The sequence below is a fragment of the Pinus tabuliformis genome, chromosome 1_2 (assembly GCF_031772625.1).
Source record: "Pinus tabuliformis cultivar Carrire ecotype Pingquan chromosome 1_2, CPIR1, whole genome shotgun sequence".
NCBI classification, from domain to species: Eukaryota; Viridiplantae; Streptophyta; class Pinopsida; order Pinales; family Pinaceae; genus Pinus; species Pinus tabuliformis.
The window spans coordinates 473,196,838-473,268,926 of NC_142298.1; the positions used below are offsets into that span (position 1 = coordinate 473,196,838).

Consider the following 72,089-nt stretch of genomic DNA (forward strand, 5'->3'; position numbering starts at 1 on the left):
ACCCATATGGAAGGTGAGATTGCTTCACTCTCTTTCTCTGTTTGGAAATATGGCTACAGGTACAAAGAAGTAATGGTTGTGGCCCATGGGCTACTATAGTGCACAAACCCTTTTTGTGTGCTCTACCTCCTACCTCTCCTGGATATCTTTGCACAACTACGAAACAAAATCCTCTCGAAATAATGGAATCCCTCTTCTTCCTAGTGGCCTGGTTATGGCTCGGCTATAACCCAACCCAATAGCCTACTAGTGGTTAAGTTTGACTACATCAACTTTTAACTAGAGTTACAATATATACTCTTCTAGAGTCTTTTACATAAAAAACATTTGGATAGCCCATTTTTCCATGAATAATGGGGTTGACGCGGCATCCTCCTGAACTATAGGTGTGAAAACAAGAAGGTCAACTTATGCATGAAATAACTTTTTCATACAGACTTCGATTAACGTGCTTCTTGCACTGTTGGAAGTATCTATGTGTGTACAATAGCATGAAAAGGTGTAGTGAGAGAGTGGATTTTTTTTACCCCCAAAAAATGTCATTTGACGCCTTAAAACGCTCCCGGAAGGTTTCAGATCCTATCTTGCCAAACTGGGTCCCGCTAGTAAAAAGGGTCCCATGAGCTGATTCCTCCACTTTTTCCACTTTGAATGCATTGAGATGGGTGAAAAACAATATAATGATCCAATATAGATCACACCTCTCCATTTTTGGAGGATTTTGGTCCCCAAAATCTTTTACTAAATGAGGTGAGGAAATTATTCCTCCACCTTCTTTTTGGTGTACCATTTAGCTTTGCTTGGAAGTTGTCCCTTCAACAGAATCTGCCAGAGGTCATGCTGCCTCTATTTTGTAGCTCTAGACCTCTTCTGCAAAACTACATCTTCTCTCAACTCTTCCTGAGTGTCTGGTGCCAAATCCTCCACAAAAGGTAGGACCTTTTCCTCTTCCTGATCTAGCATGGAAGGCTCATAGAGTTTCAAATTATCTACATTCATAATTGAGTAAGTGCCTATATATGGTGGTAAACTGAGTTGATAGGAATTATCACCTACCTTTTCTAGTATCTCAAAGGGACCATACATCAGAGCCTTGATTTTCTTACCAATCCCCTACAACCTCTCCTTTTTAAACTGTAGCCATAATCTATCTCCCACCTTGAATGATTTCTCTATTCTGTGCTGATCACACCTGGGCTTATACTTATCCTGTTATTTTCCCATTGTTTCTTGTACCTATAGATGGATTTTCCTAATCTTCTATATAATTTTTTCAGCCCTCAAAGAATACACTATAATATATTCCCTGACTCCTCCTTGTTGCCCATATGTAATATCCAAAGGTGAAGGTGGAAAATATCCAAAACAAGTTTCAAATGGAGACTTTCCTATAGAAGTGTAGACTACTATGTTTTAAGAATGTTGTATATACACCATATTTTCGTCCCAGGTCTTCGGATGCTTCTAGTTGTATCCCCTCAAAAGATGCACCAAAGTCCTGTTGACTACTTATATCTACCCATCTATTTCTGGATGGAATGTTGTAGATATCTTCAACTTTGTGTTCATATTCTCCCACAATGTAGTCCAGATTGCACTTAGAAATATTGTATCCCTTTCTAAAATGATGCTCCTTGGTATCCCAAAGTGCACCCAGACCTCTCGAAAGAACAAGTTTGATGCTTCTTGTCTATTGATGGTCCTTTTGCAGGGCATCAGAACACACATCTTGTTGAACTTGTCAACTACCACGAACATGTAGTCATGTACCTTCCTAGTTGTCGGTAAACCTCCCACAAGTCCATGGAAATTCTTTCCTAAGGAAAAGTAGTAGGTAAGGGATGATATAGACCCTGTTTCTTGTTGCTAGGCTTGTTTATACAACAAAGTATGCATCCCTTTATGAACCTAGCTACCTGCACTTGCATCTTGGGCCAATACACATACTTCTATAAGTTATCCATGATCTTCCTTAGACCAAAGTTCCTTGCAACCTTGGAGGTGTGAGCCTCCCTAATTAGTTGCAGTCACTCACCTTTAGGAACACATAGCATATACAACCTATAGAGTAACCCATCCTGGAGATGGTAGTCAATGGTTCTATTGCCATTATGCACATGACTTTGACTCTACAACTACTGATAAACCTCCTTAAATTCCTCATTCTCTGAATATGTCTCTCTATATGCATAATGGGTGAATGGATCCATGTGCATAAGAGTCCCCAAAGTTGTGATCTGTTATGAAACCAGCTCACAAAAAGATAGAAAATATAGATGAATGCCTTATAAATAAGCCTCTTCGAGGGGGCAACCTCCTTTACATTACACAAATGAATAATTCTTAGATGATACAAATGACAAGACCTCCTTTCTATATATAGGAGTCTAAGGGGTCATAATATAATCAGAGCTGACATAACAATAATAATGTAAGGGCATAATAATAATAATAGTGGGCTTATATGGGGCACAATAATAACAATATGGGGACTACATGGGAACAACAATATAATAAGGGGGTTGTACTAATAACAATAATGGGTTACACTAGTAGTATAGGGACCTAACATGCCCCTCTCCTTCAAAAAGTGTTGTCCTCAACACTTGAGTATTTCTTGATGGTTCTGTATAAATTCTTGTCCTCCCATGTGGAATCTTTAGCAAGTAAGTTCTTCCACTTGATGAGATACTCTGAAATTGATCTATTTCGTAGTTGTCGATTTCTCGGTTCTGTGACTGCTTTAGGTTCTAATATGATTTTTCCTTCCTTGTCAAGTTCTCGCAATACTGTTTGAACTCGGATCTTCTGCAGCTTTTGAATGAGTTCCCACTCCTTTGGGGATATGGATATCTATAAGGCCTAATGTTTGTAGGAACACTTCCTGGAATCAAATGATTAGCATGATCATGATCATGAATAGGTGGGAGGCCTTTGGGAGTCTCAAATACCTTGCAATGATTGTCAAAAACGTTTTGGAGATATGGAGAAATACATGATTTCGATGTGTGATCCTCTAGTGAACATAATTGTGCAATTACACCCCGTTGTTCTTTATTTAGAAGCTTTTTCATGCTGTGTTGATTATCTTTCATGGTTTCCCTTCAATACCCCTCAATTCAACTTCCTTTCCTTCCCAAAAAAATTTCAAGAAAAGTTCTTGAAAATTAAAGGTTATCGTACCCAAAGATTGTAGCATTGGACTCCTAGTAAAACATCAGTACCACACTTTGAAATGGAAATCATTGGGCTATTCAATACATATTCTCCCATGGATAGCTTGATATTATGGCACTTTCGACAGCAATTTATGGTTCCTCCACTTGCAACCATCACTTGACACTTTGGTGCTGGATATAGGAAGCAATTCAATTCCTTGGCTATCTTACAATGAATAAAATTATGGGTACTGCCTAAATCAATCAAAACTATTAGCTTTTTCTTCTTGATATGTCCTTCTATCTTGATAGTTTGAGGAGTGATAATTTCTTCCAATGCCTTACAATATATGGTCAGATTCATTTCTTGATGCTCAATGTGATCTTTTGCTTCTTGAACATTTTTCTTCTTGATATGTCGTTCTATATTGATAGTTTGAGGAGGGGTAATTCTGGCCAATGCATTACAAGATATGGTCGGATTCATTTCTTCTTTCTCGATCTGATCTTTCACTTCTTAAACCTTTTTCCTCTTGATATATCCTTCTATCTTGAGAGTTTGAGGAGTGGTAATTCTTTCCAATGCTTTACAAGATATGGTTGGATTCATTTCTTCTTTCTCCTCGGGGGGGTTCTTGGTGTATATCGTCCTCTTTTGATGTTTCTTGATCCTTTTCTTCCTCTTCTTCATAATCTATGTAAAATAATTTCTTCTCAGCACACTTATGACCTTTAGTGTATTTGCTATCACAATTGTAGCAAAGCCCTTTTTCTCTTTTTTCTTCAAATTTTTGTGGTGTAAACCTTGTAGGTTTTGGAAGGCTAAGAGAAAAAACACTTCCATAATTATAGTTGTGAGTGGTGGGATTCCTTGTTTCCATAATTTCACTTTTAATTTTTCTTGCCAACTTGAATGCTTTCTCCAATGAATCAGGTTCCCAAAGACGAACCTCGTGTTGAATGTTATCCTTTAAATTCCCTATGAAGACATCCACCATTTTCTTCTCTGGAATATAATTTACCCTTATATTCAATTTTTGGAAGTCCTCAATGTACTTTTCCATTGAACCCTTTTGTCTGATATTTATCAATTGGCTAAAGATGGTGTTTCTCTTTGTATCCTCATAATGTGCTATCATTTCCTCTGTGAAAATTGACCACGTGAAAAGTGGTTTACGAGAACAAAGCTCTTTATACCATAAAAATTGATTCGGTTCTAAATAATTAGATGCAAGATGTACCTTTTGTAACAGTCATACACCATGTAGATCAAAATATTTCTCCATCTATAGTATCCAATTTACCAGATCCTTGCCATCAAACTTCCGCATCTTGCTTTTTCTTGATTTTAGGAGCTCGATATTGAACATACTATAACTCTGTAATTTCGGATCTTCCAATTCTAAAATCATGATCTGTAGTAGCCCTCTGCATGCCCCTTCCAATGCCACTAGTCTGATCGAAATTGGATTCTCCAAGAACGAGTTATGCACAATCTTCCAAGATTACCTGATTATATACCTTTTCAAAAGAGTGAACTTGTATGAAGTGCCACGTCTCACTGTTTTGACCTTCGGATATGAAAACTATACACCACAAACTACAATCCATCCTCTTTCTGTAACTTCTTACGAAATTTCAATCTGATGCTCAGGGAGATAGTTATGATGATTTTCCCCAGGTCACCTGTTTAGGATGTAATTCGGGCATCTTCCAAAACCCTAATTTCCTCAGATCATATATCCGTAAATATAGTGAGACAATATCTGAAATTCAGACCCAAGGTTCAGATTGATTTCTTGTCAAATGGGTTTTTTTTAAGCTTTTGAAACTTTGTGTCAACAAAGTTATATCGAAAATTACATGATGACCTGTTTTAGATGAAATTCTGGAGCTTGCAAAAACCCTAACTTACTCAGATCATATATCCAAAAATATAGTGATACAAGATTTGTAATTTGGACCCAAGGTTCCATGAGATTTCACCTCAAATGGGCTTTTGTTTTAGCTTCTGGAACGTTGCATAAAAACAATGATAGCAAAATTCCACGATGACCTGTTTGGAGCAGCGAAACCCTAGAATCCAAAGCTCTGATACTGAATGTTATGAAACCAACTCACAAAAAGATAGAAAAGATATATGAACGCCTTAAAAATAAGACTCTTCAAGGGGGCAAATTCCTTTAAATTACACAAATGAACAATTCTTAGATGATACAAATGACAAGACCTCATTTCTATATATAGGAGTCTAAGGGGTCATAATATAATCAGAGCCGACATATCAATAATAATGTAAGGGCATAATAATAACAATAGTGGGCTTCTATGGGGCACAATAATAAAAATATGGGGACTACATGGGCACACCAATATAATAAGGGGGTTGTAATAATAACAATAAGGGGTTACACTAGTAGTATAGGGACCTAACATGATCTTTGATGTGGGTGGCCTTGATAGCATGTTGGCCAAATTGTTTGTGATGTCCTTCTTATACTTGATCACCAAATGAAACAATTTTAAAAACCCCATCCACTTGTAATGGTTTGTTGTAGCTTACTCTAGGCCTTCTAGTGTTGTAATGTTTGGTGATTTGTGTCGATTGTTGTTTCCTTTCCCATAAGATAGTGCTTCCACTTCTTCACAACTTGAATCATGTTATATAGCTCCTTGTCGTAGGTAGGGTAGTTAAGAACTACCCCATGAAATACTTCAAAATGGTAGCAAACATGCCTTCCTCCCTACATGAAGACAGCTCCCATAACATACCCACTTTCATCTGTCTCCACTTCAAAGGGTCACTACAAGTCTGTTAATGCCAGAACTGGTGCTTGAATGATCTTCTTATCTAGCTCCTCGAAAGCCTTTTTTTGACCTTTCCCCCACTGGAAACTCTTTCCACTTGCTGCTATGGCGTGGAGCGTGCTGCTACTGCTGGAAATGAGGCTATGAATTTTCTTAGGTATTGTGTTTCCCAATGAAACTCTTAGCCACAAAAACATTAGTAGGCATCGACCATTTCATAATGGCCTCCATATTAGGAGGATTTATCTTTAGTTCTCCTCCACGAATCACATACCCCAAATACACCAAGGTTTGTTGCACAAACTTGCACTTCTAGAGATTTTCTAGCACCTAGTGCTTCTTCAATGTTTCCAACACTTGTGTCAAATGTGAAATATGCTCTTCCCAAGTAGCACTATATATCAGTATATCATCCAATAGACAATAAGAAATGAATTTATAAAAGGGCGCATTACATCATTCATTAATCTCATAAATGTAGCCGGTGCAGTACATAGGCCAAATGGTATAACTAACCACTCATACAAAACTTGCCTAGTTTTGAAGGAAATCTTCTATGTATCTTCTTCTTCGACTCGAACCTGGTGATATCCAAACCTCAATTGCAGCATGGTGAAGTACTTTGCTTGCCGCAACTGATCTAGAAGACCGTCTATCCTAGGCAAGGGGTATCTGTTCTTGAGCGTGATTTTATTCAATGCCTTGTAATCTATACACATATGTCATCTCCCATCCTTATTTGGCTCAATGAGGATTGGTGATGCACATGTTGATGTACTCAGTCAGATAACACTCTATTCCAGCAGCTGATGCAACTTTTTCTTCACCTTACTTGCTTCTATAATAGACTACCTGTACAACCCAATATTTGGCAATGGGGAGTCTAGTAATAGTTGGATCTCATGTTCCACTTCTCTCTTAGGTGGTAACCCTTTGGGCTCTTAGAACACATCCTTGTATGCCTATAACAACTCCTCCAATTTTTGTTTCTATTTATTAGTACACCCCTCCAGGGATGCCATGCCTCTTATTAACTCCTCTTCAGACTGACTTTCTCTTAAAAACACTAAAACATACTTCTTGCTGGAATTGATTAATTTCTTGGCTTGGTTGGCACTTACCAGTCAAAATTTTGACTTGCCTTTGTGCATGTTGATGATGAACAATTTTCCATCATTAATATTGGCTCTCCTCATTAATATTTCATCTCACAGGTACATGTATGGAATCTCAAACATGACCCCACATACATCAAGGGGAACCACATCTAAATCTTCTTCATCAATAAAATCAAAACTAATAGAAAATCTAATTTGACATTGTTTTGTTACCTTCAACTCTGCATCCTTATTTACCCATCCTAGTGGAAATGGGTTTGGATGATCATGAACTTCCAACCCGAACTTATTGATCAACTCTACTGCAATAAGATTCACATGCGATCTTGAGTCAAACAGAGAATCAATTTTTGTCTTCTTGACATGTATCTTTATATGGAAGGGTTTGGTCATTTCTTTCTCTTCCTGTTGTTGAAGGCTACTTAGATTCACCTCCTTCTACACTAACATACAAACAATCTTCTCATCCACGTCTGAGCTTCTTTCAACTTGGTTGCTCGAATATGCGGCCATGAGATTCTTCTTCTTGTTATTCGTGTTTAGCTCTGGATGCAACTTCCAACACTTATCCTCTATATGGCCATCAATGTTGCAGTGGTTGTTAGGATATTTGCACTGGCATGTTGTGGTTGTCATATTTTTATATTTTCCCCAATTTTTCTTCTTCTTCCCCTCCTTAGAAGCTTCTTATTTCTCCTTCTGCTTCGATCCACTTGATTGCGCTCTTTTTAGGCCTATGTTCTCCAGGTATTATGCCTATACACAAGCCTCGTCCACCTATTTGTGCTTGAACAACATCACTTGCTCACACAGATGGTAATGCAAACCCCCCAAATACTTGAGGAGTATGTTTGGGTTCTTTCGAGAGATATCCAACATTATAGCCATCTTCCTGAGTTCTGTGGTGTACTCTTGCATGCTTTGGCCCAACTTTTATTTGAAGTAATGTCATGGATCCATTAGTCCTTCACGTACCCAATGGGATAAAACTATGACTTAATGAGGGTTTTGAAATCTTCCCACTTAGTTACTGGAGGTTCTCCTTCCAACCTTAGGGTTTCCGTGTGGCTCTCCCACCAAGTCAGTGCACGACCCTCCAATTTCAGCTGTGCAAATGAGATTTTATGTCCTTCCTCAATCTGATGGATGCTGAAATAAACTTCAAGTTGTTGCAACCAATGGTTGAGCTTCAGAGCATCGATATCACCATGGTATGGCTTGATATCAACTTTTTCTTCCATTTTAAATAAGGACTAATTCACGACACTCGAACCAATTTGATCTTTTCCTGGTTCTTTCTTCGACTAGTTCTCTGTTTCTCCATGATCTTCTAATCCTTGTTTAGATTTGTCCTCTGCATTTGAACCCCATCTTCTCCAAATATCCAAAAACAATTATTCAAGCCCACTATGAGGAGGCTTATATTGCATTTTATATCTATTTCTTGTTGTTCCAGCCTCCTAAACCTCACCTCTACAGGATCATTAGGTTCATTTACATATTCATCGACCATGATTAGGGTTTTACAATTTTTGGCCCCGCTGATCTAGATCCATGAAATCTCCATAAACTACCCAAAAAAACTTGCTCTGATACTGAATGATCCATAAAATATAATGGATATTCCACTGGACAGTTCGTCACAACAAATCTAATACTAATATATTAAAATTCTATATTTTTACACTATTACAATTTTATTAAATTATTAGATCTGTAAATTTAACTATAATTAGTGCATGCAACTGAATGAAATTATGCAGAAAAGTAGAGGGTGACAAAATAAGCTCACACACATAGACATAATACACAATATATGCTTTGGGAAACCCTTTCGATAGAAAACCCAGCTGGAAGGTGAGACCATTTTGCTCTCTTTCTCTGTCCGGAAATATGGCTGTAGGTACAAAGAAGTAATGCTTGTGGCCCTTGGGTTGCTACAATGCACAAATCGTCTCTGTGGTCTCTACCTCATATCTCTCATGGCTATCTTTGCTCAAATATGGAACAAAATGCTCTCAAAAGAATGGAATTCCTCTTCCTCCTAGTGGCCTGGTTATAGCACAACTCGATGACCTACTAGTTGTTAAGTTTGATTACATAAACTCTTAACTAGAGTTATAATATAGACTCTTCTAGAGTAGTTTAAATCAAAAACACATGGTTATCCCTTTTTTCCATGAATAATGGGGTTGACATGACATCCTCTTGAACTATAGGTGTGAAAACAAGAAGGTTAACTTATGAGTGGCATACTTTTGCATATGGACTCTGATTAACACGCTTCTTGCATCGTTGGACAGATATTTATGTGTATAATATCATGGAAAAGTTCAACACTAAAGAGACAAAGTCTTACCCCCAAAAAAATCGTTTGGTGCCTCAAAATGCTCCTAGAATATTTCAAACCCTGTTTTGCTAAAGTGGGTCCCACCTATAAAAACAGTCCCATGCACTGATTCCTCCACTTTTTCCACTCTAAGTGCACTGAGATGGATGAAAAAGAATATAATGATCTAGTCTAGATCAATTCTCAAAGATTAATTTTGGGAGGGGGAGATTTAATCTTCTTGATATTATCTTGGAAATTATTTAAAATGAGACACTACACAGAGATATTTGGAGAAAAATATGAAAGGAACCTAGATTGACCTCTTTTGGAAAGAGCGCTAAAAAGGTAGTATTTATTCCTCCTCCAATGTTTTGTGCTTAGAGGCAATAAAATATCGTATAGGCTAGGTTTAATTTTATGATAGGCCGACACAATTTGTAAAAGTGATTCGAGAAACCATCAACGCCTAGATCTCTGTTGAAGTCCATTAAAGATAATATGTCACAAATTTCTTTGTTAGTGACTTCTCATGTTAGGGCATCATTTTCCTCCTACATGACTAGGTGAAGAATGTGCTCTAATATGCTTTCTTCTACATTTTTTCATAAGCCAAGGGATTCTCTATAGAGGTCAAAATAGTGAGTAAGATTTGCTTCTTTGATTTGGTTGTAAGAATCTAGAACTTTCCCATCTGAAGTGGTAATCTTACTAACAGTGTTCCTCCAAACTCTTTATATTTTCCTTCTTGTGGAAGAATTATGTATTCCTATCTCTTACTTTCAACCATGTTCTTCTTGATTTAGGTCTCTTTGTCTCTTATACTTCCTTTTGTAGTTCCTGTTGCAACCTCTAGTAGATCCAATTTTCCTCTAAGAGGAGATTGGTTGATGTTGGGAGGTGCTCTAATTGCTCTTGTGTTTCTTGCAACTAGAGTTTGAGAAAAAAAAATTCTTTAGATTTGATTTTCTTAGCTTTTTCCCATGATTTAAGAGTTCGTTTGATCTCTTTTCTTTTTTATTCCCATTTGAAGGTTGGAGAGCCATCTAGCTATTGATTCTACACATTGAATATCATTTGTTAACAGTCAGGATCTTTGGACCATAAAAGGTTAGATTTGGAAGGAAGGGGGTCATAGTTCTTTGAGGAAGAGAAGGGGAGGGCTATATGCTAATGATCGTAGCTAGACCAAGGAAGGATTTGGGATAGGGGCATGATGTTTTCTTCGAGGACTGAGCTATGAATTAGGAATCTACCAAGCCTAGCCATTACGTGTCTAGGGCCAAGTCGTTTATTCAACCAAGTGAATTTTCCTTTGATATGTTTTAAATTTACCAAATACGTGATGGAAGATTGGTCTTCCATTTTTTATCGAGTAGGGTCTTTGACTGGTGATCCCAATTTTTTTCTAATTGTGCATGGTGGCATTGAAGTCCCCATCAGAATGTAGTTGGAGTTCCATTTGAAGTCATTTAAGTCTAATAATGAGGACACACATATAGGTTTGTTTGGGTAGGATTTAGGCATATAAACATTGATAAAATTAATTGTCTTACCTAAGGGGATATGAAGTAGACTAACTGCTAGCCAATGAGCTAAATGAAGGGCTTATATGAATTGAACATGTGATGTGGGCCACATTTTGCATAAGCCTCCATATGCTCCTCTTGAGGTAATTTCTTTTACCATGTTGTTTTTTAAATTATCTTGCTTTTGTGGAGGGAAATTGTTTCCTCTAAGTTAGTCTCTTAGAGCATGCCGATTTGGGGTGTCTCTATTTTGATTAAGTTTTTGACTTAATTCCATTTTCCTTCACTTCATAGACCCCTATAGTCACAAGAGATGACTTTCATCATTTATTATATTTGGAGCTCTTTCCAAAGGAGGGACTAAACCACTTTCTTCTTTCGAGCTTTTGGTGTTTTGGTTAAAGAAACCTTCAATGGTGTGTTGAGTTCCCAATCCTTATCCCAATCAACTTATTCCTCTCTTTTTCCTTGCTGAATTTCCTCCCATATTTCTTGTTAGTCTTGCTAACTATTGATTCTTTGGTTGTTTCATTCTTTGATTTGTTTTCTAGCAATTCTGATTCTAGGGGAAGGAGGCCTATGTCAAGTCTCGAGGTTCCTAAAATTTTAAAGATAGAGGGAATTTCCGCTTGAAAGGGAAAATAATGGTATGAACAGAGTGAAAAGGGGCATCTTCTAGGTTAAGCATATCTCCTAATTTATTTTCTAGGTTTTCTTTAGGGTCAAGTTTCATTGGGGGATCCTCATGAGAGAACACTTCATCATAGTTTGTAGAAGGGGATGGATGGGGATGGGGGCTTGGGTGGCTGTTGGATGGAGGAAGAGGGGCTAAGGATTTAAGGGTGTGATTTACTAGGGCTTTGGGAGGGGGTTCTTGTTTGGTTCTTCTTCTTCTTTTGGGTTGTTTCCACTTATCCCCTTTCTCATCTTGTTCTCTTTTGGAGGGGCCTTTTGAGAAATTTATCACAAAATGGTCATATTCATGGAATGATTTGCATTTGAAGGGGATTTGACCTATTATACTTCTTTTGGGTTGTTTCCACTTATCCCCTTGCTTAACTTGTTTCTCTCCTAGAGGGACCTTTGGATAATGTCTCACAAAATGACTATATTCATGACATGATTTTCATTTGAAGGGATTTGGTTGCTGTCCATCTCTTCTATAAATCTATGGTTGTTTAGGTTGAGTTGGATGGCTTCTAGAAGTCATTTTTCAAGGTCGAATTATACACATATTATGACATAGGAAAACGTTATTTCTTTCGGTTCTTCCTTATCAATATATCTCCCCAAGCATTGCCAATATTTCTTAAGGTTTCTTTGTTTCAGAAATGAAGGGGGGGTGTGGAAGTTCGAACCATACAGGAACGATTGAGGGGATGTCGTTTCTAGGGTTAAAGTTCAAGATCCATATGTTTAAGTATAATTCTTGGATCCCCATAAAGTATGGGCCACTCGTGAAGATTAAATCTCTGTCAGCCTTCCCTTCAAAAAGGAATTCAAAAAAACCCTTATTGTAGAATGATAATGAGAGATTATCTTTTATCATGGGTGGCTAGTTCTTGTCCACCCAATTTCCCATCAATTAGAGAGAAGGCCATATTCCAATAAACTGGCCTATGAGGGTGCACTTAGAAATATGTAGAGCCATTAATTAGGATGGGGAAACATGCACAACAACTTTAGGAATTTCCTCGAAGAATTTTACAAATCTCAATTGAATAGGCTTGTTGATTTGGTTTGGGTATCAACAAGGGTAGTGAAGGAAACCATATTAGGAGGGGGTGGGGGTGGTAGCAGGGGCAAGGGAGGAGGATGAAAGCCTCCTCCTAGAGGTTGGGCCATCAATAAGAGCTGAGAGGACACTTATGAGGTTTTAGGGGGGTATACAAAAATAATTCTATGAGATATTTTCCCTCCATCTATTATTGTTGTTATGTGTTTATTATGCATTTATTTTTATCTTTTTTTTCATAACAAATATAAATAAAAAGCAAGTTTCTATTTCGAAATGCACTAACACATTATTGATTGAGCAATTATGGAGATACAAACTATTCACTAAAGAAAGAATTAGTACCTTGTCAGTGAGCTCTAAATGACTAAACCATAACATGTTATGGGAAATAAATATTGATAAGACAATGAAAAATCTATCATGGCTTTAAATTTCTATAACTATTCTTTCCTTCTCAAATAGGTAGTAAATATTTGATTTTAATTATTTGGGGTCCATTTATGATTATCTTTCCCAAAAAATTAGAAAGAAATCTGAGATTCATTTGGAGAAGGGACTTCCTAAACCCCTACAAATCTTGATGGGTGGAGTTATCAACAAGTATTGGAATATTGTGAGTAAATCCCATTTAAATGCACGACATGTCATGCATGAGGGATTTTTTTTTTAAACTGTCTAAAATTCAATAAAAGCACCCCACGAAGCTATCTAGGAAGCATCCCAAGTTCAAGAATATTTTGAACAAGATGCTTTGGAATATAAGAAGGAACTTGCAATAAAAAAGGTCATCCAATCAACAATCATCTCAAGTAAACCCAACCCCTTCAAGCATGAATAAATATGAGATTCTTGGCAATTTAGAGAACAAGGAAAATCTAAAAATCATGGAGAAGAAAATTGAAGAGAAACCAACAACATATCTTCATTCAAAACTTGATCAACCACCCATTGGGTGTGATCCATTCTTAAGGAGCCAACAGCCAATGTAGAAGATAAACCCCTTTAAACATGAATAAATATGAGATTCTTGGCAATTTAGAGAACAAGGAAAATCTGAAAATCATGGAGAAGAAAATTGAAGAGAACCAACAACATATCTTCATTCAAAACTTGATTCTTGGCAATTTAGAAAACAAGGGAAATTTAAAAATCTTAGACTAGGAAGTTAAAGAGGAACCAACAACATATCTTCATTCAAAACTTAATCAACCACCGATTAAATCTGATCCATTCTTAAGGGGTCAACACCCAATGTGGAAGATAAAGAAGAGGTTGAAAAAGAAAAAAAGAAAAAAATGATTCAAACAAATGAAAGGAGGAAAATGAAGAAGTAGAAGAATCATATATAAAAAGTTCAAGTCAAGAAAAAGTACAACTGTAAAAACAAATTATGAAAACTTCATCCAAGTCATCAAAATCCTATGCTAAAATTATGGAAATTGCTTCAAATGCCTCAATCTGATCCATTCTCAAGGGGCCAACACCCAATGTACGAGATAAAGAAGAGGTTGAAAAAGAAAAACAAAAAAATGATTCAAACAAATGAAAGGATGTAAATGAAAATGAACAAGTAGAAAAATCAAATATAAAAAGTTCAGATCAAGAAAAAATACAACTGTTAAAACAAATTGTGAAAACTTCATCCAAGTCACCAAAATCCCTATCCTAAAATTATGGAAAAATGCTTCAAACCCTTCAACCCACATTACGAAGAGTAGAATATCCAATAGCAAATGAATTGCTTCAGGACAAGTCATCAAAATCCCGTGCTAAAATTATGGAAAATGCTTCAAACCTTTCACCCTGCATTACCACCGATAGAAAATCCAATCGAAAATGAGTTGCTCTTGGGGCAAGTTTCAAACAACAATGAGGGAGTTACATTCTTGGTTTTTTAATGTTCTATTTGTGTTATTATTTAGTGAATTTGCAGAGATTAATTAATGTATTAAAAGATGTGGTAACGTGAGTTTTAGAATTTTGGTGTTTAAGATTGATTTGCAATAATCTCATTAGTGTTCTCTATAGTTCCTTAACGGGAAGAAACCACCACTAAGAAAATTTGAATCCTGTTATAATCACAATCACAACTCCTTTTGATGTAACCCCAGTCGACACCTTTTCTACAGTTTTTTAGTGACTTTTTAGTTGGCTGGTCAATATTGATTTCGCACAGCGCGTTATGGATCAGTTACTTAGAGCTCACCGACAGGCCACTAGTTCTTTCTTTATTGAAAAGTTGAAATCTCCATAATTGCTCCATCAATAAAGTTGAAAAGTTGAAATATCCATAATTGCTCTTTCTATTTTGTACCATTGAATCAACGATCTGATTTGGTGCTGCTTTTCTGTAACGTATGGATGGTTTTGTTCACACTACAAGCTTAGGCTCAACAAAACCAATTGATTTCCAACTATTTCAAGCGTAAAAAATGGTGGCTACTTTTGGTTTAAGTGTGGAAATTAAAAGAGTCGACGAAAGACACATTTAACATACAACGATTTGTGTTGTAGCCGATCCATTACCACTGTTCTACCGATTGTACCGCATAAGGTTGTCTTATGAAGCTGTATCTAAATTTTATATTACATATTTCGTATGTTTTGGTTAAAAAATCTGATGGTATCAAGAATTTTATAGTTGTTATTTAAGTTGGAATACAATTTCATTTCGAATTTGGTTAAGAAAAGTTTAGCTCTTTCTTATTTTCCGTGTTTTATTGAAAAAAATATGTTGTTGCAATATTGTTTTAAATGTATATGGTTGAAGTTTTTTTTGAAAATTATATTTATTTATCCTTTAAAATTAAAATTATATATATATATATATATAGATAATAAAAAAATGTTATATATATGGGTAAAGTTGATTTTACATAGATATAATGAAATTTTATTAAGTTGATATATTAATAATTTCAGATGTTAAAATTAAAACCATAAAATTTAAGAGGAGCATCATGCATAACAAAGTGGCCACATAAAATAGAAAGTCATAGTGGTCTTCTTAGGGAAACTAGGTGGGATAGTTAAAAAGCCTTAAAAAAAGACATTTAGGCTAAACATAATAATAAAAGAATCTTCCATAGAGGAAACTAAGCATTTAAAATTTAAATACCAACATTCAGTGTAATAAAGACAACTATATAATTGAAATTTAATGAAAATAATGGTTAGGGAGTTAACTACTTAGGAGTGCAACAACCACATGAGAAGGAGTAGAGGACTTTCATGATGCCCTTGGAAGGCCCAAGAGCCTCAACTTGGATCACACCTCTGCTTTTATTTACCAACCATGAATAACCAGTAAAAATTATATATGTGTGTGTGTGTTAAATTAAAACTATAAGTAAAGTTTAAGAGAAGCATTCATGCATACCAAAGTGGCCACATAAAATAGAAGGTCATATAGGCCTTCCTAGGGAAACTAGGTGGGATAGTTAAAAAGCCTAAAAAAAAGGAATTTAGGCTTAACATAATAATAAAAGAATCTTCCATAGAGGAAACTAGGCATTTATTGACCAACACTCTCGGTAATAAAGACAATTATATAATTGAAACTTAATGAAAATAATGATTAGGGAGTTCAGGCTAGTTAGGAGTGCAACAACCACCATCTTCTAAGAAGGAGTAGAGGACTATCATGGTGTCCTTGGAGGGCCCAAGTGCCTTAACTTGGATCACACCTTTGTTTTTCTTTACCAACCATGAGGAAGAAGTAATTAAAAACCATTTTGCTTTCTTGGCATCTCGAGTCGACTATAGATCTCATTCCAATTATTATCATGAGATAACAAAGCATGGGTCAGAAATGTATTTCTATGCCAATAAAGTTCCAAAATGTGGTGGAATTTGGTGTTGTGGGTGCAACTCAAACCAGGGTTCATGAGAAAGTCCATAACCATTACATCCACCTATTCTTTCTCTCAATAGGCTTGCTAAACACCCACACCCACTTCATTTGCTTGCATGTGGCTATAGAGATAGAGAGGGGTGGTACTGAGGTAGGTAGAAGTGGTTGCAACAACATCAATCTCCGGATGAATGTTGTGCAAAAGGGCCTTTCTGTTCTAGAAAGCTTGAGGGGATGAATAGAACTCTATCATTAGATTAACACATCAAGTGTGGAACATTTTAACCTCCTTGAGGTGTCACAAATAAAGGATGAGATTTTACTCGTTAGGAAATAAAATTCTTGTCTGACTATAATTCCCTCCATTCTACCAAAAATTGTGTAGTTTGATGTACCTTGAATACATAGATCCTTTTGTTGTCCACTCACCTTTGCCATTTATGCATGGGAAAACTCCCCCCATTCTACCAAAAATCATGTAGTTTGGTGTACCTTGAATACGTAGACCATTTTATCATCCACTCACCTTTTTCATCAAATTCTATATGTATGGGAAGGTTATGGAAGGAGTTGTTCGTGCAACACATGGCTACAAACTGGGGAGGAAGGGATGATACTCCTAAAGCTGTCACCATATCAGCCCACTTAGGGATTTCTTTTTCTTTTTTTTTTTTGGCATCCTAGAGGAACCTAGCAATTAACTTGACATGCAGCTACTAGTAAACCTCTCGGGTCTACGACTTGTCCTCCTATCCATAAGCTGGGTCACAACCTGTGGGATTTGAACCTTGGATCTCTTAGTTTTTCAGGACTCACGTTACTTCGATCGCCAATTGGGCCGCCCACTAGAACCTCTTAGGGAAATATTTTTATTTTTATTTTAAAAATATAATTAATTTATATTTAGTATAATTATTTATACAACTAGACTCTGCCTATTGATTAAGAGTCACTTGTTGTGTCAAATAAACTTGAATTATAGTTTTTTGGGTATATAATATTAGTTAAAAATATTGTTACATTTTTTTTAAAACATATGTGTTTAACTTATATATAAATTCTTTTCATAAATAATAATAATAATAAAGTTTTAAAATTATATTTTATGTTTTTTTGAAAACGTAAGATTTATCATTAGATATTGCTTATTAACATTCCTCAATCATGTACTTTATATGCTTGTGTTAGTTTATTATCTTTTTCTTTCATCTTATGAGTTGGATACCACATTATTCCTATTCAACCCAATAAAATGATGAATCAATTATAAATCTAATACATGGTGTTTATTATTCATCATTTTTTTCTCTCACTCAGATTATCAATAAATATGGTTAATCATTAATTTATTGTTTTTTTCTTTTTTTCATCTTATAAAATTAGATACAACCTTATTTCTATTCAACACATAAAATGGAGAAGAAAGTAAATCTATTATTAATTTAATGTATGTCAAATTTTTTTGTGTACTTTAATTAATAGGTAAAATGACTATTTTCTGAATATTTTTGTTTGAAATTTTGTAGAGATTTTAGAAAAACTGAAATTTAAGTGGTAAAAAATCCAATGTATTCAGGTTTTTTTAATGATATTGAATCCATACGTATTAAATCTTATTAATTAATTGCTTTTTTTTTTCTCCTTTCTAAATTGCTTTATCCACCATTACTGTTAATTGCCTATTTTTTCGGAATTGAAAGGAAACAGAATTTTTCCCAGATACTTAGAAAAAATCATTCAACAGGAATGATGAACGATCTTTCGGAGATGCTTTGATCGCTTCTTGAATTGAGCTTGACTTGCATCGAATATAAAACGAACGAGCTTGACTTGACTTGAATAGAGATCGGACACGTATCTATCAGAACCTGTCAAGTTCCTTTCCTCTTTCCCCATTTGCCTGACTTTACACGTTATTCCTCAACCCGCTCTGCTCAGAGATCTCCAAACGGAAAGGACGAGCTCGGAAAAAATGAATCATTTCAGTTACTAATGACAGAATGGCCCCCTCCCATATCAGTAATTGCAGAAGGAATACCATTACATTCACTGCAAAATTTGATATATTTCTCTCTTTATTGCTGTTACTACTAAGATTAACATTAGCTCAGTATGATACTTATAATCGCTCGTTTAGCGAGTGCGGGCAAGACAATATTTTGCGTCGAAGTGCTTTGGAGAGGAACCTGAAAGTGGTTCTGAATTCGTTGGTTGAAAATGTTGGGGAGACAGGCTACAATATTTCAAGTTATGGAGAGAATGGAGATAAGATCTACGGTCTTGTTCAGTGCAGGGGCGACCTCAATGCCTCTGCTTGTCAGACATGTACTTCACGGGCTGGAGATAGTCTTCGTCAAATCTGTAATGGTACTTCTGGAAGCATTCACCTCGGTCTCTGCTTTCTGAAATATGCCACTCACAGCCCTGATTCAAGTTTAAGTTCATTCGGCAACTTTAGTGGGCTCTGCAATGAAAGTAAATCAGAAAATGCAGGGGGTTTTAGCTGGAGGATTGCCAATCTTTTGACGAGGCTTGTGGAAAAAACTGAGTCCAGTATGGTGGGTTACAGTACACTCAGTGATTATGGGGTTTATTCTCTGGCTGAATGCTGGCGAGACCTTACTGGGAGCCGGTGTAGTCAGTGCCTCAACACTATCTACACACATTTGAATGTATGTTCAGTAGGAACTAACAAGGGAACTGTCCTGAATGGCTACTGCATGATTCAATTTACAGAGCACAAGTTTTACAGTGATCATGTCCCTCTGATGGCCCATCCCCAGAAACAGAAGGTACTATTGTCATTATTTTGTTTGTTTTATTCATGGGGATTTGGAATTTTTTTGTTCAGTAGAAAAAAAAAACCTACTTCTTAGTATTAATATAAAAATAGCACATTATCATGTTTCTCTATCTTCTCCGGGTAGAAATTCTTAGAATATCTTAAATTTGCTATCTGTCTATTCTTTTGACACTGTTCTAATAACATATCTTTATAATCATTACTTCTCTACATTTGTCCAGGAACATAATAAAAACTATTCCATAAAGCATTCTACTTGCTTCGCCAAACATTCAGTAGCATGAAAAAAACCTAAACATAAGACTTTCCACTTGTTTCGCCTAACATCCAGAAACATAAAAAACAAAACATAAAGCAATCCACTTGCTCCGCCATAAGTCTGTCGGAGATTACACAGTTCCAAATTCCTCCCTTGTTTCTATGCGTAATTTATGCTCTCTGTGTTGATCAGATGGCCCCTGCTGGAAAACAGAAAAGAAAATTTTTCCTGTAGCTTTCATCATCCCTCTCTTTGACCGCATGTCAGCTGTCCAATTCTGTTCTCTGTAGATAGGATCGAAATGAACTACTTGGAAAGTACTCATAATGACCTACACATCCAGTTTTTGAAAATGGGAAGACTGAAATTTGTGTGCTAGTCTATGATTCCTTTTGTGTCTCCAAAGATCTGTATACTGTCAATCCTTAGCCATTTCGCGGCTATAAGAACTCCCCATAGTGCTAAAAATTCTGCCCTGCTATTAGACCCCTGGCCTCCTTCCCACCAGAAATGATAAAATTTCCTGGCGTTGATGACTATGACCGCCCCACATCCGCATCTCCTCTCTCCTCTCTTTACAGACTTCATCAAAAAAATCCCACCGGGAAGCTACCCCATATATCTTTGTCCTTTTTGTTCCTTCTACCTTTGTTTCTGATGCTCTGATGCTCGGACCCATTTCCTTATATGCTGTAATTATCTTATAGATGTCGTTCTGAGGCTTTCTCACTTTCTGTTCATAAATTGTTGCGTTCCTACTGCCCCACATGGTCCAGGGTAAAAAACCCACATGGTCCAGGGTAAAAAAAAAGAATGGAGGTTTGAAATTTGAATGAATAATACTTCAAAACAAAGTGATCGCCAAATTATTAATTTCTATTTAACCTACTGTCAAAATTTCAAAATAAATTTATAATTCAATTCAGAAATAAAGATTTTTATTTGCTGCAGGGAAAGGTGGCCCTAAATTGCTGGGATTGAGCATGGGTGGTGCGGTTCTTATAGTGGTGTTGCTCGGGGTGGTTCTAATTTGGAAAAGAGAAGCTATTAAGGCCACTTACAAGAAACAGCTACCAGGTAAGTGAAGTTTCTTTCTTACTTTCCTATAATGAGAGTGTTATTTTTTCAATAATATTTAATCTTTATTTATGTAAAGATAAGCACTTAATGAATTGCAAAGATACTCGAATATGATGTGAACCAGAATTCAACAGTCCATGAATTACAAAGTTACAGTAAAGGTTAGTCAATATTCAAACCCAACATTGAACAATACACTATTCAGTCATCTTAAGATTTTTAGTATTTTAAAACAGTGATCTTTTGAATCCATCTGAAACCTTACAAACCTAGTATTAACATGAAAAGTAACATGGTATGATCTTAAAAATGTAAAGTAACCTGGTATGACAAGTTTACAGTAAAGGTCAGTCAATGTTCAAATCCAATAAAACACTGCTCAGTCATCTTAAGATTTTTTGTTCTTAAAACAGGGATCCTTTAGATCCATCTGAAACCATACAAACCTGGTATTGACATGAAAGTAACCCGGTATTACAAATCTACGGTAAAGGAAAGGTTAGTCAATGTTCAAACCCAACAATACATTGCTCAGTCATCTAAAGATTTTTTGTTTTTAAAAACTGTGGTCCTTGGAATCCGTGTGAAACCATACAAACCTGCTATTAACAGCATCTAACATACGAGAAAACTTCGAAAAGATCCAGAAAACCAGTACATGATTCTATGGATTAATCATGACGATAGACTGAAGGATTGGTATTCAAGACTTGGTGTATATATATACACACTTTTGTTTATCTCTGTATATTGTTTATATACACTCTTTTGCATGTCTCTATATCTTGTTGTGTGGTTATTTTACCATATTTAAAATGAGATGATATTTAAAAAAAAAATATTGGTGAATGGCAGTTATAAATTTTAATGATTTTTTTTTTCACATTTTATTTCAATTTTTTTATTTTAAATAATTTTAATTATAAAGTTTAGTTTCTTAGTTTTAATTATCTAAATCATACTTTTTCTTACCTTTTCTTCCACTTACTAAAAAGAGCAATTAATTTGATGAGGAAACGACTCATTTGATGGGGAAACAACTCAGTCATTCATTTTTTATATATACAAAGACTAAGGCTTCTAGGCACTCATCATACATATTAAACGGCTAGGGCTCTTAGGGTATTGCAGAGCCATTTACAAAAGAAATAGGATAAAATTTATGAGTATACTTCTTTGGTAGCCCACTAAGGATTTGTTACTAAGCTTTTGTACCGAAGTAGGTTTGTTGTTCTTTCATCTTTTAGCATTAGAAGTTAATATAAAAATCAAATAGAAGAGAAAAAAAGGCTAAAGGCCAATGACTTGAAACTCTTTCTCTCTTTTCTCATGTTGAATTATGGTGGCAATGCCTTCAATAGCTTTGACAACTTGAAATCTAACATAGCTTGAGTGAGTCTTGAGTTCTTGAGTTTGAGAAGGAATTCTTGCCTAAGTGTCAACTACAATGGGATATCCCATGTTGAAGAGTCTAAACATCTAAGAGCTTGTTTTTGTAGTAAAAAGTTATGACAAACCAACCCTACATGCCCCCACATTTTGTGTGATGCCATCATGTGGGAGAAAGGGTGGAGAGGATGGAGGGAGGTGTATTCACCCCCTCATGCCTCTGCGTTGTGCATAATCCATATTTTGCAAGATTTGTTAGCAAATGAAAAGGGAAAGAAACGAAAATAAAGCATGTGAAGAGGGATTAATGTATAAGCCACCACGAAAGCCATAATTACTTCCCTATTTCCACATTGAATCCACATAAAAAATGATATTGATGTACATGTGTGGTTGACAACAAGAATATGCTCACCAAAATTTGGAGGGAAACCTATTTCCACATTAATTCCACATTAGGAATGACATTGACATACATGTGTGACTACCAACAAGAAAGTGTTTACAAAAATTTGAAGAGTAGTCCAAAATTGTGAAGAAAATATGATAATGAATTGGAAAGAAACCAAACCACCAATAACTAACTCTTGAAGGAAAAATACATGAATGGAAGAAATTGAATCACTAAAGGAGTTGCATCAAAGACTCATGAGTAAGAAAATTGTAGAGATGTACATACACAAAACTAGAAGGAAATTTAAAGGTTTGTAAGTGGAAAGAGTAAAGAGAGAAAACATATATGGATAACTTCAAGACACTATATGAGAATTCAAAGGATTCTTACAAAGTTATTCAGGTTAACAAATTAATTTCCTTGTGTGAAAATAAAAATGATTGTAAGCCACGTACCTATTGTAAATCAATATCATATTGGAGTGTTATTGCTCATGAGTGTTTCCATAAATTAAAAAAATAAATCGTATTGTTTAGAATTTTATTTGTGTGACTGAACTTTTGTTCTCTGTATTTGTTTTCATCAAGTATAGAGGAATGCAAATACATAGTTAAGCAAAGCGAGAATCCTTAGTGAGTCATAATGAGCAATTTTTATTTTTCCACTAGAATATAGATCAATTTGGTATAATATAAGTTTGTTTTAATTCCTAATACAAAATTAAATGGTGAAGACAAAACTTCTCTATTCGTTGGGTCGAGAGCCATTTTGTAGGACTATCATGCAATATAGCTCCAAGAATTAGACATGATAAATGAACATGAGATCAAACATTGTGAATCAATTCTTTAGAAGATGTAATCATGCATGGAAGGTGTTGTACCCTACTCTTCTTTCCTTTTATGCTTCATATAACAAAGGGGTTGAGGTGCAAAGCATAGCATAGTTTGGAGCCATTTTTAGAGTGGAAGAAGAACTCAAAGACCACATTAGACTCACTCAATCAGAAAGTGCTCTGGAAGAGCTTTCGAATGATATAAATAATTATGAAAATCGCCTCCTAGATCATAAGATAATGGCAGTCAAAGTCAGGCTCATAAAAGTCAAAATCTCAGAGACCCTGCGACCTCAAAATCTTGTAACTAATGAGAAAATCAATTTCAAAATTCTCTGGGAACTAGGGACCAGTGATTCATCAACTATTAGAGCAAGAGTCGTCTACTGACAGAAACCTATAACAGAAATTGGAGGCCCAGACCCTGCGGCCATAGAACCTCGTAACCTTTGGTTAGATGAATTTTCGAAGGCGCCAAGATTGGACCATTTACAGATAAATTTATCACACAACAAAGGATCGGGGAGCCTTCTCTCTCTCCTCTGACTGGACATGTTGCAACATGTCATTAGGTAGAGGTGACATTACCAACCACCCACTAGGAGGTGGACATGTGGCTTGTCGTTTTGAAGTTTCTAGGTACCCAAAGGGATCATATAAGGATGACACTTGGACCAATCATAGTTTGATACATGGAGTGTTTGATATCAGCATGACATCATCCCAATTGCATGTCCCCAGAGGGTTGGAAACTCGCAACAATTTCCAATTATATTTCAAAAGGAGTTGGGATTCTGAGGACCAGGGGACTAGAGCATTAGGGCATCTGAGTTCCAGCTCAAGAATGAGGATGATCAGAATTTAAACAGAAAGCAACAAATTATAGATATAACCATACGAATAGAGATGCAGTGGAAATAAAACTTCATTTCATTAATATCAAAGAACTAAAATATGCTTACATACAAAATGGAAATAAACTAGCTCGGGCGATGGTAGCTTACCTCTGAGAAGAGATGTGGCAACTACATGCCTATGGACTGTATTCCAATGAGGCTTGAAGGCCTATTTATTATTGAGAAACAATAGAAAACCCTAAACATCCAAAAACTTAACCCTAGGAGATGAAACACCAAACTATGGGCCTTGTTGGGGTAAGTTGGTACATCAACTTCCTAGGGTCGTAACTTTGTCATACGATCCCCATTTGATTCACATGATACCTTATTAGAAAGATATATCTGAGGACTACAACTGCTGACAGCGAATACTGAGTTTAAAACTTATATTCACCACTGGTGATTTTCCCAAAAACATCGTTTAGGACCTCAAAATGACTCTGGAAGTTCAGGACTCGAAAAATTGCCAAAAATAGTAAATTGTGCTACAATTAAGGAAATTGAAAAACTAAAAGAAACAATGGTGGGGTTCCAAGTGGAGTAGATGGGTGGCCACCAATATCCACCTGGATCATTCCTTCCCCCTTAGGAAGCAATGGTCCCCATTGCGTTGAGTTCCTCCATGAGATGAGGAAACTTCTGTTGAACTTGGTCCCTCGTTAGCCACTTGCCCTGGTGAAGGAGTTGGCCTCCTTTGACAACTCGTTATACATTAGGGGAATTTTGAGGTCTAAAATGGGCCTCCTAACAAAACTTTACAACCAAAATAAAATTTATAAGAACCAATAGGATTCAAGATGATGATGTCAAACATGGGGGATGATTCACCATTTTTGGAGTAAAAAAGTAAAAATATTAAAAAATAATAAAATAATAAAACTATTTTTTCTTCTCGTATTTTTGACTTATATCCCTAATGTTTAACTCAAACTTTGAGCAGGAGTACTCGTTGGATGCAAAATTTAATTCCTCATCCAAGGAGTATGATGTTGCATACTTTCAATGGACCTTGCTACAAGAGAAATGAGAAATACATGAAAAATGTGATTGCAATCACGTTTTTCATGTATTTCTCACTTTTCGTGTAGCAGGGTCCATTGAAAGTATGTAACATGGGTACTCCTTGGATGAGGAATCAAAATTTTCATCCAACGACTGTTTCCACTCAAAATTTGAGTAAACCCATAGGGAGATAAGTTGAAAATACGAGTTGAAAAAATAGTTTTTCTTTTTTTTCGCTCTAAAATTTGATGATGTAATGTAATATTATTTTATTATTTCCACTATTATTTTATAATTTCCTTAGGAGGCCCATTTTAGACCTAAAAACTCCCCTAATGGTTGGATATTTTACTGTCGGGTGTTCCTGATTTGTGTGTCCATGATCTGATCAGTTGTATCTTGTTCCACACAATCTAGGTTTAACTCTATTGGTGTGAGTTGTTCTGCAATGTCGGATGTGTCCCACAATAGTGTAAAGTAGGGTCGAAGCTAGTCCACATTGAACACTAGGTGTAGACCAAGAAATGGTGGAATACTAAGCTCGAAGGAGTTGTCCCCTACTGCCTTGGTGATGGTGTATGACCCATATCAGAGTGGGCGAAGCTTGCGATGGGGCCCAGTGAGGCCCTCCTTTTGGAAATGTAGCCAAACATTGTCGCTCACATGGAATTTGTCTGGCACCTAATGTTGATCATGCAATTGCTTGTACTTAGCATTGGTTCTATCCAATATGTCATGGACTTGTTGGTAGATGTGTTGAATGTGCCCAATGAAGTTTTTTCCTTCTCAACTTCGGACTAGACATGAGACAAATCTACCTGAATAGCTACAAATGGTATGGCCACATTAATGGGACATATTGGATGAAATCCCAAGCACACCTGAAAAGGGTGTGGTGAGTCGAGCTGTGGAGAGCCTCGTTATAGTTGTGCTAGACATAGGGGAGGCTCTCATCCCATGTGCATGGATGATTTGAGTTGTACATGCGCAAAATCTGTACAATCATCTTGTTGACGACCTCTGTCAGGCCATCAGTTCGGGGATGGAAAGTTGTGGACTTAGTGAGTTTGGTGTCCAACATCGACCAGAGACTGGATCAAAATTTATTAAGGAACCTGTTGTCCCAATCTAAGATGTTATACTATGGGATCCCAAAGTGCATCCACACTCGTTCAAAGAAGAGTTTAGCAGTGACTTCTGCTGTGATATTCTTCTTACAGGCCTCCATAATGGCCACCTTCGATAATCTGTCGACGACCACAAAAACATAGTCGTTTCCATTCTTAGTAGAAGGAAGGCTTGACATGTAATCCATGGAGATGGATTCCCAAGGTCGCCTAGGGGTAGGAAACAAAGTATAGAGGCCTTGCTTCTTGATGGTCGGTTTGGAAATGACACAGGCAGTGCAGGATCTGATGTACTTCCCAACATCCTGTCGAAGATTCGACCAATAAAAATACTTCTGTAGTACTGCCACTATTTTCTCGACCCTGAAATGCCCAATGACCCGAATGTAGTGCGCTTCCCAAATCATCTTGGAATACTCACTTGAAGGAACACAAAGGTGTCCCAGGTGACATAACAGTGCATCTTGGAGGTGAAAATCGGGAACTTGCTGACCCTCCAAGAGCGTATGGTATGTGTGGCTAAATTCTGGGTCGCTTTTGTAGAGAAGTGGCCAATCAAAAGTCTCATGCCCACAGGAGTTGAGAATGGTGATTAACACCATGATCGAGGGTTGGCTGAGGCAGTCTGCAACATTATTGGCGCTACCCTTCTTGTACTTGATATTCAAATGGAATTGTTGCAGGTATGTGGACTAATTATGACGACGATTATTCTATAGCTTCCCTTACGCTTGTATGAACTGCAGGGGTCGGTGGTCTATGTGGATGATCGTTTCCTTCCCCAAAATGTAATGCTTCCATTGTCAGCATGACTACACAATGGAATACATCTCTTTTTCATAAGTGGGATAATTTTGGACTGTGTCTGAAAGTGTCTCACTGTGATATGCCATTGGATGCGCCTGTTGAGTAAGGACTGCCCCAATAGCACAATTAGAGGCATCTGTTTCGATCTCAAACGGTTGTTGCAAGTCTGATAATGTGAGCACTAGTGCAGAGTAGAGACGATGTTCCAACTCTACGAATGCCTTTTGTTGAGATTCAAACCAAAATAATTTTTCTTTCGCTCTTCCCTTGGTGATTTGACTCAAGGGCCAGTGATATGAGAGAACCCCAAGACGAACCTGCGGTAGAAATTGGCAAGACCTAGAAAGCTGCAGAGCTTTGTCAGAGTGGTTGGGGCTGGCCAATCCCGAATGACTTGGACTTGGTTGGATCCATATGCACCCCCCGTTCATCAATAATGTGTCCCAGATACTAAACCTGGGTCACGCCAAAAGTGCATTTCTCCAAATTGGCACACAACTTGTGTTGTCGCAGTGTTTGGAGAACCTCTCGGATGTGGTGGAGGTACTCTTCCCAAATTTGGCTAAAGATCGAGATGTCATCCAAGTATACTGCTACAAATTAGTTGGTGAATGTCCACAAGATGTTATCCATCAGCCTCCTGAAGGTTGCAGGAGCATTCGTCAACCCAAAAGGCATAACCAGCAATTCGAAAATTCCCTCCTTGGCTTTGAAGGTAGTCTTCCACACATCAGAGGGTTTGATTGGTACCTGGTGATATCTGGACTTCAAGTCAATCTTACTGAAATATTTTTCCCCCTTGAGTTGGTCTAGAAGGTCATCAATTCGTGGGATCAGGTACCTATTCCAAATAGTGATCTTGTTTAGCGCCCGGTAGTCAATACAAAGTCTCCAAGTACCATCCTTCTTCTGTACCAACATGATCTAGCTCCCACAGGGTGATGAATCTTCCTCTCGATTTCATCGTTCTCTAGAACATAGTGTCGATAGATTGGTCCATTGGGAAATGACACACCTGGGGTCAGATCGATGGAATGCTTGACTTGACAGTGAAGAGGCACTGCTCTAGGGGAGGTGAATATGTCCTCGTACTCCTCCATGACCTTGTCCATTTGTCGTTGTCATGCGGAGGGGCCTTGTCTAGAGGTCGTGGCCACCGTATTCTTCTTTCCCTAAGGGCGTATCATTAGGAAAACAAATTTCCCAGTTTTGGAAATGAGCTTAGTGCATTTTTTTGCAGTAACCAAAGAGATTGTGGTAGGCGGTGCTACCTCCAGTATCCTATACAACTTATTTCCCAAGGTAATAATAACAGCGCGAGTCCTTGACTCATACATAGCATGTCGCTTCCACAAGTATGGTTGTCTTAATAATACATCACAAACATCAAGAGGAGCAACGTCACATAATACCTCATTCGTGAAGGGCTTGATGCTGTATCAAAGGTGACATTGCTGGCTAACACGGAGATCCTGTCCTTGGTAAAGCCACTTGATGGTGTACAGTTGTGGGTGTTCTGTGGTTGCTAAACCCAGCCGCTTCACAACCTCTGCTGAAATGAGGTTATTTTGGATCTCGCTGTCGACAACGTAGCGAGGAACCCTTTACCCACATCTGGGAGTGGAAGAGGCACTCTTCCTCCTATGGATCTTCAGGTTCTTCCTTCTATGATCGTTGTGGTGGAAACGGTGGCATTGGGATTCAAATCAATAATCTGCTTCCATTTGTCATTCCCCTTGTTGGGTTCTGACTTAGAGTTGGAACATGCATTTGATTCAAAAACTTTCAGCTCAACCACCAGTGACTGCTTGGCTCGACACTCACTTGTGTTGTGAGTGGAGCTATTATGGAACTCACACCACTTTCCCGTGTCCTTCTTTAGCTTCACGATGTTGTTCATTGCTTACGGCTTTGGCGGGTTGTCTGGGGATGCCCTGCCTTGGCTTTGTCCATTGTTCTGTGGGTTGGGGGGCACCTTTCCCTTGCTTCGGATTTGCAAATCCAAAGTCTTCCTTTTTCTGTTTAAGTTTTTGCTTGATCTTGATAGTGTATCGGTTCGTCGTGCCGAGTGAGGTGATGTATAGGAACTCCATCTCATCCTAGATGTACTAGTGTAGGCAGCCATGGTACTTGAGTACCAAATGTTTCTTAGAATCCTTGATACCCAACTTCGTGCGAAGGGTATGAAAAACATTGGTAAACTTCAACACGCCTTGGTCCCTTCCCTGCCACAACGTGGTCCACTTTATCTATTTATCCTCATAGCCCTTGACAGGGTAGTACTGCTCCTTGATGGTGTCCCAGAACGAATTCCAACTAGGTGTTGCTAAAAATAGTGAGGGTGTACATTCATCCTTTTGCTCATAGTAGGCTTCCCACCAATCCTTGACGTGGGGGGCATCTTTGAGAAGAGAATAAGTAATCTTTTCCCGACTGGAAAAATCATGAACAGAAAAAATGTCCTTCTAGTAGATTTAACCATTTATCTACGGTGTCTGCATCTATTTGGCCCTCAAATATGGGAATGCCAAAGTTTACTTGTACCTTAAAAGTTGTAGCACCTCTAAAGTGGCTGTTGGATGTGGATGCGCCATCGGTGGGAAACTGTTGAATGATTTGGGCAAAGTTATCCATCATTGTGTTCCTTTGTTTCTCGAGGGCCTCCTTGAGCAATATTTTGATAGGATCTCTTGCTCCCTCAGCTTTCTTTTCTTCCCCCATGGGAAGTCATCAGGTTTTGCGAGGCTAACCTTGCAAAGGTTCAACCAGATCGAGCCCTAACTCCTTATACCCCATTGGGGACATGCAAAGAAGGATCGAGAAAGAGCAGACCACTCTAATACCATTGGTCTGAATTTAAACAAGAACACAACAAATTACAAATATAACCATACACATAGAGATGCAGTGAAAATAAAACTTCATTTAAATAATATCAAAGAATTGAAATATGCTTACATACGGAATGGAAATAAACTAGCTTGCGCGATTGTAGCTTATCTCTGAGAAGAGATGTGGTAGCTACATGCCTCTGAACTATGTTCCAATGAGGTTTGAAGGCCTATTTATTATTGAGAAACATTGGAAAACCCTAAACATCCAAAAACCTAACCCTAGGAGATGAAACACCAAACTATGGGCCCTATTAGGGTAAGTTGGTATATCAACTTCTCGGGGTTGTAACTTTGGGATACGATCTTCGTTTGACGAACATGATACCTCATTAGAAATACCTATCTAATGACTAAAATTGTTGTCAACAAATATTGAGTTCAAAAATTTTAATAGCCACCAGTGGTTTTCCTAAAAAATATCATTTAGGGCCTAAAAACAGCTCTAGAAGTTCAGGATTCGAAAATATACCGAAAATAGTAAACTATGCCATAATTAAGGAAAGTGAAAAACTGGAAGAAACAATGGTGGGGGTCCAAGTGGAATAGTCAGATGGACACCAATATCCACCTGGATCAGAGGAAGTATTAGAAAACACCATTTCTGACCCACACGATCTGCGAAGTGGCAGTGGGCCCTCCCCCCACTTTCCAAATGTATATGGTTAAGTAACTACCACCAATAGAGCAGATCATCGTCCATCTTGAGGCGACCTCACCTGGGAGAAGCTCAGTAAGGTAAAAAAGTGTGAAAATTAAGTCGACGCTTTCTCTTGGAAATTCAGAGTCAATAAAGTGGATAACACAAATCAACCGTTGTGATTAATTTCGAGGGGTCGAGCCTTGACTCCAAGTTCGCTCATGCACCACGACAGAGGAGGTAAAATGGGTCCACCACCTATCGGGTTGATCCAATGACCATGTCAATAGTTGATACCACTATTAGGTGAGCATGGCAAGCGAACACGAGACTATTTGATACATAACCCTCCTCCCTTGGCCTCTACCCAATCCAATTCTGCCACATGTCTCCCCCACGCCACCTCTTCCCTTTTCTTGTGTAAAAAAATCTGTGAGCCAACCATTGCACCTCACACACTAAACATTGTAATTTAAACTTGCCTATTTTAAATTGTTCTGTCTCTAAGTCGTGCCATCTGTTTATAGCTATCTCCACTTGACTGTCTGCCAATTGGTGTAAGGACCTTCACGCACCCTCAGTGTCCATTTTACTCCACTTACTAGGTGATTCACAGTATCCTAATCCTTGCACAATTTATTATCATGATCAAATTGAAAAAGATCTCGTCAAAAACCCCAAAAAAGAAAAACCAAAACCCTCGAGCCACACCGAACCCTTTATGGAAACTGAGGGGGGAATTCACGATTTCTCCTACCCTCTAAACCTATCCGACGTTCGATTTGACTTCTATGGATGCTATTTGGAAAAGGAAGACACATTTTGAGTCATAATGATAGGATTGAGGTGTACTCTTTCCTAGAATTCACATCGTTGCTCATGGCCATGTCCGTTAAAGAGAAAAATTGTTGTATTTTCTCCATTGGGAAGAAAATTTTGGAAGTCACCCCTGAATTGATACACAATTCCTTCCTTTAACTGAAATCCCAAAATTTGGATAAGGTTATAGAGACCATGCTCTTATGTGATTACATTGGAGATTCGGCTGGAGAGAAACAAGTCTTTCACCAACTAATCCTAGCCCCAAATGCAGAATTGCCTGCCAACTCATAAAACCTTCCTATTTCTTTGTTTTAACAGTCTGTGTAACCCATCCTCTCTATTATATTATGGCTATTTTGTGAGGATGATATAACATATGTCTCGAAAGCATCCTTAGGGCTTTTACATAAGATTATGATGCTAGACATTGTCCTTGACATTCCCTCTTTTGTGGCTGAAGACATCAAGTTCGGTGCGAGCGATACTATTTGGCTTCCTCCTTAAGTCATTACTCCATATTTATTTAATTGTTCCTTTACACTCATGTGGAATAATTTGTGTACCTAGGCCTCAACATTATAGACACCCATAATAAAAGGAAATATATGGTTGTCTGGGACAGTTCTCTGAAAAAAGAACCCAACAATGAAGGGTTTTCACACTTTCTCTCTACTTTCATGGTCATTGCTTATAAAATTATCAACAAAGTCTCCCCTCCTTAAGTATTACCCCAACCTAGGAGCATTCATTAGCTCAACAAAGATGCTAGGTTGTGTGAGTGGTATTTGTTTGAAGACTACACCGAAATCAAAATATACACGTCTGAATTGCCTCCTTACCGGTTTCTTGTATTTTATGCCCATGAGAATTTTTTCCTTGGAGTTTATTAGGTAGAGCCTAAACATAGATCAAATCCATTTTTTCCCTACCAAAAAGGGATATATGTTTAAGCTTCCCATGACTGTAGGCCCCTTTGTTATGAACTCTAGACAAACTTTCTAATAGGTGGAACTTATGTTGAAGGAGTTGAACTTTGAAATTAGAGAGGTGTGGCGTTATGATCCTCATGGTATTATTTATAGTTGGAAGAAAGAGATTAATGCCTCGGCCTATGAACATGAATCTAAACCAGAGTTATAATGGAAGGCTAATCTTGATTCATGGCCCATTGATACAGAGATGGAGATCGAAACACCAAGCACAAAGGAACAACCTCAGAAAAGGAGTATTGATGAGGCAGGTGACACTGAGATGGAGGATGCATCCTTGACCAAGAAGGTGAAGCTTTAGGAGCATACAAAGGAGGAGATTGAGGTAATATTGACAAAGAAGAGCCTAAACTAACTAAGCTTCCAAGTGCAACTAGAGGATCCCCAACAAGCTATCACCTCCAGCTCAACTGAGGCATCAATTTTGGGTTCAATTGGAGGAACAACAATCGCCAGACCTAAATGGGAGGAAGGGGATCTAACAAAGGAGAGGAACAAGAAGTTATGGGAGGAAATGTCATCATAGATGGCCTCTCATTCAGTGCCATATCATACCAGGCCCTTGGCTGCCATGGACCTAGAAAGAAATCATATGAATTTTTCTCTGTATCACCCTTCAGTGCAGTCCCTCCCCTCTCGGCCACAGTTCAGAATAATGGACTTATCTCTAGACATGACTACTGTCCCCTTACAAGATAAAATCAATTTATACAGGCATGCAGGGCAGATGATATATAGTGAGTTAAGTAAGGGAGCCTTGACCATCAACAAGGCTGAGAATTTGTTGGAGAAAGTAGCTACTAAGGTAAAGTAGGAGAAGGCCAACGCAAGAGCCCTCCATATCCAAAATGAAGGTTAAAAAGAACATATTATCAAGTTGGGGGTGGATCCAAGTGATAAGAATTCCATAGATGCTATTATCAAAGGTTCACAATCAGAAATACAGTCACTAAGGCAACAACTTAAAATGTCTGTTGCAGAGCATGTACAAACCAAGGAATTGGCATAGGTTGAAAATGAGAAGGAAATCTTGGCCAAGGAGTTGATTGAGAGGAATAATGAGGTGGTAGCACTCAAGTTGAAGGTAGTTGAGTTGCAATATGATATTGATTCCCATAAATTCATTGCGTTTGTGCCGGATAACCCACAGGACCCCACTGGGTAGTTAACCAAGGCCCTTATAGAGCCACAACTATTAGCGCGAGATTAAAAAGATACAGATTGACATGGACAACACCAAGTACACACTGGAAAATAATGAGAAACAACTCAAGTCGACCTAGGCAAGTTTGGATCAAATTAATAATAAGTATCAGGTGGCACAAGACGAGATTAAAGCACTGAAGAATAATTTGAAGAGCAACATGGCCCTCGTCAAAGCTAGGTAGGTAATATGGGATGATATCATCTCTGGAATAAAGAAAATATGGGAACACCTAAAATTAGTTGCAGAACAGAAATCTACAGTGAAAACCACTAAATTCTCTATCCTGTCAGCCAAAGAGGAGAATGCAAGGAATGCCAACACTGTTGAGAATTTTATCAGGCTCCTTAATGAGAAATCACCTAATTAATTGAGGGGAATAGATATTGTTGATAGGATAGGTGTAATCATAAAAGTTGCCAAAATTATCCAGAATAATAAAGCGAGGGATAGGGCCAAAATGCATGTGAGTGAGTTGGAAAAGTTAGTTGCAACATTTAACTCTAATTTTGACCAGAGGACTAGAGAAGGTTTACCTAGTTGTTGGGATTTCCAAGGACATCTACCACCAAGGGAGAAGTATGAGCAATTGTTAGTTGAGGCTAAGAGCAAGGTGGACTCATCACATGAGAAGACTGCCACCCTCAAGGGCAACATCATAGTGAACTATTTGCAGAGAGACTTATAGTTGTTGTGGCTTATGAAGACCTTGTTCATGGCTAGACCAAATTACATTGATATCACAAATTTAAGTATGGTTTACAATACCCTTATGCACACTCCCCTACCAAATCCAGTTTCATGGAAAAGATGTGACCAACTGGTTAACCCACTGCGAGTACAAGTAGTGGAGCATGGGTCCACTTCGAAGGATCAAGTGAGCCTGTAGTGAAGATCGTTTTTGATTTGGAATCATGACATATCTTTTTCATTTTGGGAAATTTTACAAATATTTGATTTTCAAGAAAGAATCAAGTTTGTTATGTAATAATTAGGACAATTAGGCCATTGGCACACTTGGATAGCTGATTAGTTTAGATAGGTGTCACACTTCAAGGTATTTTTGTAACTATTTTTTTTAGGACTCTCCTTATAAAATGGAATAGGAACTCATTTGTAGGGGTTTAATTTTCTATTATGGAGGTTGTAATATCCTACAAGTTTTGCAAGTTCTCAGGCTTTATGATATGTATGCTATTTTGGAAGATTAATGAAGAAGATTTTGTTGATTCCAAGAACTGATATGTGGAGCATCTGTTCTTGTCTTTCTTTATCATTTTCATATGTGCTTCTTTCCTCTTAGAAATCGTGTAATTGTAGCTATTGGAACTCAATCTTGTATGTCAAATTTATTTGTGTCATGCTATGGAAAATGGTACTTGTAGATGTGAGATTGAAAGACTTAAAATGCACTCCATGGTTTTTGATTTCATTTCCTTGGTCTATACATAATTCTACTGAAGTTTAGTTCCATGATTCTATATCTAGTCCTCTACACCATATTTCTTTCTTTTATCTCTTCCCTCACCTATACTACAATACCTAAAGAGACTTCACTATCGGTGTATAGGCGACCATGGTTGAACTTTAATTCTTTGGAATGAAATATCGTCAATGTATGTAATGTGGCTGGGCTTTGAGTAGGATTATTGAACCCTATTTTAATCATTTTACATTTAAATCTTGAGCAACAATGATTCATCTTCGTGAGACTCTAAGAGGTCCTAGGCACTGACCCTTCTCTTCAACCCAGGGGTTGTCTCTAGGAGCAACAATAAAAAGTGTTGTAGAGATGTTGTGGGAAACGGTTCATGGAATAGTAGGTAAAGGTAGAGGCACAAATTCAAAATACCTAATGTAGAGTAGTAAGAATAGGCTAGGGAATCCTAAATATGGATCACATTAATATATTTTGAGGACAATATGACTACTAGACCTCCAAAAATCCATTAAGATTCTATGCTAACGCTAACACCAAAATTCGAGATGGAAAAAATGACCTTGAAAGATTAAGTAATTTCCTAAGGTGACTAGAATATTACTTCATCTATTATGGGTTGAATGCTACATGTAAAAAATGTTTCTCTCAATTAAATATGGAAGGATATGCACTTCTTACATGGTGGGAAATATCTATCAAGAAGGAATTTTAGCAAGTAGAATTAGATAGTTGATATGAAGTGTTCAATACTCTTATTAAAGGTAAACTCTATCCCCTGGGTTATGAATTAGATGATGAGTTCAAGTGGCATTACTTGAGATAGTGACAAGGACAAGAAGTTCATGATTGTACAATTGAGTTAAAAACTAAGTGTATTCAACCACAACCACAAGGAAGTTGTCATTTTCAAGGTTAAGGGTTTTGATGAGGCTTATAAGAAGGCTATGTATATATAGCCTAAGCATGGTAAGTAGCAAGTGGATGCATCCAACACATGAAAATTAGATGGCAATAAGACCTAACAATAGAAGGGGAAGAAATAACAAGTTAGGGTTAAAATTTCAATGCAACATAACTAAAGGAACTAAAATGTAAATTATTAAAATAATGGTCATGTTAAGAAGAACTACTAGGAATTGCACCAAAAATCATCTCTAAGAAAAATATTGGCATAAGGTTTCCTAGAATTTCATTCTACAAAAATGGAAGGGAAGGAGATTGCTAGGCCATTTGATGTTGATGATAGAGCATAAATGTTCATACAACCAAAATTTAGCAATAGTGTCTAAGATAAATTCATTTCCTCTACATATATTGTGAAAAGAAAAATATTACGAGGGAGAAGTAGTTCCATATGAAGATGCAAATCATGAAGAACGTTATGATAATAATTTTTATTCATGTACCTAAATGAATGTGATTTATGAATCCTTGGTTCAATAATGGAGATTCATTTCCATGATACATCTCAAACCATATCCATTGTGATGGTTATGGAAGGATATTGAGCTTTAAATCACTTGTTAGCACAAGTTCAATTTTTATATTTCAAGTCAATTCATTGATGAGTTGGACAATGACATTATTCATTTGGATGTTGTGTAGTTTTCAGTGGTACCTTATATTTATGGGATATAGACATTATTTTCATAAGAAGTGACATCACATGAATGTTACTTAAGGAACATAAAACTTACCTAACTAACATCTCCAATTGCAAGAAGAGTAACTCTTTTATTTTATTGATTAATCCAAGGGGCTAATTAATGGAAAAAATATATCTATGATGCTGATAGTAAACCCTCAAAAGGATAATTACGTAGAGAAATAACATGTCAAAGATAATAACATAACAAAAGTAGGATTTACATAAATTTTTGAGATGCTATGAATTAATTTTCACAAAATCAAAGTGATCTCCTCCAAATACACTAATTAAGCACGAGATATAATTACTGCAAGACTCCAACTTTCCCTAACCTCGGTTTATACCAAAACTCTATGGTGGAGAGTGAGGAGATATATATATATATATATATATATATATATATATATATATATATATATATATATATTTCAAACTTCAAGGGTGATGACCAACATCACACACACACACACACACACACACACACACATATATATATATTCATGAATGGTGTGGTTTCAATTTTTTTTTTTTTTTTTGGAGAAATGGAATTAAGAGACTTTGCTCTTATATTGGAGAATACACACACTTTAATTATTGACACAATTTTCCATGAGAAATGGAAAAAGTTCCATATGGTTAAGGAATGAGATAAATAAGGGGAGTTTGTGAAAAATTCAAAAAACAAAGCTTTTATATTTTTTATCTTTTATTTTTATTTTTTATAACTTCATGAATGAATGTTTTTCAAACATTTTTTACTAAGTGACCGTGCTAATTGAAGCTAGCATGTTCCATGTGGACCCTTATGGTGTTGGTGCTAAAGAAGGATTAAATATGGAATATGTGTGTTGAATTTTGTACAATGTAATGGGTATCACTAATTTTTCCCCTTTAATACTAGAAATTCTACTTGAAACTCTAATTCAACACTAATCATTCACAACTATGGGTATAAAAAGAATAGTGTATAAGAATCAAGCCATAATTCATAAAAATTAAAACACATAACTAAGTTAAATAACAATAGACCTAAAAACACATTGATTCTAAAATATACAATACATGTATCTTTTAGCTAGCTATAATCCAAATATTGAGCTACCATTGCTCGTGATCCCTTGAGCCAAACCTTCAACCAATTAGTGTTGAATTCACACCTAACGGTTGATTTTCGAACCAATTAATGCAACTAGCTTCACAAGTGTTTTCCTTGAGAAGGGTTCAAGCTCAATGGGGCATGGAAATCACAAAGTCATGGAAAATCTCATGAACCACACCCACTATACTCAAGAATAAATTGAATAATCTCACAACAATTCAACCTAGGTGTTTTGGATAATATCTTGAACATTTACTGCCTTTAAGTCTAGTGGGATTATGGAATGCAAGGATATTTGCTCCGCCTTTAGTTGGTGACCGCAACCATGATATTAGTGGAACCCCACTCAAACAAGGATCTTACTACCACCATAAACTAGTGATTGTAGCCACAGATGTAGTAGTGTCTTGCAATTTGGGCCAAAAGGAAAATATTACAAGGCACTAGGTGCATAGACATCCTAATTGTGACATGATCCCTTCCCCTAGGTGCATTTCCTCTTCATTGTTTCACTTGCATAAAATTGGTAAATACAACACATCCATGTATACACATATACAACAACGTCATCATAAACAAATCATAACATCTGGGTAATACATATCATTGATGAGTCAAAGAATAAAAAAAATATTCAAGAAACATCGTGGAATCCCAAGGGCTCCCTAAAGACACAACCGCTAAAGTTATGGGCTAATGTTTTCTAGGTAAACATATAATATTAAAACATCATATATGACATGACATAAGGACATATTTTCAAGCCACACTATCATCATCAATCAATATGACTAGGTGTTAAGAGTTAATGTCAACATCCATAAGCCACATAAATGTCTAGGTCCAAGAATTAATTATAAGAGTATATTAAATCTAAAACAACATAGAACAAAATATAGCATCACGGTTTTCACAATCCTACCCCACTAGTAAGGGCTATGATCTAGTGCCATGCCATGATCAAATATGTGAGGGTAAAGTTTCTTTATTTATGAGTCTAAATCCTATTGTCATCATATCCTAAGTAGTGTTACCAATGGATCTAAACCCAATTTATTATTTAGTTTTGCAAATGTTATTTCTCACTATCGATAATTACTAGTGGCTCAATGAGAAACTCTATGGATTCCTTCATCTTTGTAGAATCAATGTCCAACACATGACTAGGGCCATACACATCTTTCTTAAGTAAATGTACATAAAATACATTATGAAATCACACTTGTGATGTTAAAGTTAATTTCTAACCTACAACACCCTTTTGTGATATGATCTCAACAAATTTCGTAATATGTACGTGTGAATTTCCTCCATTTTCTTAAATGTAATGCAATTCTATTATGCTTAATGATAAGGAACACCTTTTCCCCCACCTTGAAAATTTTCTCTATCCTTCTCTTGCATGTATAATTATTTTGTTGACCATAGGTACTCTTTAGATTCTATTGAACTTGCTTTATTATTCTTTTCATTCCCTCTAGTTATCCTATTCAACAATAACTACACTTCCAAATTATCCTAAGTCATAGGAGAGTTGTACTTTCATACACGTAGGAATTAAAATTGACTCTTCTTGATAGAGCGTCGATACTTATTATTGTAAGAAAACTCTATCATAGGTATACAATCTTCCTAACTTCCAAGTTGATTCATTACATACATTCTAAGCATGTCTTCCAAAGTTCAATTGACTATTTTTGTATGTCCTCTTGAGTCCCATATTTGGATAGTAGGTTTTGTTGAAACTAAACTTAGTTTGGAAATCATGAAATAGGCTCTATCAAAATCCAGAGGTGAACTTTGAATCACAATCAACCACACCATGTAGCCTCACTAATTCTTTGATGAAGATGCAATCTATGTCACCTGCCCAATTGATCATCATTACTAGAATGAAATGGAATATCTTTGTTAATCAATCAACCATTAATAGTATGGAGTCATTACCATTACAGGTGTTGGGTAATCCTTTGATGAAATCCATAGATATTTCTCCTCATTTCTATGATGGCATGCCCAAGGCATTCAAATTTCTAGTGCGATGTTGATGTTCCACTTTTATCTATTGACATTCTAAGAATCAAGCTACAAATGTGGTTGTATCTGAATTTAATCCTAGTCATTACTACATCTTCTTTATACTTTGATATGTCCTTTAATACATTGTGAATTCAAAATATGACACTACCTCATGGAATGCTAACCTCCTTAGAGTCCGTTTGGTTGGGCACATAAATATTGTCTTTCCATTGCAACACATCATCTTCAACAATCTTATAATTATAATATTTCCTAACTTATATTTTCTTCCCAATCATTTCTTTGTAATAATGCTTATTTTTTTTAGTCATGCCACTTATCTCCCTTTGATCATATTATGATGATTTCTCTCAAGTATAACTAGGATTGAGATATTGCGTCTATATGCCATCTCCATCTCAAAGATGTAGGTTTTACCTTGTACAAATAATTACTACAAAAAGATTCTTAATAAAATAGAAAATATGCAATGGAAAAAACACTTATTAAGATGGATATTTTTCCTTGGGAACCCAAACTAGGAACACTAGAAATATTTTTCAATATAAATTATCTTTATAGTATTACATTACCATATATATATATATATATATATTAAATTTATTTACCTTGAATTAGAATGCAATTGTTGTTTATTAATTGAAACTACAAAACTATGGGATAAACCACCATATGCTACAAAACTGCTAAAAGTGAAAATAGTGTGCCGAAAACAAAAGAAAAATGCAAAATACCACTTTTTAATATATATTTATTTTAGCTTTACCTCCTCTACACTCCCCACAAATAGGTGGGGGGGGGGGGGGGGTTTGCCTCCTTTGTGATCCCCCCACTACACCTGCCATAATGTACAATGCCTAGGGGTAGTTGTGCAAAGAATATAACACACCTCAAAAATTATTTCAATTGTTCTTTTCTTTGCACACAAGGGGTTGTAGGAGTACAAGATCAACAATCTCATTGTTTCTCTACACCATTAAAACTTCTCAATGCTCACTGATTTTGTTAATAGATCCACAACATTGCTAGAAGTGTTTACCTTCACCAACAACACCCTGTTTTTTTCAATTATCTATCACAGAGTGATATTGAACATCAATATGTTTCTTCTGAGAATGATATGGTAGGTTCCTTACTAGGGATATTGCACTTTTACTATCACAATATATCCTTATAGATCCCTATGCTAACCCAATAAATGAACACAATCTATAAAACCATATTTCTTCATTGCTTGCATGAGTGGCTTCCATGTATTCAACCTTTGTACTTGAGAATGTTGCTACAGGTTGTCTCTTTCTCATCCAACTAATCACTCCTCTAAATATATTAAACACATACCCACTTGTATATCTTCCACAATCCAAATGTCCATCTCAATCTACATTAACAAAGGCATGTATGTCCAACACTCTGTCCAATCTTAATCTTTGTTGAAATCAGAATCTATAGCTAGTAGTTCCATGTAAATACCTGAAAACCATCTTTAGTATTGTCTAATGTTGCTTCCTTGGTTTTAACATATACCTGCTTAATACTCCCACTACATGTTCAATTTTTAGTCTAGTACAAACCATTTCATATGTCAAACTTTCAACCACATTGGCATATGTAACATGGGACATGTCCTCTTCCTCTTCTTACGTCTTGGGACATTGTTTTGCATATAACTTTACATCTATAAAATAGGGACCTTTACTAGTTTACATTCCTATATATTAAACCTTTGCAATATTGTCTCAATGTATTTCCTTTGATTTAACTAGAGTTTCATGTTTTCTTGACCTCTTTTAATTTCCACGTCCAAAATGAAATTTGTAGCACCAATATCCTTCATATCAAATTAAGAGGATGATTAAGTATTCAACTCCTTGATGATTTCTCTGTTATTTCCAATAAGCAACATATCATCCAAATATAGGACCAAATAAATATGATGATCATCAACTAATTTTAAATACACACAATGATATGTTTTGTTGGGGGGGGGGGGGGGGGGGTGTGTTTGCCTCCTTTGTAATCCTCCTACACTTGACATAATGTACAATGCCTAGGGGTAGTTGTGCAAAGAATATAACACACCTCAAAAATGATTTCACTTGTTCTTTTCTTTGCACACAAGGGGTTGCAGGAGTACAAGATCAACAATCTCATTGTTTCTCTACACGATTAAAACTTCTCAATGCTCACTGATTTTGTTAATAGATCCACAACATTATTAGAAGTGTCTACCTTCACCAACAACACCCTGTTTTTTTCAAATATCTATCACAAAGTGATATTGAACATCAATATGTTTTTTCTGAGAATGATATGGTAGGTTCCTTACTAGGGATATTGCACTTTTACTATCACAATATATCCTTATAGATCCCTATGCTAATCCAATAAATGAACACAATCTCTAAAACCATATTTCTTCATTGCTTGCATGAGTGGCTTCCATGTATTCAACCTTAGTACTTGAGAATGTTGCTACATGTTGTCTCTTTCTCATCCAACTAATCGCTCCTCTAAATATATTAAACACATGCCCACTTGTATATCTTCCACAATCCAAATGCCCATCTCAATCTACATTAACAAAGGCATGTGTGTCCAACACTCTATCCAATCTTAGTCTTCGTCAAAATCAGAATCTATAGCTAGTAGTTCCATGTAAATACCTGAAAACTATCTTTAGTATTGTCTAATGTTGCTTCGTTGGTTTTAACATATACCTGCTTAATACTCCCACTGCATGTTCAATGTTTACTCTAGTACAAACCATTTCATATGTCAAATTTTCAACCACATTGGCATATGAAACATGGGACATGTCCTCTTCCTCTTCTTGCGTCTTGGGACATTGTTTTGCATATAACTTTACATCTATAAAATAGGGACCTTTACTAGTTTATATTTCTATATATTAAACCTCTACAATATTGTCTCAATGTATTTCCTTTGATTTAACTAGAGTTTCATGTTCTTGACCTCTTTTAACTTCCACGTCCAAAATGAAATTTGTAGCACCAATATCCTTCATATCAAATTAAGAGGATGATTAAGTTTTCAACTCCTTGATGATTTCTCTGTTATTTCCAATAAGCAACATATCATCCAAATATAGGGCTAAATAAATATGATGATCATCAACTAATTTTAAATACACACAATGATATGTTTTGTGCCTTGTGAAGCTAAGTCCCAATATATAAGTAACAAATTTTGATACTATGTCCTTGGTGATTGTTTTAACCCATATAAGTACTTTTTAGCCTACATTCAATCTCTTTCTTTCCCTTCACCACATATTATTTTATATGTTTCATGCAAATTTCTTCTTCTATATCCCCATGTAGTAATTTTATCTTCACATCCAACTATTCTACCTCAATATCAAAAGTAACAGTAGCAGATAAATAAATCTAATAGAAGTTAAATTTTTAACAAGAGAAAAGATCTCACCAAAGTGAATTCCCTCTAATTTTGAGTAACCTTTTGCTACTAACCAAGCTTTGCATTTCTCCAGTCTGCTTTATGCACTCATCTTCTTCTTAAACACCCATTTGCAGCCAATGACATTTCTTCCACCCGATAATGACACCGGACCCTAAGCCTCATTATTGTCCAAGGATGTTGGAAATACTAATAGGGGTGAATCAATAAGTGTCTAAATCCATTATTCTAAATACATTCGGCATGTCCATAACATGTTGCATAGGCATCTAGCAAGGGACATCATCCCCACCTTTGCATACCTGATCAGTCCCCTCCATAATCATCCCCTGGGGGGTAGTATCTCATGCTTGGGGGCATGATGGACCCCTTGGCCACCTAGTCACTTATTTAACATCAGTCTCGGCCTATACCCCAAAGATCTAGATATGGTAAATTATCCTTTCATTCCTTGGATAACTTGTCTTATCTGTCTCTCCAGGAAGCCATATACACATCACACAGTGTACATGATTGATACCATATATTGAACCATTATACTCTATGTGATGCCACACTTACCACTCGATCCCCATGTTTGACTTGGTGGATGGGGATGGCTCTAGACACCCTCTAATAGTGCATTCCCTCAGTTGAATTTCCTTAATGCTTCACCATGAAGCATCGTTCCATGAAGTATTAAGGCCATTTTAGACAAGTTAGGCCACCCACCTAAAAGTCGCAAGATCTAAAATCCATCAATTTGTTTTTCCACTATGAGCTTGTAAAGTTTTAGGGCTCTATCCTCCTCTCCAAATTCACCACCAATGCAATGCACAAATGAATTTGAATTGGGGGCAAGAAGCCATTTTATAGGAAAACCCTAGTTTTTTCCCTTGGCCATTACAGACTCATTGTAACTGAGTTTAACGATTCATCTATATGATTGGAAAAGCTATATAATGGGTTTCTTTTCATTTTTGGCAATTTGACACTTCAATTGAAAGCCATCTTTTCCTTGAGGTCTCACTTTGCCACCTACTGAAATCAAATATATTCATATTTTTCGCTCGTACTTTGGCACCACTTTGTCTTTGCACCTGCAAAATTATGTGTGGAGTTTCATCATGAGTAAACACATTTTACACATGTTTTGATTCCCCCTTGGGGCTCATCCCTGTCACAACATCATTGAGTGACATTATTCAAATCATCAGATATGAGTCACCCTTATATCCATGGAGTTTGTTTAAAACCCCATTGAGTCCTGTTACAATATGTCATCCTCTCCGTGTGTCAAATTCATCATGTATTGCCCCAATTTGACCTCCAGCTATCCTCATCTATTTTTTAAAAGCCCCCGACTGAGTAATTGACCATTCCCTCTAGAATCATGTCAGTCGCTGCTAGGTCAGCCTTACATATAATACTCTGACAAGTGAAGTCGTAAGTCCACCAATCCCCTTATTTTCTATCATTCTCCTTGGTGTCAGTCTATATCAGGCATATTTCTATGTTCCTTGTGCCTTGGTTGAGGACTCCTCACTAACTCAACTCTGGCAGGCTCTCTTTTGTTAACTTCAACACATTATACCAAATCAAGTTCTAATCGATAGGAGTATTTTATTATATTTAAGAGACGAAAAGATTAATGAAATGGTCAATAATATTTATCTAGTGAACTAACTCAAAAATAATGATTAATTGAGTTAATTAAGATAAGTGATTAGAGTAATTAATAAATAAAAATGATTTATTAATTACTTTAAGGAGATATGGTCTAGGTGAGTTGAAAATAATTATTAAATATTGATTTAGAAATGATTCATAGCATAAATGTATAGAGATTAAGGAATAATAAACAAATAATTGTTTATTTAATTATTCCTAGTCAAAATGGGTTAGCAATAATTACTAAGTAATGATTTAATAATTATTTCAAGGGAGAGAAGTTAAATTATTAAGGAATAATAAATAAATAATAGTTTATTTAATTATTATTCCTATGGATGGGTGAAATTATTTTTTATTATATTCACAAAATGGGTAAATATGAAAATAACATTAAATTAATTAAATGAATTTATGGGTTATTTTCAAGTGGGTAAACATAAATAATGTAGGAAAAGTGGTTCTCTAAATTATTTCCTAAGGTGAAATTGGGTTTGTTTGTGTAAAACCTATACTACATGGTGTATTTCGATCATCCTAGTGGAAATGGCTAGGTGATAACAATGTGCCCAGGGCCCACATGTTTATTGTTCCAAATGAACTTGCTGTTCACTGGTATGGTGTCTATCAATTTTTGAATAGCTATGAAATATTCCATATTTTGTTGGAAAGGGTCCTTAAAAAGGGAACCCCCCAATTTTTCCCAAATATCGATAGTTTATTAAAATGTCCCCCAAAAAAACAACTATGTTTATAATTTGATTCCCAAATATTGAGCAAAGAATACCTAAAAGAAATATTTTCTTGATAAATTATTTTCATATAAATATTGGCTATATTACATACCTTTTGGCCTAGAATGTGAAATAAGAAGAAAGTTATCTAGTGAAGAGAACTAAGCTCTAGAAGAAGTTAAAAAATAGAGGTGGACCATACCATGCACAATCATCCTAAGGCCCCATGAGAGCTAATATCCTTCACCCAACAATGACACCGCCTATTGCCACATTTTTGGACAACTTCTTGTTCCCCCATTTTCATCTCCTAGAGAAGGATGATTAGTAGCTCTTTTTTTTTGAATTTTTTTTTTACTTTTGACATTTTTCTTTCTGAGCCTAATCCCATACAAATTGAAGAGATTCTTTTCACCATTAAATAGTGTTCCTTGTACCCCCTTTAGTAGGGTTTGGGTTGCTTCCTTTCCTAGTATTCCTTGGGCATTCTGTAAGTGCATCACCTGTTATTTATTGAATCCACATTTATTTATCTTTGTCTGCCTACTCATGCCTATCTTGTTTTTCCTTCCATCTCAGTCTTTTATTCATCTTTCTTGGTCTTAGGTCCTTTTATCATTCTCCACAATTTATTTTTTATAGAATGGAAGCTTTATTCTTCTTCAATCCATTCATTGGTTATCACATCTTCTAAGCTAGGGCATATCTTCATTTCCTCCTATTATGTTTTTATTAAGAGAGAAGGCCCAAAGAATCTCCTTGTTTACATTGATATGAATTTCCCATTCTTCTTTCTCCCGCTCTAGTACTTCATACATGTTTTCTTAAGGTTTTAAGTCGTTATTGTGATTAAGGAGGAAGCATGAGCCTCATCCATATATTTTTTTCTTTTTTGAGGAGGGATTTCATGTTTGCTATGTTTACATTTGGCACTTTTGCTACTATATTTTGATGATCTAGGACTCTTTTATATTTTGGTTGTTTTCATTGTTCACTATCTTCATCCTATTTCTACCGATCCTTTGATTTTGGGCAATTCTTAGTGAAATTCCCATACTCATGGCACAATTTGCATTGAAATGCAAACTGATCAAAATCAACTTCTTGAAGGACAATCTAGATGTCTAAATTGAGACAAAATACTTCCTATAAACTCTCATTTATGTCCACTTCAATACATATCCATGCAAACATCCATTCCCATGGTTTAATAGAATCAATGTATCAAACCAATTCATTCCCAATTTTCCAATATGCCTCCTTATTCTAGTGAGGGAATAGAAACTTAGGAAACTTAACCCACACAAGGGCTGCAGAATGGGCATCATTCTCAAGGTTAAATTTAGGACTCCATCTATTTGTATAGATTTTTTGCACACCCATGAAATATGGCCCACTTCAAAAAAATGAGATCTCAATCCACCTTTTCTTCAAAGAGAAAGGTAAAAGGCTCTCAGCCACAAAAATAAACTAGTAGGTGTTCCTTGATGAGAGGGCATCAATTTTTATCAATTTAGAGATTGAAAGACCTTAGGGAGGGCTAGATCCCTATAAGCGACCCTACTAAACCTTGATATGCTAGTTTTATGGTCATAACTCATGTTTGGTTTGCGTGAACTGAAATATTTGGAATGTCATCGATTTTCTTCACAAATATGGTAGATATATCTTAGTAAATGTTTGGTCCTACTGCATTTAGTGCATTGAAAGCTGCAATGTCAGGAGCTAGGGGAGGTTTTGGAGAGACGCACCCTCTAGAGCTTCAAGCCATAAAAAATTAGAGCCACAACTAATTTTTCATTATTTACACCAATCACAACTAATCAAATCAAGAAAAAAATATTACCTCCCTTATTTTTTTAATTATTTATGAATATATAATAGTTAAGATGTTTAAAATATCCCTTGTAATAAAACAACATAAAAAATCCTAATCTCACAAAAAAATATTGTTTTAATTTTCAATTTGTTGATATTCCTGTCTCTATAAAATTGAACAAATACTAAACAACTAGTTACTCTATGTTTAGTTAATGATGTCAACACTCTATTTTTATATAATTATGTCAACGATAAAAATGAGAAAGGCAAAATCCCACCAATATCACAATTATATTGGGGCTATGCCATAAAACACTGAAAGGTTCTATTAATTTTTTTACATTTGTGAGAAAATCAAACATCCAATAGTGTAATAAAATACTAAAGAATTCAAATCCTACATATATAAAATGTATAAAAGATCATATAGGCTTTGAAAATATAAAATCATGCAGCCATTGATAACATAGCTATACAATGTTTCTAAAATACCTTTTATTTTTATCTTTTTTACAGGTCATTATGAGGAATCAAGTGAACTTTCAACAGCTATATCGAAATCAAAATTAAATTACAAATTTCAAATTCTAAGAAATGCTACTCAAAATTTCAATTTGAAAAACAAAATTGGTGAAGGCGGCTTTGGTTCAGTTTATAAGGTGATGCCCACATTCATTTTTTACTATTTATTTCTTAGATACATTGATAAATTTACATCATTATTGATTAAAATAGATAGGACTTATTGACAGGGAATTTTACCAAATGGAATAGAGATTGCTGTGAAGAGAATATTTATTAATAGGGAGCAAGGCATGAGTGAGTTCTTCAATGAAGTGAATTTGATTAGTCGTGTTCAACATAAAAACCTTGTTAAACTACTTGGGTGTAGTGTGAATGGACCGGAAAGACTCTTGGTTTATGAATACCTTTCAAACAAGAGCCTTGATCTCTTTTTATTTGGTAATATTTCTTATCTCTATAAATTTATTTTCTCTACTATTAATTTTGAAATTACAAGCATTGATGTTTTTGAGTTATATTTAATTTATTTGAGATATAATTGTACTTTGTAACAGATGAAAAAATGAGAAAAGTACTAGATTGGCAGAGAAGGTTTGAGATTATATTGGGAATTGCTAGTGGGCTAGCATATCTCCACCAAGAATCAGATATACGCATCATACATCGAGACATAAAGTCTAGCAATATTCTATTAGACCATAATTTCAAGCCTAAAATTGCAGATTTTGGGCTGGTCAAATACTTTGCAGAAGATCAAAGTCATCTTAGCACAAGAATTATTGGGACTAGGTGAGAATAATTTGAAAATTAAATAAATCATTATTGTTAAAAATGTGGCTAATACTTTTTTGTTTTTGTTTTCACAGAGGTTACATGGCTCCAGAATATCTTGTTCATGGTCATTTGACAGAAAAGGTTGATGTATATGGCTTTGGAGTGCTAGTTCTAGAGATTGTTAGTGGCATCAAGAATAAACCCCCTATGCATACCAATGACATACCGTCTCTCTTGACAATGGTAATGATTTCATTAAGTACATAGTTTTCACTATTTCTTAAGATGAGATAATATTTAAATATATAGTATATGTGTGGTGCAGGTTTGGAACCATTATCTATCGGGTACCATTTTAAACATAATTGATCCTAACATCCATGAAGACTACCAAGAGGGGGTACTACAAGTTGTTCACATAGCCCTTCTTTGCACACAGGCTTCTGCAACACTACGTCCTTCCATGTCCAAAGTTATCATGTTCCTCACCAGCAAAGAGCCAAATCTTATAAAACCTACTGAACCACCCTTTGTAGGGGGAATTCATTCAGAATCAAGCACTAGTGTTACATCTATCCATTCACCATAAATGATTTACACAAGTGATTTACATACATCATAAATGCATAATCCGAACTAAATATTATTTTCTCCCTTGCTACTCTGGTGTCAATGAACACCATTTCAACAAGCTATTTTGGTCCAAGATGATAAGAAGAAAATGTTTCAAAGTGATGAAATTATGGACTACTACATGGTGGGGGGATTACTATACTATTTTATTGGGATGAACATATGTTCATCTTATTTAGATAAAGTGTTCTATTAATTCGTTTAAGTCTTATTAGATTAAAACTGGTTCAATAGTGAGTGTTTATGGAACTTTATATCATAATTTTTTATTATTAAGGTAGAATGTAGAGTAAAAAAATACAAATTACAGCAATGAAAGTGTCAATAACAAATTTTCTAAAGTTGAAAATTGGGTTTTAAAAGTGATAATATTGGTTTTTGAAAGGGTGACTTCTTACTCCAAAAGTCGAATAATTTCAAACCAAAAAAGGTGTGATTTTCTATTTTAAAAGTGGAGTTTTTTATTCCAAAAATGTGGATTTTGAAATATAAAAGTGTCCATTTTGATTATGAATGCATGATTGTTTATTCCAAAAGTGTGAGTTGTATCTAATTGCTATAGTGATGTATTTAGATTCCAATATTTATATTTTTTCTTAATGTGTATATGATATCTAAATCCAAGATTAATATACAATTTTATACATATTATTTGCATGTGCATGCATAATATCACTATGATAGCTATTTCTAAATATATAGAGATTAATGAGTTGAAATAAAATAGAAACAACTGACAACAATCATTGTATAATAAAAATTTATGGCAACATCACTCAACTAAAGTGCCATTCATTAGTGGCACTCCAACTCAACATTATTCTCCATTTTCACTTGTTGATAGGTTAGAGATGAATAAATCCATGCATTAAATAAAAAATACTCATTGATTTCAATCATACATAAATACTTTGAGAAGTTATCTTTGGTTTCATCTTACAAGAGTGTTGAATGACTCTTCACATTCACCTATACTCATAATATTCCTCTTAAAGTTAAAGTTTACAAGAATATTTACAATATACCATAATCCCAAGGATTAGTTATCTAACATTTCCCCATTAACCTTAGGGGTTGTTTGTAAGTCCAATAATCTTTATATACTTTTCAAACTTTTCTCTTCTAGGTGCTTTGATGAAGATGTATATAAATTTATCACTTGTGGAGTGATGTATCAACTGAATGGACTTTCCCTCTATATGATGTCAAATAAAATGGTAATTCATGTTGATATTTTGGGTTCTATCCATGTTCTATCATGGAATCTAGGATTCTTGGCCAACTTGATTGTAGAAGTTGTTAGAGTCGGTCTGGTTATCCCTCCATCAGAGATCAAAAATCTTTTTTGCATTCCATGTTTAGGTGTCCCATCTGTTTCGATCAGTTGCATTTCGTTAGGAGCATGCCAGAAATCTGATGGAAATGTTTGTGTCGCTCATTCCCCTCATGTTTGGCACTGCTGGCTCAGGTCTATTTATAAAAATCAAAGTCTTGACAAGTCTTTTGCAGTCCTATTTCAGTTTCTAGGTCATAGCAGTGTTCTCGGTCATTAGGTCTAGGGTTAAGTCAATTCGGTTTTTGCAAAGTCTAATAAAGCCAACAGGCCAGAGGGAGGTCCCTGATATTTTGTTATCTCAAAGATTTTTATTGTCAGACGGATAGATTATGACTTCTCTTCAAAACTCTGTTTTGAAGATAAGTCGACATTTCATTTTTGTAATAATTTTTCAAAAATTTCAGTTCTTGAATTATCCAGGCGCAGCCCTGGTCTCCTTTGCCAGATCATATCACAGCTATCCCTGCAAAAAGTATCAAAGAAAATCATTGTTTCAACCAAATTTAAGAAGGAAACAAAAAAGTCAGAAGTCTATTAATCCTGAAAAAGTGTCAATTGCAAAACATAACAAAGTGGGTTATGGAAAAGGCAAAAATCAAATTGGTGTCTATATAAAGGTTTTTCAATGAAGTTTCAAGTCATTGTGCATGCCAAAGGTGGAGAAAGTCATTCCAAGTTAAGTTTGCGCGTTTGGGAGAAGATCGGTCCTCATTTCCTCTGCGCGGCGCTTATAGCAGGCTGCGCGGCGCACATAACTTGCGCGGCGCACACAACGTTTCCAGCCAGTGTATATTTGAACTAGCGTGGTGCATATACCTTGCGCGGTGCACTGGGTGATGAGCACGGCACACACAGTTTGGAGCCCGAAAATGGTGTGAAAACTCATCAAATCGCCCAATCCTCACATCAATTTGCCAGGTAGGCTCGCCTTCATCGCTTTTGCTTTGTTTTTGATGGTGAATGTGGTGGGTTCGTGGATAATAGCTATCAAACAAGACTTTGAAAACCTCCCTTTGCCAATAAGAAAAGTTGCTTAGGGTTTTGAAAACAGTTTTGTCACCAAGGTTTTCTCTTTTCCTCATTTCCCTTTGTCCCTCATTCCCAAATTTACTCATCAAATTTCCTCATTAATCCCCTCATAATCCTATCATACAATCCCTAAATCCCTAATCCCTCACCCCTATGAAAACTCCTTAAACACTATTCAATATCCCCAAACCCAAAAACTCTAATCCCATATCTACATTTCCCCTCCCTTACCTACTTACATTTTATTTTGAAATTCCCTAATTCCCTGATATTTTCCTCTTCCTAACATCCCCTTGTACATTTGTTTCCCCTTGGTCATGGTCACAACATTGTTTAGATCAAAAGAATAGTCCATATTCAGTTGCACACAACAGTTTCACATATCAGCATTCATTCAAGGCAGTTTGTATATCAGCAGTCATGTCATCTGGTCACTCATCTGAATATGAGGCAGAAACCCAAAGTGATTCTCCCTTGAGAGAACAGGAACCCCGGAGGCCTCGGAAAAGTGGCAAACATGTCAGGGAAGAACCAATCACCCTTATAGAAATGCATGCCTGTCCTCTTGCTATGCAGTGTTTTGAGCATCAGTCATGCTATGAGTTTTGTCAAAAGGTGGCTGAGGTCCAGTTTCATTATGAGTTGGCTCGGCTCTTTGTCTTGCATTTGCACGGAGATCAAGTCATCTTGGCCGGTGTCACTTTTACACTCACACCAGAAACTGTTTCATTAGCAACAGGTATACCTAATATTGGTGAACTATGGCACAAAAAACAACAGATTGATAGGTAGCATTATGAGCCATACATCAAACCCAATTTCTTGAGGCAGCTCAAAAGAGTGTTCCCATTCAGATACCTGAAAGATGAATATGCTCCACTCATGCGATTGATCATGAAATATTTCAGCTGTGAGGGACGGTTCTCTCGTCTTTATGCTTATCACATCAGGTTGCTCATGCATTTCACCAGGGTGTGGATGATGAACATTCCGTATTTTATCTGTCGGAACATAGAGAGGATGACCACCTTTATACAACATAGAACCCCTCAGCAGCAACTTAACAGTGTCTATCATTTTGCTCTTATAAAGATTTTGGTGGTTCATCAGCTTGGATTGCAGGGCATCACTTGGGATGATTTCATCTCTCGTGATTTCTTCAAAGCTTCAGAAAGAGTATCAGAGGTGAAACACGAGGGTGAACCTTCTCAGCAGTATGAGCGTCATGAGACCAGGCCTGTTTTCATTACATATCAGAAAGGCTATCTGAAAGGCACCAGACCTTTGTTTGCAGCAGCAAAGCGAGTGTTATCTCCACCTGGCGTGGAAGGGGCCTCGCTTCCGACATCAGCACCACAGGTACAGGACAAGGGCAAGAAGCCCAAGCATAAGAAGGGGCCTTCAGGTGAGCCATCAGGTTTCATTCTCGTTCATGATGATGAGACAACTACAGATTCAGAGAAGGCCAAATATAGAAGGATTATCGAGGAGCAAGAAACAGACATTCAAGCCTTGGAAATCCAGTTGGAGATGGCCAAGTGGAACATCAGGTATCTGGAGCAGAGAAATAAGCAGCTTGAAGACCAGCATGTGATCATGGAGTTATAGAACATCCGTGAGAATCGCCAAGCTACCCGACATAGGAGGATTGAGTTCACTTCTCTAGAGTGACAGGTCAATGAGGATCGAGAATCTAATCTCGAAAGGGTCAATATTTACTTGGAGAAGTGGCTGAACAAGGCCAATAGAGATAATGCATTGTTGAGACACATGGCTATTCACTACAGGGCCCGGAACCAAGTTTGCAAGGCTCGGATTAGAAATCTTAAGGCAAATTTGAGGAAGGCAGTCAAAAAACAAAAGAGGCAAAGGGAGCTCGATCGTCTTCGGATTTTGGCTGAGGCCTCTTTAGCTCATCATCACACTTGACAAGGAAACTCCAGCCCAAATTTCAAGAGATTTGGGGCATTTTTGGTCATTTTGGAATTTTTGGGTTAAAAAACAGGTTTTTCCCTATATGCGCTGCGCACCTTGCGCGACGCATAGGATTGGGAGCTCCAAATTACAAATGTCTTGCAGTTTTTGATTTGTCATGAAAAATCATGAATGTTGGTACTTGGACAAGAAATTTGGACAAGTTTTGGGTCTCCAAAAGGTCATAAAACATGCAAAAAATGACCTCACTACCCCTATTTTGACACATAGGAAGCTGTCTGGGAGATTGAAGTTTTGGAGGGGCAAATGGGCACCAAATTCAGAAATTCCACATGGGTTGGAAAGTAGATAGGTAGGGCTTTCCAACAAGTGAACTTGAGCTCAATTTGGACTTTAGCAAGTGCCCCAAAATCATCAGCAAAGTAGCGCGGCGCATATTGAAATCAGCGCGGCGCATATATGTTTTTTGCCCAATTTTTCATCTTTCAGCTCAGAAATTCGGCCAGTTTGACTAGTTTTGTTTTGGGATGTAATTTTTGACTTCTATTGATGTAATTGACTAAAAATGATGTAATTTTGGCACTTATTTACTTGTTCTAGAAGATTCATTCACCAAAGAGTGAAAATTTAATGAATGAATCAGTTTCCTAACTTATAGAGGCAAGTTGTTTTGACTGCCTAAATTGTAGTGCTTTGTTTAGAATTGGTTGAAACAACTCCTAGAATGATGAGCTCTACCCCTAGAGGCAAGGGAAGAGGTTGGCTTGCCTATATTATGTAATTTCTAAGTCATTTTCATGGTTGGACTTTTGGGAAAGCTTGGCACTCTAGTGTACATTGTATCTCTGCATTTTTGGCAAAGGAAAGACCAGGGTTTTGCAGCACTGTTTGGGATCCATGTGGCTTTATGTTTTGATGGTGTGCCTCTCTGAGTAATTGTAAGTTTATCTAGTGTTTTGTGTATCATCTTCATGCATCTTCTTCTGAATTTGAAACAAATGAGTGATTAACGTGGAATCCATAGATCGTTATGCTCTGCCTTTAGGTTTGTTTGATTTTCCATGTTTTCATCTGTTTAAGGAGAATCCTTGAAAGCTTCTTGCTCTCTTTAGCTCCTCGCCAGTCTGATCTATCCATCTCATTCATTTTTAAAGCATCAAGACAATCACCTTCCTTGCCCCAATTAGATCTCTGCAAAAACTGTGCCTCATCCTTGAGCCCAAATTTGCCTTTCCATTTTTTCAACAAAACCCTAAAAATCCAAATCAAATGAAACCCCTGCACTTAATACCTAGCCTAAGATCAGTTGCAAATTTAGTCATCTCGAGCCTCATTGATTACCTTTTTCCGAGATTGACCCGGAGAGAGCCCTCTCCTGTCCTCGTAGGGATAGCTACGAGGCTGAGCTTGGTTTGATGTTGCCCTGGAACCTTGCCTTTTCAGCCTGAGGCAAATCTAGGCTCTAACAAAAGTGTTATCAATAAAACATGGAGTAACATTCACCTATTTTTCCTATAAATCCTTTATTATCTACATGAGCCACACAATATCCTTTGTCACATTTTCAAGAACCACATACTATGCAATTGGGGATTAGGGTAATAAAGAGAGGGTATGTATCAATATATTATATAATTTTTAACAATTGTTTAACTAATCAAATAAGTTCAATTAAATAATGATGCACTATTCACATAAGATATTGAACACAAGAAATTTACTTGGAAACCAATACGGGAGAAAACCAAAAATTATTTTTAATTATGATGTAAATGCAAGCACCAACTTCAAATTATAATAAATTAAGTAGGCAATAACCCATAGAATACTACCACCTCATTTTCTTTGCAAGCACCCATTTGTTGGAAACATTAACTCCCATTATTTGTAGATACCAACCTATTGGAGGCACCAACCCTCTGATCTTTATAGGCACCACCTAAAGGAGACTCTAATCCCCTGATCTATAGGCACCAACCTACTCTAGCCACTCAAATCCCTTTTTCATTGGCTTTGAAACTCAGATCTAAGGTTCTTTCACCAAAATATTACACTCAAGAAAATATTAATTCTCATATCTTCTTCTCCTACTTTGCAGCGCTCTTTCTTTTTCTGTTTCTCTAATTCAATTAAATCCAGACCCACAATCACTGGATCTCCCTTCTTGATTTAATTTCAATTGAATTTCATCACCACAAATTAACTCTCAACACTTTCGACCAAAAATTCTCAAACTCACAGTAGCTCCAAATCTCTATTGATCTTCACACTTAGTCTTTAACTAGTGCTTATCTTCATCTCTAGCTTAGTTTAGCTTCACATATAACTACTATTTGATTCCCCCTTTTTCTCCTTGTTCAATTCAAAATACTTGCGCTTTTTCATGTTATTGTAGCTATGACTCTTTATTTTACATGGGAATAATAGATTCTTATGTCATTTGATTTCATTTTAGATACACTGCACCTTTAATGTTTCTCTCAAAAAGTAGCCTTTAATCACTTTACTACGTTTTGGTGCATCAACACCAAATTTATGGTTCCAAACCTTTATCTTCATGGTCCTTGGAGCACAAGAATGTGGTTTTGAACTGAACACTTAGCATCAAGAGGCACTAAGGCCTAGAGAAATGTGATGTTTCCTTTCTCCTTTATCATGAATTTATTGAAAAGTGGGCAATTACTAAGAGGGGGAATGAATTAGTAATTTTGTCTTTTAAATGTCAAATGTTAAATTATTTTACTAGCCTTCTAATTATTTCTTTAATGTATTAGCATATTTATATATGTGTTCAACAATTAACCATGATCTCACAGGAAAACATATAAGCAACTCATGCAACACAATGAGACACCAGATATAAGTGGAAGTCCATAAAAGGAGAACCACAAATTTTGGTTGTTGTGATGTAAAGGAAAACAATCACTCCCTCTTTTACATCAATTTTATGCAGGCCAAATTGACCTAAAGGAGGCTTCTACCTCAATTTTCTTCTACAAGTTATAACTTGCTGGGAGCACTCACTCTCTCTTCTACATGCTCCAACCTGCCCTTTTTCAGGTTACTACCGAAAAGGAGATACCAATACCTTGATAAGATTACAAATTAAATTTTCTCATTTACTTGGTCTTTGCCTCTACTTTGAACTATGTCTTTGTCCTATTTTTAGATGTTTATCTCCTCTACTCTTTCTCAAGTCTACTTCACTCCTGCGCCTCTTTTTCTCTCTTTACCATGAAATTCATGAACTTGTTCTTACACTATTAAATTCTATAGCAACTCTATCATTATAAAATGCATATTTTTATATACAAATATCATTGATTGTTTGTATTCCATGTAGGAATTTGAAGTAAAAGGTTGGCTCTGTATTTGAGGGCTCTTTGTGGTATACCTCTTCATTTTCAAATTTGAAGGTCAAGTAAAGATAAATTGAACTCATGCTATTAAAAAAATGAAGTAACATAAGGAAACATCAATGATTACATTAGCCAAGGCTCAAAATTTTCTTTTCCCATGCTAAAGGACATGGACGTTGATTACCCATTGGTAATAGGCTATGAACACTAGTTTTCTTTTGACAGTATGGGTTACAAATGTAGATAGCTAGGATCTAATATGAATCCATTCCCTGAATTGTGGGAAAGTAATTCTTCTTCCAGATCTGTAACAAATTTAACTTCAATGACTTCAAACACCTCTACAACACCTTCAACACTAGCAATTGACATTGTGGATTATATTGCAATATGGATACAAATCAGAGAGTTCATGGCTTGGATATAAGCTACAATTGTGCATTAATGTAAGCACAACATTTATCATACTAAAGTTTGATGATAACATTCATATTAAATGAAATAAACATATTCATATTCATATTACCCAGACCTTGTGCGCCATGTATTTACTTTTAAGAACAAGAAATAAGTAATTTTACACCATTGTTTACAAACCACTGTAACAATTCTTAATTACTCAAACCACTGTAATCACCACAATGAACTAATTATAACCAACCTTTCAAACCACTATAATCAACTTTGAAGCTAATGGATAAATCATAAATTGACTTCAAACCTTCATAGCCATTTCAAATCAATGCCACCATTACTAACATTCCCCCCCTTTGGCATTGATGGCAACATTGGTTTGGCCCTCCCCATTTTTTCCTAGGAACCATTTCTCATTTCTCCTTATTTATCTTAGACTCCCTTTTTGACACCAATGGCAAGGGATTCAATTTGTAATGAAAACCAGCAATGAGAGGTCTATCTTAACACTATTGATGATAAAGAAGACCAAAAACTCCAGATGTATCTAGCTCAAAGACAAACATTTTTTTTAGGTTTCATCTCATGCACACTTGCCTCACCAAGTTATTTATCATAACAAAAAAATATACTACTTGGCATCACTTATAAACTTATCAAATGAGCAACAACACTTTATAACAAATCCATTATTTTGAATATATGAACATATGAGTATTTCTTTGAACATCAAACAATCATTATTTCCTTTTGATATACCATTAGGCTCATTTTGTCTCAACTCCTATGTCTCATACCATGCATATTGTGAATAAGGACAATAAATTTCCTCTTCTTATGTCTTTGCAGAACTCCTTCAATTGCTTCCTTTTTATAATTTCCATTCTCGACATTTAAAACACTAGGTGATTCATCAAAAATTAAAATTTGATTGAATGATTGTAGTGGAAATGCATTGCTTCTTACCTAGGAAACACTCCTTTGTATTTATTTTCATAGAATGAAAACATATCCTTTGTCTTCGATTGATGTCTCTCTAATATCATACTATGCCATCACACTAAATTCTTGATCTACAACAGACCATCTCACTATCAGATAACAAATTTGTTCACTGCACCATTTTGTCTTAGCTCTTGCGTATTGTGGATAGCCTTTGTGTAATTCTTACCTTACATAATTCTAACTTTATACTTTATTAAGGACTTCCAACTTCATAATTGGAGGATTAGAAGCCAATAATATTTTTAGCAAAATATTTGAATTTCATGGATCAAGTTTCCCATCATAATCCGAACTCTTTCATTCATCTCTACTATATTCAAAATGTGTTGTGGTGCTTACCTTGTATACTGCTCCTCTGTTATATTCATTTCCAAACAATTGTTGACTCAATCACCTATTAATTCATGCACTTGGGAATCACTACTAAAATTTTCTCCTAATTTGCACAACTATAGTTCCGGGAACATAATTGTTGCATTGTTTAGCATCATTTGGTATTCTCTCACATTGCTTGACATCATTTTCCTCCTGCTCAAAAAACTACACTTTGTTGTCATATGCATATTGGTGTGACTTTCTCTGTTTAGGTAGTGGGTCCATAATATAGTGTGATCTAGCATTTGTAGACTTGGCAGAAGGTTTGATGTGACTCAAACCATAACACTTCCTTGGAATTCTTCTAGAATTGTGTTCTTTGTCATCCTCTAATGCATACCTTTGGAAACCTCTAGAATTAGTTGTAGTATCCTTTCAACACCATTTTGGCATTCTTGACTTGGAAGATACACATAATTTATGTCCAGTATGTAATGTTACTCAAATCCATTAAAATTGCTTAGATTCATTACATATCTAACATAGACTGTACTTAGATCCATACTCATCACACCATTGATAACGTAGGGCCATCTTGCCTAGGTCAGTTTCTTAGATTTTTTATTCAACCACCTTTGATTATGCAACATTCCACATCCATGTAACTGTAATAATCATTCCATGAAATTCATATCAGTCCTCTCCAGGTTTGAGTGATCCGTACTTATGAAGGAATGCAACAAAATAAAGATATACACATAAACACAGAGATGAAACATAAATAAAACTTCAATTCATTAAGTCAAAGAAATCAAAGCTTACATACATAATGGAAATAAACTAGCTTGGGCAATGGTAGCTTATCTATGAGAAGAGATGTGACAACTACATGCCTCTAAATTGTGTTACAATGAACCTCAAGGGCCTTTTTATTATTGAACCACAATGGAAAACTATAAACAAGAAAAAGCCTAACCCTAAGAGATGAAACACCAAGAGTTTGTGGGCCCTGTTGGGGTTAGTTGGGAAACCAACTTCCTAGGGTTGTAACTTGGTCATATGATCTCCATTTGGTGCGTACGATACCTCTTTGGAAATATCTCTTCGAGTACTATAGGGTTTTCCACAGGAAAATGTCGTTTATGGGGTTAAAACAACTATGGAAGTTTAGGACCTGAAAAAACTACTAAAAATAGTAAATGCTACTATAATCAAGGAAATAGATGAAAACGACTGGAGGTCTAGGTGGAATAGGCGGGTGGAGACCAATATTTACCTAGATCATAAAAATACTACCAACATAACACACAGAAGAAACACATAGAGACACAATATATATGCGGAAACCCATAAAGGGAGAAAACCAAAAACCTTTTTGTTTTGATGTAAGTTAAATCACCAAATTATTTTACATTATATTAGGTTCGAACCAACCTAGAAGAGGTTTCAACCTCTTTTTGTTTGCAAGAAAACATTTTTTGGAAGAACTGAGTCCCATTATTCATAAGCACCGACCTACTGATCTCTTTTCGACACTTATCTAAAGGACTCGAAGAACTGCTTAAAATAGTAAATGATGCTATAATGAAGGAAATGGATGAAATTGACTGGAAGTCTTGGTGGAATAAGCGAGTGGACACCAATAGACACCTAGATCAGTCCTCCCCCCTTAGGAAGCAATGGTCCCCATTGCGTGCAGAGCCTAGATGAGGTGAGAAAATTTCTGTTGAACCTGGTCCCTAGTGAACCACTTGACATGGTGAAGGAGTTGGCCTACTTTGAGAGCTTGATATAGCTAGATCCTCTATTAGAGAGTGTTCTAAATATGTGTCTCCATGTTCCTATCAGTTTTTTTCTGCTCAATGAAACTTTGGTTGAGCTTTGTTGGTGTCAGGTGCTCTACGACGTTAGATGTGTCCAACAATGGAGGAAATTATGGTTGCAACTAGTCCACATTGAATACTGGGTGCAAAACAAGGAATAGTGGAATGTTGAGCTTGAAGTAATTCCCCCTAGAACCTTAGTGATGGTGTATGACCCATATTGGAGTGGGCGAAGCTTGCAGTGGGGCCCAGTGAGGTTCTCTTGCAAATGTAACCAATTTTTTTCACCCACCTGGAAATTTTGTGGTACTCGATGCTTATCATGACATTGATTTCTATTAGCATTGGCTCTATCCAATATGTCATAGACATGCCAAAGGATGTTCTAAATTCGCTGAATAAAGCTTTAGCTTGGTCAACTTTGTATTGGACATGAGCTAAATCTGCTTGAGTACCTGCAAAAGGTATGGCCACATTAATGGGACATAGTGGCTAGAATCCCAACCCTACCTGAAAAGGACCTTATGGCCAGTGGAGCTATGGAGAGCTATTTTGTAGCCATGTTGGACATAGGGGAGGATTTCATCCCATGTGTGTGGATGCTTTGAGTTGTACATGCGCAAAACGTGCAGAATAATCCTATTGACGACATTTGTTTAGCCATCATTTTGGGGCTGGAAGGTCATGGACTTAGTGAGCTTGGTATCCAACATCGACCAAAGGCTTGACAAAAATGTACTAAGGAATATGTTGTCCCAATCTGATATAATGGACCGTGGGATCCAAAAATGAACCCATAATCATTCAAAGAAGAGCTTAGCAGTGGCTTATAATGTGATACTCTTCTTGTAAGCTTCCCTAATGGCCATCTTAGAGAATATTTTGACGACAAAAAACATGCATTTGTTGCCATGCTTAGTAGAAGGAAGGCTCAACATGTAATCCATGGACATGGATTCCCAAGGTCAAATAGGAGTAGGAAAAGGAGTATATAGGCCTTGCTTGTTGATTGTTGATTTGGAAATGGTGCAAGCGGTGCAGGATCTCATGTACTTCCCAACATCCTATCAAAGGTTCAACCAATAAAAATATTTCTGCAACACTGCCACTGTTTTCTCTACCTCGAAGTGTCCAGTGAATGAAATGTAGTGTGCCTGCCAAATCATCTTGGCATGCTCGCTTGTAATAACACAAAGATGTCCCATGTGGCATAATAGTGCACCTTGGAGGTGAAAATCTAGAACTTGCTTTCCTTCCAGGAGCATATGGTAGGTATTACCGAATTTTTGATCACACTTATAAAGATGCAGCCACCCTAAAAGTCTCGTGTCCACAAGAGCTGAGCATAGTGGTCAACACCATGACCAATGGTCTAGTGAGACAACTTGCAACATTATTGGTGCTTCCCTTCTTGTACTTGATGTTCAAATGGAATTGTTGCAAATATGTGGACTATTTCTGATGGAGATCATTCTATAACTTCCCTTTTGTCTATATGAACTATAGGGTTTCGTGATATGTGTGGATGACCATTTCCTTCCCCAAAATGTAATTCTTCCATTGGCGACAAGCCTACATAGTAGAATATATCTCTTTGTCATAAGTGGGATAATTTCATAATATATTTGAAAGTGGCTCACTGTGATATGCCACTAGATGCCCCTATTGGGTAAGAAATGCACCAATGGCATAGTCAGAGGCATATGTCTCAATTTCAAATGGTTTTTTCAAGTTTGGTAATGTTAGCACTGGTGTAGAGTAGAGGTGATGCTTCAACTTGACAAATGCCTTTTGTTAGGATTCCTACAAGAATAAATTTCCTTTCGCTTTTCCCTTGGTGACTTGACTCAAAGGCCAAGTGATATGAGAGAATCCCAACAGGAACCTATGATAGAAATTTGCAAGACCCACAAAGCTACGGATCTCTGTTAGAGTGGTTGGGGTTGACCAATCTTGAATAACTTATATCTTGGATAGGTACACTTGCACACCTCGCTCATTAATGATGTACCCTAGATATTGAACCTGGGTCATACCAAAAGTGCATTTCTCCAAATTGGCACACAATTTGTGATGTCACAGGGTTTGCAGGGCCTATTGGATATGGTGTATGTTCTCTTCCCAACTTCGGTTGAAGATCATGATGTTGTCTAGGTACACTACCATGAATGAGTTGGTAAAGGGTTGCAAGATGTTGTCCATCAACCACATGAAGGTTGCAGGGGAATTTGTCAACCCAAAAGGCATGACCAACCATTAGAAAATACCCTCCTTGGATTTGAAGGCAGTCTTCCACATATCAGAGAGTTCAATTGGTACCTGTACTTCAAGTCAAACTTGTTGAAATATTTTGTCCCCTTGAGTTGGTCTAGAAGGTCATCAATCCATGGGATTGGATACCTATTCCTAAAAGTGATCTTATTTAGTTCCCGATAGTCAATGTAGAGTCTCCAAGTGCCTTCTTTCTTCTGTACCAACACGATCAATGTTCCACAGATTGATGAAATCGGCCTGACGTCCCTTTCAGCAACAACTCTCTAATCTCCTTCTTAATTTTTTCCTTCTTCAGTATAGAGCGCCAGTAGATTAGTTTGTTGGGCAGGAGTGCATCTGAGGTCATATAGATGGAATTCTTGCCATGACAGTGTAGGGGTACCATTGTGGGTGAGGTAAAGATGTATTGATACACTTCCATGTCCTTGTCCATCTGCAGCTGCAATGCGAAGGAGTCATATCTGGAGGTTGTGGATGTGGCCACAATCTTCTTCTTGCCCTGAGGGTGAATCGCAAGGAAGACAATTTTTCCAGTTTGGGAAATGATCTTACTACATTGATTTGCAGAGATCAAGGAGATGGTGGTAGGAAGTGCTACCTTTGATATCCTGTATAGCTTATTTTCCAAAGAAATAATGACAGTGCGAGGCCTAGGCTCATACACAACATGATGCTTCCACAAGTATGGTTGGCCTAATGATACATCACAAACTTCAAGAATAGAAAAATCACACAGTCCCTCATCTTTGAAGGGCTTTATGTTGTAGGGAAGGTGACACTGTTGGTTGGCATGGAGATCTTGCCCTTGGTGAAGCCACCTGATGGCGTACAAATATCAGCGTGGTGTGGTTAGTAGGCCCAATCACTTCATGACCTCTACTAAAATGACAATTTTTTGGCTTGCATTGTCAATAATGAACTGCAACAAAGAACCCTTCACCCACATCCGTGAGTGGAAGAGCCACTCCCCCTCCTTTGTATCTTCGGGCTCAACCTTTTGGATTTTGGTGGTGGAAATGGTGGTACAAGGCTATGCATCAATAATCTACTTCCTTTTTTCATTCCCCTTGTCAGTTTTTGATTCAGAATCAAAACATGCATATGATTCAGAAGCCTTTAGCTCAGCCACCAGTAACTGCTTTTCTCAACACTCACTTGTATTATGAGATGGGCTCTTATGGAACTCACACCATTTCCTTATGTCCTTCTTTTTCTTCGTGGTGTTTTTCTTTTCTTGCGGCTTCAGTGGGTTGTCCTAGGTTTCCCCACCTTGGATTTTCCTTTGTTATGTGGTTTGGGGGCTCCTTTTCATTGCTTCAAATTCACTGACCCAAAGTCTCGCTTCTTTTGTTTAAATTTTTGCTCGATCTTGATAGCACATCGATAGGTCGTTCCAAGTGAGGTGATGTCTAGGAACTCCATCTTGTCTAGGATTTACTTATGTAGACAGCGATAGTACTTGAGTACCAAATTCCACTTAGAATCCTTGATACCCAACTTTGTGTGAAGGGTATGGAAAATATTTGAGAACTTCGACACATATTGGTCCTTTCCCTGCCGCAGTGTGGTCCAATTTATGTATTTATATTCATAGCTCCAGAAAGGGTAATGTTGTTCCTTGATGGTATCTTAGAAATAATTCCAGTGGGTGCATTTAAAAACATTGAGGATTCCCTCTCTTCCTTTTTTTCATAGTAGGTTTCCCAGTAGTCCTTGACATGTGGGGCAGATTTGAGGAGTGAAAAAATAATATTTTTCTAAGTGGAAAATTCATGAACCAAAAAATATCCTTCCAAAAAATTTAACCATCTATCTATGATGTTTGCATCTATCTGGCCTTTAGATATGGGAATTTCAAAGTTAACTTGTAACTTAAAAGGAGTGGCACCTATAGAGTGGTTGCTAGATGAAGATGTGTCACCTCTGGGTAGCCACTGAAGGATCTAGGTAAACTTATCCAACATTGTGTTCCACTGTCACTCAAGAGACCCTCTCGTCTTTCTTTTCTTCCACCATGGGAGGCCATCGGGGTTTGTGAGGCTAGTCTTGCAAAGGTTCAACTAGTTTGAGCCCTAACTCCTTATACCTTGACCTCATTAGGGAGCAAAGAAAAATAGAGAAAGAGAAGACTGCTCTAATACCACTGATCCAAACTTATGTATGAACTCAACAAAATATAGATATGCACATAAACAAAGAGATGTAGTAGAAATAAAACTTCATTTCATTAATATCAAATAACTGAAATTTGCTTCATATAAAACAAAAATAAACTAGCTCGGGTGATGGTAGCTTATCTTTGAGAAGAGATGTGGAAGTTACATGCCTATCAAGTGTGTTACAATGAGGCTCAAGGGCCATTTTATTATTGAACAACAAGAGAAAACCTAAAAACCTAAAACCTAATCCCACGAGATGAAACACCAAGAGTTTGTGGGCCCCATTGGGGTTAGTTGGGAAACCAAATTCCCGGGGTTGTAACTTGATCATATGATCCTCATTTGACACATATGATACCTTGTTGGAAATATATCTTTGAGTACTAAAGGATTTTCCGCAAGCCCCTACCCATGGCTATGGGCTTGTTACGAACCTCAAAAAACATTATTTAGGGGGTCAAAAAAACTCTGAAAGTTTAGGACCCAAAAACTGCTAAAAATAGTAAATGATGCTATAATCAAGGAAACATACGAGAATGATTAGAGGTCCAGACGGAATAGGCAGGTGGTCACCAATATCCACTTGGATTACTAAGTGATTTCATAATTCTAACACTGCTAAAATGACTGTGAATCCTCTTCAGGTGGATTATGTAGCGTAGGGTCACATTCTAGCTTAGGTCTAGCTATGGTCCACAACTTATAACCATTATGAATTCCTTATTCTCCCACCATTCCTATTATATATTTTTTTCTTTATTATTGATGTTCCTTTAGACCTTTATACATTAGTCAAATATTTCTCTGTTGTTCTATAAGTTAGACTAGAGCATGCTCTTTCTTTCATTGAGACCAATCACATAGAGCTTAAAATCACACATAGTTAATGTGATTAACCATATCAACTTGTTTTTCTTTATTGCATGTGTCATTTAGGTGGCTCCAGAGACAGACACAGGATAAGGAGGACTCAGGGAATCTAAAAAATCGAAGTGATTAGAATGCTTTCGACCCAGGACCAAAGCATAGGCATCATCGTTCTAATCGTGACGGTGTGAACGTTTGTCAATCTGAGTCCGTATGTGAAAGTTAGAAGTAGTCAAAGTTGGGCTGACATTTTGATGACTAGACAGGCTTAAGGAGGCCACAATTTGGACTTTTTCTGGCCACCAGATTCTGGCCAACCTGGGCTGAATTCTGAGCGAAAATGTGGGGTTGTTAAATTGTCTCCTATGGTGAAATTCGAATTTCAAAAAAGGTGCATTTTTTATTATTAAAACGAAAAAAAATATAATTAAAGAGGGTAGGGGCCACCAACCCCACCACCCCCAACTCACCATACATATTAAATAAGGTGAGGCCAGTGGGAGTTGAACCTGCCCAACTACATGGGCTGGTCCACCAGGCGGCCTCATAACTTACGACATACCATAATACCACATTACCATATATACAAAACCACATGCCATTAAAAACAAACCAACCGCGCGGGGAGTTGGGGTGGGCTGCCCAATGCGGACCTGACCCCCCATTAAAAAAAACCAAAAACAATATGCCGTTAAACAATGTATTAAAATAGGAGGGGTGGGGTTTGACCGCCCGACCCCTCCTCAACCAAACTTTAATATAGCCAATGCGCCAACGGATGACTTTGGAAAATCTGCCCGACATTTTATATTAACTTGGGATTTCTTCAGTGCACAGGAGGCAGAGGAGGAACCAGGAGTAGGCATGCAAATCGAGACAAATTAATTTTTAATTAATTTTTAATGCAGGTGGAACCATGAATTTTGCAGGAGGGCCAAATTTCCACTTTGTCAGAATTTGATAAATTTTATATGGATTTAGCACCTCTCGACACCACGAATGCAATGGAACTGTCTATTTCTCCATTAGAGTTCTACATTTTTCGGCCATTTTTCAGTGTGTAGGTGGAACCATGATTGCTGTAAAAACAGGGAGTGGAACCATGATCCTTGAAATTTCCCCGAGGAGGTAATTTTCCCCATGACAAAATATAGTCAAGTTTATACTTATTTTTCATGGTTTTCCATAGGGATCACAATGGCAAGGTTAAATTCACCATTTGAGTTGCAGATTTCTGGTCTACCCATGGAGCAAAAACTTTGAGGAATCTAGGGTGAATCTAAAAGATTCCTTGAGCCCCAGATTCTCAACTTCTCAGAATTCAAAAATTGGACAGTGAATTTTGCACTATTCAATGTCATAAATCTGATGGTGCACTCATATTTCTCATTGTCACATTCTATTATTTAGCCACTTTTCTAAGTGGAACACAGGTGTTAACATCCATGTGCGAGTAGTCATGCGATTGATGCCGTGAGATCGATGCTCTGAACAGCTTCAGCAGTTTGACAATGCTTCTTCAGATGGACCTTTGTTGCGAGGTATATGATGTGTTCATCTACTTCTTCTTTATGCAATGTGCTACAAAGATCCTTGTTTTGATGCTGATGCGAGATCCTGTTTCTTACATGTCTTCATGATTCCTTGCTTGATGTGATGCGGAATTGTCTGTGATGTACTTCCTGTTATGATTCGTCATGTTAGGTTTTGAGATCCCTTTGTTGTACGTTGCTGGGATACTCTTATTGTCGTCATGCATGTTTGCACTGAGATCCCTTTTATTCCATGTTGGCAGGATGCTCATCATGCATAAGTTTGTGTCATACTGATAGGAGTCTTTTGATTGAGAGTTCCTATAGTGGAATACCTTTTAGAGCCACTCCTGCATGAGGGCATTTTTACTTGTGAGATATCGACATCACCTCTATGTACATCACCACTATTCATAGCACTTGATGCTGCGGCCTACACCATCTTGACATTGGGGCCTGAAGACATAGTCCCTCCTAGACGAACTCCATTATCAATGTCTTGTTATTTTATCTTGCTGATGATTGACATGTTCCTCTTATTTACAACATGCAGATGTATTCATTTATGTTCTTTTAAAAATGCAATTTAACACATCACGAAAGTAAAACGTCTTGGAAGGGTCCTTTGTCACACCTGGACATGGATCAACTGGCATCAGAGTGGTCTTTGCATTGATGTGAATTGCAGCATGAACAATGGAACGTGCAGTGACAGAGGATGAAAGAGCGATGTACAAGACCATGCTCAACATTTCCAAAAGAGTGGAAGTAATGTATGAAACTCTACAGAAAGAGACAAAGGAAAAGGAGTGATTGCAGCTTCAATTGCAAGCCACATAAGAGGCTCTGGAAGAACTGAAGCATAATAAACATAATCTTTAAACAGAGAACGCTAAATTGAAGATGCACCTACATGAAGAGAAAGAGGAGAAACAAAGTTTGCTATGATAGCTGCAAGCAAAGGATGAGGCCTTGGAAAAGTTGCAGCATGACCCATGTGAGGTAAAAAGTAGTTCTCTAAATTCATGTATGTTTCCTGATGATGATTTTGCTATTTTTGAAAATCAAACCACAGGAATTGGCTCCAAACTGTGGAAGAAAATCGGGTATGAAGGAAAATGCTTGGGCGTTAATGGCCAAGCCATTGTCAACCCCATCAAAGTAGTGGAATTATCCCGTTAGGCAGGACTTGGGTATGTCAAAAAGGAAGTTGGAGAACGCACCGAGACAACTAATAAACCACCAAAAATGGATGATGAGAAACCCTCATCAGTTCTTTCCAAATCGAAAGAGGAGGTAAAATATGTTGATTTACTTTCGGTTTCATCTTCACATAGTATGCTTTCTGCTAGAGATTTGGAGATCCCAATTACAGGGACAAAGACGAGGCTCCTTACAAGGACGAGCCACGAGGAGAAAGGAAAACTTGGTGTTAATAACCAAGGCACAACTCAATCGTTGGAGGTTATGCAGAGACCTAAATTTGCAGGCTCGAGATACACTAAAGGATAATTCTTGAAGGTGTCAGATTCGTCCGAGACATCGTTGATATCGTTAAGGAAAGAGAATGATGGGAACACATCCCCATCATCCCATGGCAGTTTCCATTGTAGGGAAAGAGCTAAGGCGAGATCTCATTGGCATAATGACACTAGAGATAGCGAGGGAAGGTATAACCACTTTCGATCTTCGAATGTTCATTTCAATTATGATCATGTTGATAATAATGAATGTAAAACATGGCATTGAAAAACATGCACCTTTTGTGGATTACATAACCATACATTTTCTAAGTGTTGGAAAAGAATGGCAGCACACAAAAGAATGAGGTGTGAAAGACCCTCTCAACAACATGAAAAGAAATAGGTTAAGTAGATATGGAGGAAGAAAACCTACTACAGTCATTATGATAGAAGTGGCCATCAAAGAGCCACTTGTTGGAGGCTCCATCCAGAGTAGCGCCTTAAAGACAAAGCATCGGTGCATGAACCAGGTGAAGCAGTTATTCGACAAGAAAATGCGCCACAAGGAGGTGACCCATTCACCTTGATAAGTGAGAAATGGTTTCTAGACATGTTGTCATTTCATGGTCGTGATTTTGTAAATCATTTGTTGCATTTTAAGATGTAAAAATGATGATATGTTTCCATCACTTGTTCCGCAACAATGGTGTCTGGTCTTATTTTGTGTCGAATGTTAAACTGTGAAAGTGATGTCATGTTTCCATCACTTGTCAAAACAATAGTGTTTGGCCTTAGGTTTGTAAATCATGTGTTGCAATGATGATGTGTTTTCCATCACTTGTTGAAGCAACAATGATAGATTGGCCTTGTTGTCGTAGCTGGGGTCTTGCGTCCATCTTGATGTAAACTTGACCACCGAGTATGTGTTATAAACTCGTGGCAAGTGTGGGACGCTTGGGTCATTAGTTGGTCATGTCAATCAAGCATGTAATTTGAAAATAATGTAATACAGGTTGTAGGTGTTGGCTCATCACTTAAAGCTCCGAAGAACAAAGGTGAAGGAGATGGAAGAGAGACCTTTCAGGATGCTTGTGATGTAGAAAAGGTAGAGAGAAGTTGCAGGTTATTTTTCATGCCTTTGGAGGACCAAAAGCTCCTCAGTGGGGAGGATTGATCCAGGTGGCTCTAGAGGCACACACAAGACAAGGAAGACTCAATGAAGCTCAAAAATCGAAGTGATTAGAATTATTTTGAATTAGGACCAAAGTGTAGACCTCATCGTTCTAATTGCGGCGGTGCGAACGATTCATCAATTCAAGTCCGTATGCGGAAGTTAGAAGCAGTCAAAGGTGGGTTGAATTTTTGATGACTAGGCATGCTTAAGGAGGCCACAATTTGGACTTTTTACAGCCACCGGGTTCTAGGCGAAATTGTGGGGTCATTAAATTGTCTCCTACAACTAAAATTCAAATTTCAAAAAAGATGCATTTGTTGTTATTAAAACAAAAAAAGATATAATTAAATGGGGTGGGGTCCACCAACCCCACCACCCCCAACTCACCATATGTGTTAAATAAGGTGAGGCCAGTGGGAGTTGAACCCACCCGGCCACGTAGGCCGGCCCACCAGGTGGCCTCATAACTTACAACATACCATAATACCACATTACCATATATACAAAACCGTATGCCATTAAAAACAAACCAACAACATGGGGAGTTGAGGTGGGCCTCCCAATGCGGACTTGACCCCCCATTAAAACAAATGAAAAACAATATGCCGTTAAACAATGTATTAAAATAGGAGGGGTGGGGTTTGATCACCTGACCCCTCCTCAACCAAACTTTAATATAGCCAATGCGCCAACGAATGACTTTGGAAAATCTGTCCAACATTTTATATTAACCTGAGATTCCTTTAGTGCACGGGATGTAGAGGAGGAACTAGGTGCGGGCACACAAATCGAGATGAATTAATTTTTAATTAATTTTTAATGCAGGTGGAACCATGAATTTTGCAGGAGGGCCAAATTTCCATTTTGTTAGAATTTGATAAATTTTATATGGATTCAACACCTCTCGATGCCACGAATGCAATGGAACTGTCCACTTGTCCATCAGAGTTCTGCATTTTCAGCCATTTTTCAGTATGCAGGTGGAACCATGATCATTGTAAAAATAGGGAGTAGAACCATGATCCTTGAAATTTTCCCGAGGAGGTAATTTTCTCCATGATGGAATATAGTCAAGTTTATACTTGTTTTTCACAGTTTTCCATAGGGATCGCAATGGCGAGGTCAGATTCACCATTTGATTTGCAGATTTCCAGTCCACCCATGGAGCAGAATCTTTGAGGAATCTAGGGGGAATCTAAAAGATTCATTGAGCCACAGATTCTCAACTTCTAAGAATTCAAAAATTGGACAATCGATTTTTCACTATTCGACGTCACAAATCTGATGGCGCATTTAGATTTCTCATTTTCTCATTCTATTCTTTAGCCACTTTTCTTAGTTGAATGCAAGTGTCAACATCAATGTGCGAGCAGTCATGTGATTGATGCTATGAAATCGAGAGTCTGAACAGCTTCAATAGTTTGACATCCGCTTCTTCAGATGGCCCTTGGTTGTGAGGTATATGATGTGTTCATGTACTTCTTCTTTATGCAATGTGCTGCACAGATCCCTGTTTTGATGCTGATGCAGGATCCTATTTCTTACATGTCTTCATGATTCCTTGCTTGATGTGATGCGAAATCGTCTATGTGATGTACTTGCTATCATGATTCGTCATGTTATGTTTTGAGATCCCTCTGTTCTATGTTGCTGGGATACTCTTATTGTCGTCTATGCATGTTTGCACTGAGATCCCTTTTATGCCATGTTGGTGGGATGCTCATCATGCATGAGTTTGTGTCATACTGATAGGAGTCTTTTGATTGAGAGTTCCTGTAGCGGAACACCTCTTAGAGCCACTATTACGTGAGGGCATTTTTTCCTGTATGATATCGACATCACCTATATGTACATCACCACTATTGACAACACTTAATTCAGTGGCCTACACCATCTTGACACTGGGGCTCGGAGACATAGCCCC

At 36.8% G+C, this 72,089-nt stretch overlaps 2 protein-coding genes across 2 annotated transcripts; both read left to right on the forward strand.

Moving 5' to 3' along the window:
* The first annotated feature begins 18,533 nt into the window (after positions 1-18,533).
* LOC149206401 (antimicrobial ginkbilobin-2-like protein) lies at positions 18,534-19,829 on the forward strand. The gene is made up of 2 exons (XM_089397684.1): positions 18,534-19,325; positions 19,788-19,829. The coding sequence occupies exons 1-2, from the start codon at positions 18,534-18,536 to the stop codon at positions 19,827-19,829; spliced, it is 834 nt and encodes a 277-aa protein (XP_089253810.1).
* Positions 19,191-49,696, forward strand: LOC149206402 (cysteine-rich receptor-like protein kinase 2). The gene is made up of 7 exons (XM_089393712.1): positions 19,191-19,325; positions 20,547-20,672; positions 48,065-48,207; positions 48,301-48,511; positions 48,628-48,862; positions 48,940-49,090; positions 49,173-49,696. The coding sequence occupies exons 2-7, from the start codon at positions 20,579-20,581 to the stop codon at positions 49,434-49,436; spliced, it is 1,098 nt and encodes a 365-aa protein (XP_089249838.1). The 5' UTR covers positions 19,191-19,325; positions 20,547-20,578; the 3' UTR covers positions 49,437-49,696.
* The last annotated feature ends 22,393 nt before the right edge of the window (positions 49,697-72,089 follow it).

Coding starts and splice junctions, on each gene's coding strand:
- LOC149206401 (XM_089397684.1), top strand. CDS start 18,534: ATGGCCCCCTCCCATATCAGTAATTGCAGAAGGAATACCATTACATTC. Junction 19,326..19,787: donor CCCATCCCCAGAAACAGAAG/GTACTATTGTCA, acceptor TGTGTTGATCAG/ATGGCCCCTGCTGGAAAACA.
- LOC149206402 (XM_089393712.1), top strand. CDS start 20,579: ATGGGTGGTGCGGTTCTTATAGTGGTGTTGCTCGGGGTGGTTCTAATT. Junction 20,673..48,064: donor TTACAAGAAACAGCTACCAG/GTAAGTGAAGTT, acceptor TCTTTTTTACAG/GTCATTATGAGGAATCAAGT. Junction 48,208..48,300: donor GCTTTGGTTCAGTTTATAAG/GTGATGCCCACA, acceptor ACTTATTGACAG/GGAATTTTACCAAATGGAAT.